Source organism: Zeus faber (genome assembly GCF_960531495.2).
Source record: "Zeus faber genome assembly, chromosome: 15".
In the NCBI taxonomy this organism is placed as follows: domain Eukaryota; kingdom Metazoa; phylum Chordata; class Actinopteri; order Zeiformes; family Zeidae; genus Zeus; species Zeus faber.
In genome coordinates, this window is record NC_137194.1 from 9,905,027 (window position 1) to 9,968,660 (window position 63,634).

At 43.2% G+C, this 63,634-nt stretch overlaps 3 protein-coding genes across 3 annotated transcripts in view; 1 reads left to right on the top strand and 2 right to left on the bottom strand.

Annotated features, from left to right (window-relative positions):
- The window catches only part of LOC307241612 (large neutral amino acids transporter small subunit 1-like), a gene marked incomplete at its 3' end in the record, with an annotated part of 13,250 nt that extends 13,140 nt beyond the window's left edge, over window positions 1-110 (bottom strand). Inside the window, exon 1 of the mRNA XM_080015795.1 lies at window positions 20-110. Within this exon, the coding sequence (XP_079871921.1) occupies window positions 20-95 (76 nt within the window). The 5' untranslated portion in view covers window positions 96-110. The remainder of the gene's footprint in view (window positions 1-19) is intronic.
- A 17,402-nt stretch (window positions 111-17,512) lies between these two features.
- LOC307241004 (N-terminal EF-hand calcium-binding protein 1-like) lies at window positions 17,513-47,373 on the bottom strand. The gene is made up of 12 exons (XM_080014952.1): window positions 46,714-47,373; window positions 42,634-42,658; window positions 33,849-33,957; window positions 32,899-32,924; window positions 31,762-31,859; window positions 25,134-25,392; window positions 22,921-23,000; window positions 21,186-21,239; window positions 20,487-20,599; window positions 20,175-20,252; window positions 19,815-19,906; window positions 17,513-18,840 (listed from the first exon to the last, which is right to left on the bottom strand). The coding sequence occupies exons 1-12, from the start codon at window positions 46,825-46,827 to the stop codon at window positions 18,812-18,814; spliced, it is 1,077 nt and encodes a 358-aa protein (XP_079871078.1). The 5' UTR covers window positions 46,828-47,373; the 3' UTR covers window positions 17,513-18,811.
- A 1,778-nt stretch (window positions 47,374-49,151) lies between these two features.
- Window positions 49,152-58,375, top strand: alas2 (aminolevulinate, delta-, synthase 2). The gene is made up of 10 exons (XM_080014951.1): window positions 49,152-49,224; window positions 50,833-51,230; window positions 51,622-51,717; window positions 52,496-52,718; window positions 52,915-53,099; window positions 53,650-53,829; window positions 54,467-54,631; window positions 56,107-56,375; window positions 57,036-57,198; window positions 57,801-58,375. Exons 2-10 carry the CDS (start codon window positions 50,858-50,860, stop codon window positions 57,962-57,964), a joined length of 1,818 nt encoding a protein of 605 aa, XP_079871077.1. The 5' UTR covers window positions 49,152-49,224; window positions 50,833-50,857; the 3' UTR covers window positions 57,965-58,375.
- The last annotated feature ends 5,259 nt before the right edge of the window (window positions 58,376-63,634 follow it).

Below are 63,634 nucleotides of genomic sequence, written 5' to 3' on the forward strand. Positions count from 1 at the left end.
TGTGTGTGTGTGTGCCTACCTGCCATCTTTTCCTGGCTCTGTGCCTTGGCGAGGCTATCTCGACTGCCCCGGGATTTGAGCTCCGGTTCGGCCATGCTTCCTCCTCTGGCTTCCCGCTCTCTCTCTCTCTCTCTCTCTCTCTCTCTTTGTCTCTTCTCTTTACGTCGTCCTCCGTCCCTTTCTTTCACTCAATTCCCTCTGTTGCTTCTCTCGCTCTCTCTCTCTCTCTCTCTCTTCCACTCCCCAAACCCTGCCCGGCTACCTTTGTGTCACCCTCCCTAACACACACACACACACACACACACACTCTCTATCGCTCTCTCTCTCTCACTCCCTCCCTCTCTCGCCCTCTCTCTCTCTCTCTGTCTATCTCTCTCTCCCTGTCTCTAAAGCAGGTTCTCTCTCTCTCTCCCTCCCCCTTCCCTCATAAACTCTCTTGGGCTAACACAGTCTCCTTCTCTCTCTCTCTCTCTCTCTCTCTCTCTCTCTCTCTCTCTTTCACCCTCTCTCAATCACAGTCACGCTCCCTCTCCCTCAAACATCAAATCTAACCCCGACTGCATCCCCCCCTGCTCTCTCTCCCTCCATCCCTCTCTCTCTCCCTCACTGTGTCTAGGTCTCTCTAGCTCCCCCAGCACACTGAGCAGATGGGAGGGGGCGGGGCTTCGCGCGGAGGCTGACGCGAGGATGAAGCCGCCGCCTGAGCCGACGCCCACTGGCAGTGCATGATGGGAAGGCTCGGCGAGGGGGGCTGAGGGGTGGAGTGGAAATAGGCCACCGGCAGCTTTTTTGGAGGGGCCGCCGCGTGACGCTGTCCCCCTTTGTGTCGCGCATGAGGCGGTGGAGGGTGGAGGCCTCAGATGTGACATCTGTCCCACCGAGGAGGGATGTCGGAGGGATGCTGCCCCCCCTGGTGGTGGAGACGTGACAGGGCAACGGCCTTTTTTTGGGGACACAACGGTAAATGGAGTAACCACAGGTGTATTCGATAGAGTCCTTGTGTAAAAAAAAAAATTTAAACAATAGTAAAAAAATAATCATTAAAAATAAATAAAATAAAAATAGTTTGGAATTTACATTATTATAAATATTATGTCTTCTTCCAAATTGTTTCAATGAAAACATCTTTTGGCTTCCACATTAATTTCTTTAGTTTGCAGGCGAACGAAAAGAAGCTGGATAAAATACTGTATCTTGGCTTACTCGACGCAGATATCCTAAAAATACACAATATTATTGTCACCTTTAAGCGGTTGTAAGAGGTAACCAGATTACAACCGCGTGACTCTCCTTTAATTAGTAATCCCATTGATGGCTTAGGGACGAGCTTGGTTGCAGGTATTTTCTCCAAAGGCTGCGCTACCAAATATTACATCCAGGGTCAGTTTGTGTTTGGCCGTTCTGTTTATTTTAGGATTTTTTAAGTATATGTTCAGTTGTGAATCAAAAAAAGGGTTTGTATTAACGGTAAAATAAAGAATTCTGAAGACCAAACTACTAACTTAATTTGGAGAAGATTGTGAGGTTTTTTGCAAAAACTGCAAGGGAGAATATTTTCGTCCCGGTTTGTTTTTACAGTACGTGTGTGTCACGTGTAACCTTTTTTTTAATCTTATCCTGAAAGAGCCACATCGTAATTCCGATATCGGTGTTTCTAATTATTACAAATAGAGAAAAGCCATTGACTGTCAATATAGGCCTATTTGTTTTATCTACCCTTGTTTTATCTTATCAAAGTACTATTAGATATTAGAATAAGAATGACGGAAATGGCTGTTCTATAAAACTGACATGTTGAGCGATTCTTATTTGGAGCACAGTGGTTTTAAGCTTTTTCCAAGGGCTGGTAAAGAAGGTACAACTCTTACAACAAAAGCAAATCAAGTCATCTGTTTATCAGCCAGCATTTGTGCCTTCGCTGACTTGTCCATGTAAAAACCTGAAAGACACTCATATAGCTTCACTATGCTGGACTATTGTCTAGGTTAAAAAAAAACCCAAAACTGATTATGACTTCACTTTTACTGTCCTGGATTTTTATATTTGTCATTTCAGCCCCCAGGGCAAGTGTGATCACGTCACATTAATGTGTGTTGGGAATGACCAACTTGAGTTTTTGACTCATAATGACAGGGGGACCTGATCGATATCGAGGCACGTTTGTTTAGCCAGCTGCTGCTGCACACACAGTGCACGTTTTTACATTTAGATTGCTCATAAAATATATTCTCCACTCCACATTTACCTCGATTTCATCATCTTCTGAAAATTACAACTGAAATGTCGCCATGGAAACCTTCATTTGAAAAAAAAACAACAAAACTTGGTTCATAGTTTTTTGATGGAAATGATGCTATTGTGCATGCTGTGTATACTGCGTGCGGTTATAATGCACGGCAGCATTTTTGCACATAACATATTAACTACATGTTTTAATCATTTGGGATTTAGGCATTAAAAAAAGTCAAAATAGTGAACCTAAGGTATGAAACACTTCTCAAAATATGTTACGCTATTCCAAGGATAATTTGTCTGAATAATGTCTGCGTTTATGTTAGCATTATTTTGCTGCTTTAACATTTTTTACATGTTTTTATTTTTTATTTTTTATTTTGTCCGCTGCTTTCATTTGCCCAGAGACCTGTCAAAGAAGATGAAATCTCAATGTAGCTGACCTGGTTAGAGCACAAATTATACATTTTAAATTAACATACATGTTATAATGTATATTTCATTGATATATTTCAATATGTCTTCATATTTTCATATACAGTATACTGTTGTATACTGTGCTGTATTATCCCAAACACTACCTCACTCTATTCACATTCACATGCCACTTTAATTCACATGCCACTTTATTTGCACATATCTGTACATACATAGGCATATTCCCTCTATCTATTCCATTTTATTTCAATTTATTTTTATTGTATTTTATTCTATATATTTTTATCTTATTCTATAAGTATTCAACTTACTGTATTACGTTTTAGGAGTCAGTAAGTCGGTCTATTAGAAAGGAATTCTTTACTTTTATTTCTTTTTTCCTAGGACATATTGCGTGCTATCACCGGGTGCGTTGCATTACATTTCACTGCATATATGTATGAAAGTATGTATATGTATGTGACAAATAAAACATCTTGAATCTTGAATTTTATAATGTACCGCAACACTTTTTCACTCGAAGTGATATTGCTATATATATATATATATATATATATATAGTTTTTTAGAATGTGTGTGAATAAATGTATGTTTACCTTTGCGCGTTTCAACATACAAAAACAAACGCGTCGACCAAAAATAGGCATTCCGAGAATGAGCCCCGTTATGTTCAGGCTGGTAGCCGCCTACTTGCATGCCTATGGGCGAGACAATGCCGACCTGCGACCACCGAGCTCGGCTTCCAGGAAGCGTCTCGGCTCAGGGCGGTGGAGCGCAGAGACGGTAGCAGCGTCACACTGCGGCACTTTCTGCCCGAGGTCCGGGGACTTTCCCCTGGGCCGGTGGGTGGAGAAACGCGGTTCCCTGCTGGTAGCCCAGATAGCAAGCCTTCCGAATGCCCGGATGAAGAGCCAGGAGGCGGGCTATATGAACGCGGGCGATGGCGACGCAGCTCTGCGTGACGGTGCGTGGCACGGGCGGTAAGTCACGGCGCCCGGCAGAACGCGGGTCCCGCGGGGGGAGAGCGACTCCGCGACATATTTAACAACGAAGCGCCGAACACATCTCGCACGAAGGGACGATTTCAGAGCGTGGACCTCAGGAAGGCTGCCCCGAAGAGGCTCATGGGAATATTTAAAGGCGCAGCGGCCGCGCCGTTGCTCAAGCTCCTCGACCCGCGTCGCCCGGTTTTAAGATTCAAGATGTTTTATTTGTCACATACATATACATACTTTCATACATATATGCAGTGAAATGTAATGCAACGCACCCGGTGATAGCACGCAATATGTCCTAGGATAAAAACAAAAGTAAAAAATTATTTTCTAGTAGACCGACTTACTGACTCCTAAAACGTAATACAGGAAGTTGAATACTTACAGAATAAGATGAAAAATATATAGAATAAAATACAATAAAAATAAAATGAAATAAAATGGAATAGATAGAGGGAATATGCCTATGTATATACTTTGTATTTACTGCCTATGTATATATTTTAGAGCGGAATTGAAAACACTCCTCAAATGTCTCAAGCCAAACAAACAACAAGACAAGCAATGGGTTTTGATCAATAAATAAGCGGCTTATTTTCCCTGTCCTCGTGTCTTATTTTATCACCATTTTCTTCGTTTTGTGTTGGTGTTTTTTTCACGCTTAATTTGTTTAATTATTTTGTGTTTAATTTATTCACAGTTGTGATAATGCTCGGGTATTGTTATCATCACAATGTCATGTTTATTGTTAACATATTTTGAGCCTATTTGTTTGCTGTTTTATTTGCTGCTAATTTGCTACTCTGACATTGCTTGGATAATTTTTATCGTTCAAAAAAGATTTTAGAAACTGAACAAACTGCCTGAAAATAGGTGGCTGAGATCAAGCCGAAATAATAATAATAATAATAATAATAATAATAATACATTACTGTACTACATTACTGTATGGGTGTTTTTATAATGGTCTAAAAAATGAAGTTGGCTTGGGTGCAGTTTCCAACATAAGCAGGTTCATGCATGTGGTGCTTTCAGGCTTTATGCAATTAAATGTATTTTCCTGGAATATGACAGCTGAGCAATTGCGAAAGAAAACAAAACAAATATATTTATGAGTGTAAAATATTCATGCGTAATTAGTGAGCAGCACATTGGGAGTGGATGGAAGCTGTTTAGGCTTTAATCAAAGCTCTTGTCAGATTATATTAGTTGAATAGCGGTGACAGGCGGTTCTGTTTGATAAAACGAGTCAAATGAAAGAAGTAAAACACTTTTCAAATGAATACATTCATTTATTGATTTATTTATTTGTTTATTTAATTGTTTCTTTGTTTATATTATTATATCATAGAAATTTGGTTCTTTTTTTTTTCTTTTTTTCTACACATTGTCTTCATCCTCCCCTAATTATATGAATCTCATTTTTTTGCTCTTGATACAGCCTTCAAAATGCATATGCATACAATGCATCATAGTCCTCATTTCGACGAAATGGAAATAATTTATTGCTATCAAAATTATATGTAGACTTCTAACCTCTTTTTTTGCCATTCTTTCTTCTGGATTTTTTTTCCAGACACATGCCAATCCTAGATTTCTAAAACAATCACCTCGGGATCTCTTTGAGTTTTCTCCGCTCCCTCTTCTAACCCTCCCTTACCTCGTTTACCTCCTCTAATCATCTCCTGACTCTACTCCCTGCCTGATTTCCCCTCGACCTCGTCGTCCCTCCAGGCTCAACATGTCGCCTGGAATAACAACGGATTGAAGGTTGCAGAGCAGTGAAGACTCTGAACACCCAAGAGCTGTCTCTCTCTCTCTCTCTCTCTCTCTCTCTCCGTGGTCTGACTTTACAGTAGCTCTTGCCCTCTTCTTATCCCTTATTCCATTTGTTTGTATGTTATCACTCCCCCCTTCACCCCTCGATCGAGTCCCTCATCCCTCTGACTCAACCTCTTCACCTCCATAGACTCCCCCAGAGTCCCAGTGCCAGTGGCCACTCGTCAGTCTTTTCTGTTGTTCCCTATATTCTCTTTTCTTCCCTGGCCCTCTTCCCTCTCACACTTTCCTTGTTATTTCTTCGCTGTTTCTTTCGAAGGGATTTTCTTTTGCCATGTTTTCGCTCCAGCCCTGCACAAAGCCATTAGTTGGACCTCTGGGTTGAGGCTAATTAGCAAAATCCACACAGTTGACTCAAAATCCCGGAGTGGAATTTCACTTTCTGATTTTTTTTTTCACCTCTGACAAAGTCGTTGCTCGTGGAAGCTCATCAACAAAGATGAGTTCAGATCAGATCAGAACAGATCAGATCAGATGTGAGGTGAGGTGAGATAAGATAGGATGTGATAAGATGAGAGCGCCTGCAGCCTGGGTTCTGCGCCTGCGGGTGCGTCTTGTGCCTGCACATGGGGTTGGGTTGTATATGAGCGCCTCAGGGGTGCAGCGTCTGCCCGCGCTCTATGGGACCGGTTTATGCTCCTCGAGGCCGTGCAAAGGTGCTGTTCCATGGGTTTCCGGCTTCTCTGGGGGCTGGCGGTCCACGCCCTGCACCCTCTTGTGTGGCTGCAGGGCGTAGTGCTTTCCGGTGGTCGTAGGGTGTCTATACGGCTGCGTGAGTCAGGGGTGGCTTTTAGCCTTTTCCTCTGCTTGGAGGCGGTACGATAAAATTCCGACCTCATACACCAGAACCAATTGGGATAAGTCCAGCAGACTCACAGGTGAACACACACACACACACACACACACACACACACACACACACACACACACACACACACACACACACACACACACACACACACACACACACACACACACACACACACACACACACACACACACACACACACCACCATCTGCTTTGAACACACCCCAAACACCCTCCTGGTTACATCCTTCTCCTTTTCTGCCATAACTATGACAGGAGGAGGCCACGGGCCCAACTGCTGCTCCAGTTTTTCTGGACTTAATTAATTCTGTTTTGTCGATAAATGTTGTCGTCTGATGTTTCTATGTTTATGTTTTTCCATGTACATGTTTTGTTCTATGTTTATTTTTCTCACCTTTGGTGATTCTCCTCCTCTTGCAGTACTGATTAGTTGCTTATAGACCAAAACATGATAAGATCGTTCTCCAAAGAGGGGGATTGGTGGTGGCTCTGTATAACAGAGTCACCACCAATCCCTTGTCATCCTACAGGTCATCGACAGGACAGAGTTGTTACAGCAGTTCTTGATGATTTAAGAATTAATAGAGTGGCATTGCAGGTTGAGAACTGGACCTCCACTTGCAGATTAACTCTTTCCTAAATGCAATGCCATAAAAAATACTATGTGTTGTATGCCAAGCATGCTGACAGCACAGGTTTAACAATTAAAATTAAAATGAAAAAAAAAGATGCGATGAGATGAGTGCTTCATTGATCCCCTATAGGGAAAATTCAGGCTAGACAAATACATAACAGGATATTGCATAAATACCACCAAAGATCAGCTTCACAAACGATCACAGACTTGACCCAGCCCTCCTGTTACAAAAACAACACTATGTGAGCTTCACAAAGGAATAAAAAAAATAAAAATAAAAAAGTAAATAGCTGGATATTGTGCACATGGTCTGATGGGTCTTTCCCCCTACTTCCTCCATTAGGATTTTTGTTATTAATGTTATCTGGTTGTCCTCCATTTCTTTAACATTTCCTTTGCTATTTTATAATTTTCCAAAAGACTTTCTCTCTCCTTCTCCATCTCTTGTCTCATCAGCTGTTCCGTGGTTGATCCCTCTTTGGCGCTGTTGCACTTATCTGTTTGTGCAGAGAAGGCTTCATCTTTTATAGTGTGGGCCTTCATCTATTTTGGGATATTCAAACCTTATTCCTTAAAAAAAACAATTTTTTTTTTCTCCATTTCTCATTTTAGTTAATGGCTGTCTTCTCACAGTCTGAGATAGATAGACAGACAGACTGATACAGACAGAATATAAAATAGCAACATATGGAAAAATGTGAAAATACACAATAAAATGTAATGGTACATAATCAAATATGACAAAATACACTAAATCAAATGATAAACATATATAACTTAAAACAAAAACAACAAAAAACAGAAAAACAATTAAAAAAAAATACTACATAGAATTGACCCCAAAAACAAACCGGAAAAATGTTTATATGTATATTTGTAACTTGTAGATGATATACAATAACTAAGTAAATAAGCAGTGAACCAGAAAGATGGACCTAAAGATGAGGAAAACGATGACAATGTACAATACACCCGAATGATAAAACATTAAGACTAAAAAAATTGACTAAACAGAAAAATAGACCTATGAACTAAAAGAGCAAACAAAATGTTGACAATAAACCCCAATCTCTTCAAAGAGCCTTTTTCAGCCAATTCCCAAACTCTACACTCCGCTGAATTTCTTTTCATCCAGCCTTTCATAATAATTCCACCTCCACTTCCAAATAATAATGATGTGGCCCCAGCCCCCGCTGTCTGTGCACCATTGTTCCCGAAATTGTGTGAAATTAGACATACACCTCCTCCACCTCCATGTCGCTCCACTCAAACCCGGTTGCCCCCTTTGATGCACTTATTTGCTCGACCTTTTTGATTATTTTCTTCGTTCTCTTTGGTCATTTTTCACTGATGTCTTTTCCTCTAATCCTCCTCTTCTGTCTGTCTATTGAGTTCAAAGATATCAGACATTGTATTTGAGTTTTATTCTTTTGGGGTTGGATTTTTTATTTATTATTTCACTTTTATGGATTATGAGCATTAAAGTAAAATGACATAAAGAAAAGTCAATAAGTAAAATCAAAAAAGGAAAGACAGACAGACAGATAGATACTACTGTAAGATTCAAAATCAAATGGGGTTGGCGGAGTGTGTTTGAGAGAGAGCCATAGGTGAGGTAGGAGTCCAAAGTTCAAAAATGCAGACCGGTTTTATTTTCCCTTTCAAGGTCTATGTGGTTAGTAGTTTAAGCTCTGTATATAGAGAAAAAAATGTAACATCAAATAAAACACTAGAGGAGGAGAGGCACTAGCCGTGCAACTGAACAGAGGTAAGTTTGGTGCTTTACTTTGAGCTTGGCTGTGTCACTCTTCCAACAAGCCACAGGGAGCAAGGAAGTTTGGGATCGACGACCATAACGATCTGCCTCTGTTTTAGGTTCTCCTTGTCCGTGTAGTATTTTGGTGGTGGCTGAAGGTCTGGAAGATGATGCCTGATAAAGCTTGCCCAGTAGTGGTTGGCCAGATCTGAGAATGATGCCAGCGTCTTTTCCCAATAAGCTGGATGCTGGCATACACCATCTGGGGAAGTGAAGCAACCCACCGGCCCACCAAAAGCAGATTTGGGGTGACAGGGTCGAGATCCGCAACATCTGATGAGACGTATCCAAGAAGGATTGAGCAGCCTCAGCAGAAGGGAACTTCTGCTGACAGTTGTCTACATAAAAGGACTCAATGGTCAAAGGAATTTCAGAGGTTATCACATTCTCCAAGGCGGCCGCTAGCATGGTGCTGCAAAGCACAAATGGCACAGCAAGGGCTACATGTTGTACCAAAGGGTAAAAGTTGTCTCTAAAAGTTGCCTCTCAATGCCAGTCTGGTGGGGACTATGGTATTGAAAGCTGAACTGTAGTCAATGAACAGAAATCTCACATAGTCCCCCTTCCGGCCATCCAGGTGCGTGAGCGTGGTGTGCAGTGCCTGGGAGACCGCATCGTCCTTGGATCTGTTCAGCTGGTACCCGAACTCCACGGTGCGGGGGAGGGAGGCACAGATGTAATCCTTAATCAGCCTCTTGAAGCACTACCTGACAACAGAGGTGAGGGCCACCGGATGGAAGTCATTCAGGCAGGCTGGAGAGGCAATCTTCGGAACAGGAATGACGTTTGACCTCTTGAAGCAGAACGGGACCACCGACTCGGGAGGCACTGTATATCCGAGTGAACACCGGGGCTAGCTGGTTAGCACAGGACTTCAGTACTCGCCCAGATATGCCATCTGGGCCAGCAGCCTTCCGGGTGTTCACCCGCATCGCAGCCCTCCTGACGTCATGCTCAGACACCGAGCATGATGTCAGGAGGGCTCCGATGCTCTGAAGTTGTTTGTTATGACAATACAGCCACAATGGGAAAACCTTCAACATGACACGAGGGGACCTATTTGGACAATCAAGCTAAATGGTTGGATCTGGCGTGCTCACCATCATGCATGTGCTGCATGTCGAAGGTGTCATGAAGAATAATTGCGTGGATCTTATTGCAAGCTTCACAGGGTTTCTTCAGTGTGCAAGCCTCATTCAGGACAGCTGTTTAGAAAGAGTTCTTTCTTGTTACATAATGGATGGTATCGAAGGAACTTGAGTTTAACAGCTGTTTTCCTGGCCATCTTGGAAGAAGAGGAAGTTGGTAAATTAGGTGGAGTCTCCTTAGCCAGGTACATGGTGTCCTGTCTAACATGTTCCTTTGGGACCTGCTTTGTTCTATTCCTGACCAGCTATTTCCTTTTACAGTCTGTTGAGTTCAGAACAGCCCTCTGTGCCAAGTGACGAGCATGCTCTTTGGCCTGCAGCCATGTTGAGAAGTCTTCCAGAGTGTTAGACTGTTAAACTCCATCACCATCCCTTTGTAGACAGTGTTCAACGAAGGAATCGCGGAGAGTGCTGTTGCTACCTAAAATGGAAGCGGAAGGAACCTGAGAGAGGCTGGAACTCACATGGATCTCTCCAATGGAGTTGGAATGTATCTCCTGAATTAATGACGACAGGAGCTTTGCTTCCTCTAGATCTTGTTCAGTGTGCCTGAGCTTCCTCACTCTCGACATGCAGTGAGTGAGGTATTCGCCGCCTTGTGTAGCCTCACAGGCCTGGTCATCAAGATTCCTGTAATATTTCTCTGCCTCCTCCTCCTCATGTCGCTGCCTACGGAGTTCATGCAGCTCCATCTGTTTAACCTGTTCCTCCAAGGCTGCTAGCTGTGCAGGATTTAGGGCCTCTCTTAAAGCCTGGGTGGATCGCTGGCTGCTGGGTAAAGAAGTGCTAGTCATAGTGCGAACATATGACCCTTAGATGGGAACTTCTTGGCAACTACTATTCATCCCCGAGGGGAAATTGCAATCCCCCAGTACCTCACACCAAAGACAAAATAATAATAAGACAATACAATAACAAAATACTAAAAAGACAATATATGGAAAATATACAATACACCTGTACCCAAACTGTACCCAATAAAAATTTATAAATATTAGTATATATACAGTATATACTGTATGTATATATATATATATATATATATATATGTATATACCAATATACAGTAAACCTATCATTCACCTAATGAAAAAGAGTATTGGTAAATTATATCAAACAGCAGTGCATGTGTGATCTTTTGTATTCCAAATTTTCAAGAAAAAATGATTGTAAAAACTGTACAGTATGTGAAATCTGCTCTTATTGTCTCCATGCATGAAGACGAAGAGGAAGATGATGAAGAAGAAGTCCATTTGGAATCATAATTCCATTACATTATGAAATGAGATTGTGATATCCATTTTAGGTCATTTATCTACTGCCATTTGTCACATACATCATTCATCTGTGCTGAATCAAAATCTCCAAATATCCTTTTAAATAATCCTTTTAACCACATCTCATCTCAACACTTCCTTCAACATCTTCTTTCATCTTTCTGCTGCAATGCCCTCAGTTTCTCATCTCGCTAATTGTTTTGTTGGGGAGCAGACACCCCCCTCCTCCGACGCAGAGGGGAAAAAAAAGTAAAACAAAAAATAAATAAAATAAAAAATAAAACAAGGCTGCATGGCTCATCTGATGAGACGGATCAAAGGCCTTACATTTTTTTTACATAAAATCCACAAATATATTTTCTGCCATGCACCGATCCTTAATCCCTCTTTGATCCTGTGGCTAAGCTGCGCTTTTAAATATGACACATGGAACACAGACCGATTTCATTCTGACATTTCCTCTGGGTCCCACCCCCTCCGTCCGACATCCACCCCTTTTGTCTCCTGTAGTGGGTGGCATATCTGGATACTGTGCACCTGTGTTGGTCCCTGCTTGAACTCTTCTGCTTCGCTCGGCCTCCCGTCTGTGTCGATGTGCCCTGAGAGTGGACCATGTTGGACCATGCTCCCTCTCTCCCTCTCTCTCTCTCTCGCTCCCTCCTTCTCTCTTAATACACACATTAACAATCTTAATGGATAGCTTACATTAAAGGACTTTCACATGGATTTTTGATCTCTTAAGGGTGGTTAAGTATGTGTTCCCGTCACCGGGAGTCGTTAAATTTGGGATATAGTATATCCCTTGTGATCATTCCCGCACTCATCTGGAATTGCGGGTTGAATATCAGGTTGGTTTGATGTTATCCGAAGCCTCGGCTCCAACAGTGAGCTCAGATCCTCTGCCATCTGAGCTCTTCACGGGTCCCAAAATTCACCCGGGGAAACTCATCCCGATATCCGTACCCTGATAGTGCCTCCTCTCGGATTGGTGTTACACACAGACCTGCGACCCAAACCCGATTGTCCGTAATAAAATGTAGACCAGAGCCCGTGCAGGCCTCGGCCTCGGCTGCATCCGCAGAGACGTCCCCCTGGGATCGCCTTCTTTGTTAAATCGTACAGTGTGTGCGCCACTGGAACGGACAGAAAAGTCTTTAAATGTGTGCCGCTGTCTTTTGGCGTATCCCTGCAAAATTCCTCCCATTTACACACACGAACACAGGATCCCATTATAGAACCCAGAATTTCACGTAGGTGCGTTCACGTTCTGGCGGGTAAAGCGGAGTCTGTGAGCGACTGCCAAACACCCGAAAATGGCCCAATTATTCCGCGGCATATTGATCGGCCTGCTGCTATTTCCACCGTATTCTTAATCAACATCTGTTCTGTTCAGTGCGCTGTGCAAATTGACTTCTCGTTTTGTTTTTTAAGAGCAATTTGTCCGCCTGACTTGGTTCTTAGTTCTCACACGCCCGAAAATATACATGTGACATGTGTTTACGCCTACGTGTCTGAAAATTGTTTTGTTCCCACATGAATCCCAAACAATCAGGAGGCAGAAGCCGGCATCTGGGACGGATTCAACCACGAGATACAGAGCAGGGGAGGGGATGCTGGAAGGGAGCGCGAGACCAAAGGAGTGTAAGATGCGGTCCAGCACGGGGGAGGAAATGCTCTCATCCTCTTGGAAAGGGAGAGAGAGAGAGAGAGAGAGAGAGAGAGAGAGAGGACGGAAGAACCCGGCATGGTGTCGGGTTGATGCATGTGGAGCATCCTCTCTCGCCGATGGGAAATGTCGGACAAGTTATGATCATCTTCCTGTGATCAGCCTGTTCACCAGGCCTGGGTTTTTGCAGGTGTAACTCATTTGAGTTTATTACCCCACCGTCTGTCGTCTATCAAAATATCTGGAAAAGTATTTCGAGGTGGAATCCATAAGATTGTCTGCCAGGCCCCGGCGCCAGTTAAAAACGGTGAAACAGCAAATCTTTTTATATAGTAAAACTGTAGGTTATCATCCTGCTTTCCCTATTTCTGCATGATTTCATCCTGCGGGTGGCAATTTAGTGACGTTTTGACTAGATGCGAACGATTCCCTGCCCTACCTTTTCTATGTGTTTGTGCGTCATGGTCATGATACGAAATAAGGATATTTGGGGCAGATTGCCAGGTCACCACTTACAATTGGTCCGGTGGTAGGTTTGATGAAATTCATTGATTTAAACCATGCAATAGCCTCTGAAAAGCTAAATAACAACAACACAAGACGACTGTTTCAAAATCAGATGATACATTTATTTCACAGCAGTGGTTTCCATTCTGTGGATTGCTACAATGGAAAAAATATATATATATTTTTTACAACCATTTTATTTAAAACCAGGAAAAGCAAGTAAGGTTGAAGCAAAGTGATGTGTTCTGTCTATCCTCCGCTCCATTCAGTACCGGGGGGCAGCTTAATTCTGTCTTACCTTTCCTCAGTAGAGTTGCAGCCTCCTTGTATGTTTGTTGAACTCCCTGAAATAGTTTCGTAAGATCCCCTTCAAACACCGGCTGGATCAAGTGAGCTTTTCTCGGGTGTGGCGTGCTTGCGCTTCGCCCGTGCTGACTGAAGGCGTCGGCTGGCGTTGAAAACCTGCATTTGTTTTCGGTAAGAGCGGGCCATTTCAGCCCGTAAAAAGTGTAGAAGCTACAGTAAAACTCAGTTTCCACCAAAACTGTGTTGGTGAGCTCCAGCAGTGGTGTCACCTTCTGCACATCCAAAAAGTGAGTACCGTGACCGTCCGGGTTGGGGGCCCACGTTGCCTCAACGAGCTGGCTGCTCCGTTCGCTAAATCTCGCGTCCGTCTCCCCCAGTGCCGCTTGCACTCCGAGTCATCTCCTCGGTTCTGCCGCCGCTGGCCTACAGTGCGCTCCACCATGCACCGCCTCGGGTGCGCGGGGGCCTGGCGCGTTCTCTTACTTGGCGGAGGAGCTGCTGTTTCTGATAAGTCATGTGGGCCAGTGGCACGCTGTTCCCAAAATGGCTTGGGACTCCAAGCCATTTCCTGAGCTTCTCCACGCAATCCAAACACACTTCACAAGCTTCACTCCAGTGTGGAGGTCTGTTTTTATGGTCTTCGTTTTGGAGGCTCGAGGAGGGCGAGGATTCTGCGGACCATAACCGCAGTAAACCTGAAGTGGGTGTCGTTGATTTCTTTTAGGGAGCCCTGTTGCCTCTACTTTCAGTTACCGCGAAATAAAGGCCACTGCCGTCAATCTCTGCGAGGAACTGCGCGGTCCCGTCGTAACCCGTTAACGACGGCTGACACGGTAGCCGGGTGACCGGTCCACCTTTGGTGCGGTTGCCTGTTCAGATGTTCTCCCGTATACACTGCAGCCACGGTTGGCTTTTTCAGACACCGGTGAAGCGTGACACGCGTCGAAAAAGGCTTGTAGCGCATCCTCAGCTGACACGGCGTGGATAACCCCCAGATGTGGTTGATGATTGAAACAATGCGCATACGCACTGTATAACCCTTCTTTTTCCTGACATCACACTCGCGCCATCATACTGTAGCATTGGCTGAGTATATTTTTGACGTGCTCAGGCCTGCTTTTCTCAGCTCAGAAAGGATCAGTGTCGCGTCGCCCAGGCGGGGGGTAACCGCTAATATTGAGGGATTGTGGAGTCAGAGCACCAGAGAAGTGGCGGCGGTGACGGCAAAACGACTGGAGGTCGCCGGACCAGGTTTGTCGGACTTAATGCATCACAGTGCTCCGTCGCGGCCATTACCAGCAGCCCGTCGCGCGTCTCGTAATCCACGTCCAGACAACGGAGCACAACGGACACAGCGCCGCGACCAGTTGGATCCTTTGTCCCGTCCACCTTCAGTGTGTACCAGCTGTCCTCTATTTCTTCAGCTATTTCACTGCTCACCCTTTCACTCCTGAGCGCTTATTCTTTCTGAATTTCGTGTGACGTGTACGGTAGGTTGCATTTTTTGGGGACGTTGCTTAATACCTGGGCTAGGGCATTGTCTTTCCGTGTATTCCATCACTGACAAAAATAGTCCACCGACTCCAAAGCATCCAATGTCCCCCTCAGCGGTCGCTGCTGTGACACGAGGAACTCAGTGATATCCACGATCGCACCGAAATAAGCAATTCCTTGCCAGTCGCCCCTCGTCGACAAGTGCGGGGACCTTACCTCCCGTGGCACTGCGAGCACGGCGTTCCCTCCAGAGAGCACTGCATTTCAAATGTTCCTTGCCAGACGCGTGTCAAAACCTTCGGTGCTCTCCGTCTCAGATTTCCTGTTAACGAAGCCACTTTCGGCGAAGGCTTTGTCGGCACTAGCGCTAGACCCGGTCATAACCTGCGACGTGGAAAGCAAAAGGCAGCATCAGCAACTACTGAATATTCCAGCCGCTCCCTTCCATTAAACCAGCTTCTGTGGAACAGGCGTTTTTGAGTGTGATCAAATATCTGAGTAGGCTGGGATTGTAGGCGCACCGGGGATTGGCTCCCCTGTTCCAAGGTCGACAGGAGCAGTCGGAGGTGGAGGTGGCCGGGGAGGGCGGCGTGGGCACAGTCTGACCGTGCTTGCCGCCTGGGCAACATCTACGGCGGCTGGCGGAACTTGCAGATAAATTTCGGGCTCGGCGACATCACTGCTGTTGCCGGGGAGCCTGGCCTCGGCTGGGGACCCTACGGTGTTTTTTTGGTTTTTTTTCTTACGAAGCCGCGTTCTGATACCCATCCTTACTCCTGAACTGCTTTTTGGCAAAGGCAACGAGTTACGTAACGCCATGGCAAAAGTTGAACTCACTATTTAGCGAGCAAGCTAGCTTAAGTGTTAACGGTTTTAACTTTTATGGTATCGCATAACGTACGGCGAGGTTCAAAACGAATAAATGCATCTCTTGACAAGAGCGCTGTCCATGGTTCTGAAGCAACAGCGCTGTGCTTCAGAACCATGTTTGAATGGTGTTTCTGCAGCGGGGAAAAGAGACTGGATCAGATAACAAGCTTCACATTATTATTTTATGGGGGAAAGAACTTCAAAGAAGGTGTTCCTGATGCTCTATGACACTTGCATCTCGGCCAATATTTCTGTTGTTTTTGCTGTTTTTCCTATAGGGTACATAAAACTTAACCTGGGAGGGGCAGAAAATACAACTGAGGGGGCCTGTGTTGGGTGGATTACACCACAAGTCCCATCACCACTTAGAAATATCCTGTATGCATAGTGTGAAATGTGTGTTAAAAACTGTCTGAGGCAAAAAGATGATCCCTTTTTTTATTGCGTAAATAAAGTAATTTAAGGTGGTACATTGTGAAAATAGTAAAGCGAAGTCTCAGCAATTTTAACCAAATCAATCAGAATCCTTCAGTACGACTACTATTTAATACTATTTTGCTTACATTTACTCATCTTTTGTGTAAGTTCTGCTCAGGTCAGAGGTCAAAGCTTCCTCTAGGAGTGATGTTTGTTGAAAGAGGATCTGCTATAAAAAAAAAAAATAAAAAACAAAAAACAAAAAAACGTGTTTGAAGAACAGGGTTTGATGTGTGTGAATGCCCCAGATTCCAGATTTATGAAACTTCTCCCAAGTTCTTCACACATTTTTCTTTCAAAGGCAGCTGCTGCTTATCGTATGCAGAGCTGTTTTTTATATATATATATATATATATATATATATATATATATATATATATATATATATATATATATATATACTGAGCATCTCAGGGTGTCTTGTTCAGACGGAGAGAAATATGAAATATGCTGAAAAATACAGTAGTATTTTACTTTCCGTCTGTTTTCAAATATTTCTTATGTTTCATCCAGTTTCATTTCATTCAGTTATTTTATTTTTTATCCTTTTTTTGGAGTCCTCTGATTCCACACTTTTGATGTTTAATACCATTTAAGAAGAGTTGATTTGGACTCACTATTAGTTCCTGGCTTATAGTTAGTTTTACAAGGCGGGGTGTATATACAGGGAGGTATTATATGAGTTCAAACACAAACACGTCCAAGTTGTTTTCAAATAGTGTGATTAGTGTGATGTGTTGGGATTAAGCCCCGATAAGTTCTTCCCGTGGGGATGTTTAGCGTTTTTCCATTAACCTTAATTCATTATTAAGAAAATAATCGAATTAAGAAGTTAACTAATTGACATTTCAGTTTATTTTGCAAGAGCCCGTTAATTAATTTTTCCCACGTTTCACTTAACCTCCCCGCCCCCACGTGCGTTATCTTTATCGTGTGTTATCTTGGGACTCTTCACAACAAAATCGTGACTTGGACTCGGGAGCCGTTGCGTTTTCAACTTTATTCCATGCCAAAAGAATAAAAAATTAGGAGCATTCACATTACACCTGCAATACTTAACGTAAAGTGAACGATTAAAACACCCACAAACGAGCGAGGGATGGACACGGTCGTTCTTTCACACACACCTCAACAACAACAATCACATTAAGGATTCAACAATGCTTTCACCTTTACACGTTTCCATCATCCCTCCATACTGCATATATGGTTTTAATAGTCTTTATTCTGTAACTCTTAACATCTCTTCCCTTGTATTTCTGTACACAATATAAAAAACACAAAATAACATATTGCATTTGTGCTGCCATGGCACGGATCAAGTCTAATGAATAATCATCAATGTGGGTAAAACATTTACTTCATCAACATCACCGCTCAGTCCGTACGATTATGATTATTTTGTTACCCGCCAAATCGGCAAACTCAGGCCCAGCTGCATACGGCTGAACATTCAATATAACTCTGTCCTACATCATCAAAACAAAACTTAGTCTATCATGACTCTTGAATTCAGCTATTAGGTCCATGGTTTACACGCAGAAACCTAAAGTGCGGGAGTGATGGAGGGGTGACGCGTGGAGTTGGGGTTGTGTGGCCATGACTGCGTTTGAACTACATTCCATCTACAGTAATTTCCAGATAATCTGTCATGGAGGTCTTTTGGCAAGCGTAGATTTTAGGGAGACAACGTCGCACAACACCACAGAGAGGGGGATTGGGGGGCGGGGGGGGGGGGGGCGGCTTCATCCCAAAACTGGATCGCGATCGATGAATTGACTGATACTCGTCATATCTCTACATCCCGCCGCTAAGTCTAGCGCTACCACTGGGAAATTATAAGAAAATGATGATAATAAAAATAATAATAATAATAATAATAATTATAATAATAGTAATAAAAACATGCACTTTTTTCTCTTTCCGTTTCTATTTACACATCAAAAGTCTTAAATCATCTGTAAGAAATATGCAAACACTGGCAATAACAGAACAAGACAGAACGATTATTGCATTTCCTGATGTATTATTATCATTATTATTATTATTATTTTTTGTATTTCTTCAACTTTTCTATAACGTTATTACTTTGAGAGTCAGTGAGAGGTGTTCAATCTTGGTTTTTTTTCTTGTTTTTGTTTTAACAGCATTGCAGAAATAATCACGGTGAATTCATGGGGAAAAGGTTAAAAAACTAAACAAACATATGAATAAAAGCGACGGTACAATCTCTTCTCCTTCCTCGTTTTATCGTGTTCAAAAGCAGGGGGTTTGACCCTGTCAGTTGTTGTTCATAATCCACCAAGAAGCTGCAATAAAATGAGCAGATAATTAAGTGTTAGGCTTCGTGCCAAGAAAATATTGACTTTGGGCACAAATGTAAGTAAACTTTGCTTTCAATTTCACCCTGGAAAGCAAAGAAAAAAAAAATCTGCCTTTTCTTTAAAACGCACAAAACACAACCAACTATCTCACTAGTCAATAACACCCTTAGATATGAATGCCCAAACAGGCCATGCAGACCTTAAGAGGGGCAGGTGCTTGAGGTAAAAAGAAAAAGGGCACATGGAACAAGATTTTAAAATGCCATTTCCAGTATAACCTATTGAAATTTAGTAACCACTATGTATGTATGTATGTATGTATGTATGTATGTATGTATATATATATATATATATGTATATGTGTGTGTGTGTGTGTGTGTGTGTGTGTGTGTGTGTGTGTGTGTGTGTGTGTGTGTGTGTGTGTGTGTCTATATATATATATATATATGTGTGTGTATATAATTTAGCTGACTACAAAATATAACATACAGTTTATCTTAGGCCTTGCTGCCCAAATTTTACAACAACAAAAACAACATCTCCATTAGTGAGGGTGAATTTGTATATTTTGAAAATAAATATACAAAATTGGATAACAAACAAATAAACAAAATAAAAAAACGACGACATTTAATCATTTCACTGCAGATCCCATGCAATTCTCTCATGGACCCATAGGGGGCCGCGGACCCCAGTTTGTTAATCCATGTAGTCATGCAACTTACAACCATAATGCAATGAACGGGTTATTAAGAAAAACAACAAGTTGAACTGACTGAAGATCACAGGGTACCCACGCGTTGACATAATTATTTGATTCTGAAAGCTCTCTTCAAAAATATAAATAACAGCGCAATTTAAAACTAGATAAAGATCCCGACAAAGATCTGCGCCATTCAAAACATAAAAGCAGGTCTGAGAGAAAAATTCTTGATATAGAGACATATTCATGGTTTCACCTGGGAGGAGCATGGTGGACACCATCTCCGGCTCTTCCAGGGAGTCAATAATGCAGCGCTGGAAGGTCTTACTAATGGACGACTGGAGGTAGCTGATTGGAAAGAGCAACAGAACAAATGAGAGGCCGAGCCGCCCGCGGGTCAAAAACACCTGAGAGAGAAAGGAGGCAGGAGCCGAGCGCAGCGCTGCGACGGAGAAAAGACTCAAAGAGGTTTTTAGAGGGGATGCTTTGAGGTCATCCTCGTGTTTTCCGTCGAGGGCAATACGGGGAAAAAAACATCACAACAATCGGAGAATTTTGCACAATCGATATATCGATCTGAGAAGTCAACATTAAATCGATGGATAAAGATCGTCACCTCATCCAGGACAGACGGTCTTGCCAGAACTCGTACATGATAAAGCAGGATCTGTCTGGAAGGTTCTGTACCGACATGCTGAGAGAGAGAGGAGAGAGAGGAGAGAGAGAGAGAGAGAGAGAGAGAAGGACAAATAATCTTGGGGAATCTAGTATCAAGGGGAAATGGATGGTGATTTAGAAGCGCTTCCGTCAATAGACAGACAGACAGACAGACAGACAGACAGACAGACAGACAGACAGACAGACAGACAGACAGACAGACAGACAGACAGACAGACAGACAGACAGACAGACAGACAGAGGATCGTACTGCAGGTTGTTGAGCTGGCTGCTGGTGGCGTCTGTGTAGATCCTCAGAGTTTGTTGGAACTCCTCCACGTCGCGCTCCTTCACCGACATCTGCCTCTGGACCAGGAGAATGTTCTACCGAGGAGGGAAACAACGTGATTGAAAGCAGAACATTTTACTCTCCATGTTCTATACATGGATATTGGTTCATATATTGACACTCTACTACGACAACTACACTTCCGTTTCAGTATTATTGTTATTAGGGGTGCTGCCAGCGCCGCACACTTGCCATTATTGGATTATCTAATTATTGCTGAAAATTTCACTGTGCTACTCCTCCCACTGGGAGGAGTAATGCATCACAGGTTTCAGACAAAAATGGACTAAATATTCTACTTTTTTGTTCCATTTTTTCCCCCATGGGAAAGATTAGAGTGCGGCAAAGGACGAGCACACTCTTATGGATTCACCAGGAATTGTGGAGTTATTATTATGCCTATTTTTATTATTGTTATTATTAATATTACCGTTACAATAAATATATTACTATTATTATCACAGATTACAGATAAAAGATAAATACACAAAAATGTAACTATTCAATATTCAATATAAACGCGAGTAGTCGTAAGGCATTGACATGCCAAACATAGACTTTAAACCAATAGGAAGAGCTCTACCGTTACCCCAGGGAGCATTTTTGACCAGCTGGACTCACCGATTTATATGTGCCGGCTAATGTGTCCTCCTTGAGAGGCTCGAGATGCGGACTCTGCAAATGGAGGCATAAATATTTCAGTCGGCAATGAGCGGAGCAAGGCACCAGTGCACAACAGAAAGGGAACGATATCCAGCAAAACGCAGCCTCCGGTCATGGGCTGACAGAGCCTCGCCAGCGACGCTCGGTCTCCGTTGCGATTGTTTGGAGGATGGGACGTTGGTCTTGTTATCCTGAGACCGGCTCGGTCTGCCTCCGACATCCTCAGAGGATTAAGCGGATGAAATTTCACATGTACGCCCGTTTCAGTTGCAACAATGGATGAAACCAAAATAGAACGTGCTCTGCGCTACGCGCTGGCTGTTTTCTTTTTTTTTTGCCTGTTGTTGCATCGCTGTAGGGTTGTATGGTTATATGAATCAGGGAGAAGAGAAAACATGGAATTAATTTGTAATTATCTGAGGATAACTGAGATACTGTCACCATGATATTGGGGGCGTCCTGCAAAGCAGGGAATCTCAACCTTTCTCATATCAAGGACGCCTTGATAGGCATGAGGCCGCGGACCTGATTTGATAAGATTTTGTCTCTGGGACCCCGATCTGAAAAGATGATTTTCATTGCTGGATATGATTTATTCCACACCTCCATACCTGCCTGTGCTATGCTTGGAGGGATAACAGTGAAACGATGATCCCAACAGTCATTGCTGTTCATTCTCTAACGGGATAAACATCTTAAAAAAAAAAAGAAATAATTGTGATTGACTATAAATTATTTTGCCTGGGGCCCACCGGAACCTCTTGGAGGACCCCTAGCTGTCCCCAGACCCCACATTGAAGATTGAGGATCGCTGGTATACAGTATCCCCGCAGCTCAGGACTTGGTTTGAGTGGAACACAGCAGGACCTCAATGACTTGTACTCCGCTCCGCGCACTACAAATCATATATTTATATGTCTGAAAAAGTAAACTTCCCTCTGTTTGTATGGCACTTCTGACAATAACAACGGACCTTTCTAAAGGAGACAATCGATGTGTGTCGAGCTCTTCTCACTTATTAGCAAAGTTTTGGCAAGGAGTCAAGGCCATAGCAACAGACAGAAGAGTGCATGTGAATGTGAGTGATCCAAGCAGCTGGTTGGTGAGCACACACTGTACAGTAGCATTCCTGTAAGACCGTGGTCCAGTGTGGCTCACGGAGCTGAATATGACGATAATGAGGTTTCTAGCCGTTCTCAGCCCCTTTAGCACATTCACATGACTAGATTTAACAAAGCAATGCATTGTTTATTCTTTTACCTTATTATAGGGCTGTCATGATCATGAAATTTTAGCCGATGATTAATAGTCATGCAAAAAATTGCAGTGCAATCAACAGTTTTACGATTTTATGGTTATTATTTTATGCCTCGATTATGGTATAAGCCTATAATAGAAGAGCCATAGAGAGTTCATTTACTTGAACTGAAACTGATGTAATGCACCAACTTTGCATTGTATTTGTTGCAAAATTCCTTACAATAGTTTGAAATTCCCCTGAAATTTGGATGGAAACATATGACTGGAGAATTTACCGAATTTACAAAATGATATTTATTTAGCTAAAATAATTGAATTGTGTCAATGAGGATGATAATCGCTGAGGATGAATCAATTATATAAGGTATTCCTTATACCGGGAATAACTGTAATTACACCACGCAAGAACATCCGTGAATGACTTGATACCAACCTCACACTCCAGTTTGTCGATGAGCTGCTGCAGACGGTTGATCTGGGAGCTCCAGTGGTTGTCGGGCTCCACGCTGACCCCTGACACAGAAAGTAAACGATCGGACAGAACAACACAAGGACAGGCGGTCGGTTATGGGAGGAATTCTGTATCCCCATCAAGCTAAGATAAGATAAGATAGTACTTTATCAATCCCCCATAGGGGAAATTCAGGCATTGCAGCCGTTCAGTGGGGAAGCATAAAGTACAGAGTAAAAGAATGAGGGGGTACATTAAATTCACTATATATGTATATATATATATATATATATATATATATATATATATATATATATATATATATATATATATATATATATATATATATATATATATATATATATATACACACACATACATACATACATACATATGTATATAGGCAAATCCAAATGTAAGAAATAAAATAAGTAATGAAGCAATAATAATAATAATAATAATAGATCAATAAATAAATAAATAAATAAATAAATAAATAATATTAATAATATTAACAATATTAATAATATTAATAATAATAATAAAGCATGCAAGAATGTATATCAAAACTATTTCAATAATATTGCAAATATATATTAATATATTACATATTTGACATTTTTGGATGGATTTTATTGCCTGCATTCAAATATCTTAGGATTTTATGCACGATGTGCATATATATATATATATATACACTGTACTGTATATATTATTATTATTATTTTTTTTTTTTGTGAATTGTGATACAGAATTCCATTCATAGTTGGTCAGACTTGATGTGGCACTGTGAAACTTCTTATGTTTAAAAACGACATTCTTTTTTTTTGATTGCCACTACTAAATTTGCTCAGAGAGCTCAGTTCATAAAATCCAAGTCAATAAAATAAGAACGGTAAAAAGGAAGCGTCTGTCTCATCCCTGTACAGTAATAATAATAAAAATACTAAACTAGATACGCATCTACTACATTATGTTTTAGTGGACATTTTCTCCCAATATAAATGACATTGCAAATCTTGTGAATTAGTAATTTTTGACACAATAATGGCAAATATGGAAACACTCTAATTTGCCTTTACAAGACGTCGGGAGGATGGGTGAATTCATACGGTGTTTGAATATTTGTAAAATATGTGACATAACATGATGTGCTATCAACATAACGGAGCCGCTGTGAAATGAAATGGACCGTGACTGGCTCAAAACAGCTCCTGGCAAAATGTGGAAATTAAATGTCACTACAAGAATATTATCTGCTTCAACCTGCCTCATTTGGATCCAATGGTGTCTACTTTTTGTGTCTTACTTTTTGCAGGTCGCCAGTTGGAATAGGCTCAAAGATAATGAGTGAGTTCGAGAGGTGGACCTACTCCACCTACTTCCACCTACTCCGAGGTCGAGCTGGAGAGCTGCTGCGTTACCTCCGACCTTGCATCGTATGGATTTGGAAGGGATGGGAAGAGCGAGCCATGGGAGTGGGAGGGAGTGGGAAGGATTTATATCTGTTACATATCAAACTCCCAAGTGGAACGTAGGCAGATTTAATGTATTTGTTACTGGTTACTTGAGGTTGTTGTTGTTCAGATACAGGCACACCGTGGGAGCTGTGTGGGGGAACTCATGGCGTTGGATGGTGTTCATGAGGTCTTGATGCAGCACATGATGTAACGTGAGGAGTATTTGACATCAATTCAGAAAATTTGTGATGTGAATTAACAAATGTTATCGGTACGTTAAGTTATGGTAAGTAATGCAATTTCTTTTTACTTCGCAGACCATTCTAGCTGTTCCAACTAATGCCTCTACCTGCTTGGGCATAATATTCACGTTACTAATGATTGTTTCTTGTGTGTAAAAGTCTTAAAAAAGCACCAACAGCCATCTGTGAAATATCATCAAATTACCAATATTGAGGTACTCATCAAAAAATATTGTGACATTTGATTTTGTCTACATCGCCCAACACTATTTGGAATCCCTCAACACCACCACAAATAAAAAGACTCTTTGGGGTAGAAGCTATGAATTATGGAAATAATTACTCAGGACTAGGAGTAAAAGAAAAAAAAAGAAAAGAAACATAAATAAATAGGGACCCGACAATACAGGCGGACAACTTCACCCGGTTGCTATTAATCATTTTTCTAGGGACGCCCTGGGACCCCTCGGAGCATCCCCGCTCTGGCGCGTACCTGTGGTGAGCATGCCGGAGTAGGGGTCCGTCGGGGACAGACACATGTTCTTCTGGATGCGGCGGCCGGGGCGCTTGGCCGCCCTCTGGATGGGGAGATCCTCGGGCTTCTTCAGCATCCTTCGGCCCGTGCAGCTCTGCTCGTCCACGGCCTCCATGGCGCAGTCCAGTGAAGACTGGAGGGACTGCAGCTGCGTGGACGTCTCCCTCAGGAGGAAGCGCGTCACAAACTGGCCCAGCACCGAGGAACCCTGGTATTCCTGGTCGGCACAAGACGGGAGAAAGCGATCAGGGAAGCGAGGTGCGAGGATGTGGAGATGTGCGTTATTGCTCACATGATGTCACGCCTAATCTTTGTTTTGTCATCTACTCTCAAAAACGACATGCCGGTAACACAGGACGCGGTTAACATGAATAAATATGCAAATAAATATGAAGCATACCGAGGCAAGAGCTGTGTGATTGCATGGTCGGGAACTGGGACAAGAGGATGTCGATTTAGAGACGAGTTTTAATGTTTAATGTGCACATTCAATTAATCACTGACGCGGTGGTGCTCAAAGTCAGAGGCGGTAACTGTTGCCCACAGCGACAGGGGGGGCCGGGAATAACTTGGTCATGCACGACGGCGATAAAAAAACAAGAAGTCAAGGAGGAAAATCTGGCTGCATTCCTAAGAGGTCAAAGGCGACCATTCTCGTAATTTTGAGGGAAAGAAAACAAGAAAAGAATGAGAGGAAAGGTGACCTCAAAAGATAGAGGTATGTCTTCATGAGCATTTCTATGAGGGAGCCTGGTCACGATTTTGAACTGTAAATAAATTGTTCTCCGGAGGTTCAGCAGACTTTTTAAGGACCTGTGGGCACCCTGTGATCACTATATGTTGGCTGGATAAACCTAGCTTGCAAGTAGCTAAAACTTCTCTATAAAACATGATTTGTTCCACATAGGTGTGTATGCCTTAATACATCATGATTGAAAACAAGTAGGGGGAGCCGGGGGGGCTTTTCAAGATCTAGCCCAGGGCTCCAAAGGAGCCAGGACCGCCGCTGCACTGCGCCCACAGTACTGTAGCAGGTTGCCTTGTATTCTCTTGTGTTCTTCAAGAGGAATCCAACTTTGCCTTCTCCGATTCAGCGAGGGCTCCAGATGCCACGGCTCGGAGAAAATAACAGCCCGGGAAGAAACGTGACGGAGCATTGGCAGCGCGACATGAAAAACCATAAACAACGGAATTGGTTTATTGGAATCCTTTGGTCCTCGTGTCTCGAAGCGTTCTCCTTCCCTCACAGCGCCCGCCGCACTCCATGAGTAATGAACCCGAGGGCTTTCTCCTGCCTCCTTCCTCTTTCTTTAAGTCGGAGAGAAGCTGTGCTCCGTTTTATCTCAGGATGCTGCAGCGGCGGTGGGAATGCATTCCCCTCCTTCGTATCTTTTTATATACAAGATACCATGTCCTGTTTTATTTCTAACCGCTATAGGCCTATTTCACGGTTCTGAATCTCTGAATCTGAGTTATTTGTAATCTGTATATCAGTATAAGTACTCTTCGGTGAAATACATTGAATCTTAAGTCATATCATCATTAATTTTTTCCATGACAATATCCTAATTTTCGTTATGATACGACGCTACTGAAGGGCGATAAAAGATAAAATTCCTTTGAAGCCTTTGAGTGAAAATGAGCTCTCAGATGGTGCCGCTGCCCTTCGAGACGAATAGGAAGTTCTGGCGGAATGACAGCAAGATGAAAGATGCATGAGTTTGAGAAAAGCATACACCAACAGACAGAAAAACAAAGTCATTGGTTCAATTAAAAAAAAAATTAAAAAAAAAAGCTTAAATTTGCGACATCATTATTTCTCGGGTGCTCTCGACTTGATATGGAGAAATCAAGACGCACATTTTAAGATGAGAAAACCTGAACATTTTTAGTTAAAAAAAAATACAAAGAACGTTTGAAGCAGATCCAATGACTTTGGGCCAATTTTACCCCCTTTTTTTTTTTTTTTTTAAGCGCACAGAATAGACGGACAGAGGAGAAAAGAAAAGTAGGCAGACAGAACAAAAAAACGGAACGAGGAGAGATAAAGAGAGAGAAAAGGCACGGAGAGCGAACGGCAAGCCGAGAAACAAACAAGAGGGGGAAGAGATGAGAGGGGGCGATAAGGCGATGCTAGAGCTGGGAGTGGAGGACATTTACTGTCAGGCCAGTTGGAAGGGCTGCAGGGTTTTCGGGCGGGGCAGGGGCGAGGGAGGGGGGTTGTTCTTGTCAACCCAGGTTATTGTCATATAAACCTCCGCTACAGTCACTGGTGACTCTCTTTATGTCACTCTCTACGGGTGACTCTCTCTATCTTCCTTTGCACACACCGGATGAACTCGCGCACACACACGGATGGGGCACCAGTCCTTTAGATCGGTTTTTCCAAACCTTTTTGGTGCCACGGCACACCATACCACCATCCTGACAACCATTAAAAACTTTACTGACCCGCAGGACTGTTCTCAGCATTATAGTCTGCAAATAGTGATGCAGGACTCGCGAACAACTCGTTCGCGACGAACAAATCCTTCGACTCAAATGACTCGGGAGTCTGGAGTCACTGGCAAAAGAGCGAGTGAGTATAAAGACCAAGGCAAACAGATTATAGGCATTTGGGTGTAATTCGTATCTTACACACAGGTTCACACTTTGAATTCCACCAAAATAAATAATTGTACTCGTTCATCGTTCACCCGGAGATCTTCCCTCGTTCTCCGTGTGTTACGCCGAGGGAATCAAGAATCGGAGGATTGTGACTCGTCGAGAGCGAATGTCAGAAAAGCAGTCGGACCTGAGAGCAGCCACCAACAGCTTTGACTTTCAGTGTGAGGCTGGATCTTGTTCTGATGAACACGGAGCTGCTTTAGAGGCTGGAACCGCCAAATTAGATGAATTAGTGCAGCCTTGCAATTTTGAGCTTGCAACACAAGAAAAGAGATTTCTATTATTTATGTATTTTAAGGTAAATTGAAAACTTTTCCACACATGGACACTCGGGGTTGAAAAACACTGCTTTAGACGTCATCATTTTGTCCGGGACATTTCCTTGCCCGGGTTGGCGGTTAAAATTAGTGGATGCCGTTGACTTCAGTGTGAAATATTAGGGTTCGTGGAGCCAATGTAGCCAATTTGGGCAATGTATTTCTCCATCTTCCGTCGAGTATATTTTAACTTTACGGTAAAAAAACCAAAATGTATTAGCAAAAATTGAATCCACTCCATCCACTCCCGGTCTCTCTCCAAAGGGAGGCTGTTCGGCAGGATCGATCGCGGTATTGATTATGTCTTGGGAGCTTGGGAGTTCTTAGATGTTGATCTCTGCGGTTTCGCTCGAGGCGATCTCATCACGTTGAGACCCTCGCCGCATGAGCCGTGCATGTTAGAGACAGCCCGAATAATCCCTCGTACGACTCATGGGATTCGTAAGGCTCTCCGGGGTGTCTGCAGGTATCGGACGGTTGGATTGAATGTTTTTTATGACAATGTTAAGACTTGCTTTGTTGAAAAAATTTAACACTGACCTTCGGTCAAATCATCTCTCGTACGAGGGGCGGGCTTAGGGTTTTATAACTTGACCCAAACTGAGAGCTCATAAATTAAAATAGAAGACAAACTATGTTATAAATCTAAGACTGTTTAACTTTAAAGGCTAATATTTGTAAAAAAAAAACAAAAAAAAAACACTATTTGAAATTAAGACATTTTAAATACTTTATAAAAGGACCTGCAGAAATAACACCATCCCGCAATAACACTAATTTTAGCGGACCCATTATACTCCACTTCCCAAGTTAATATAGCTCTCTGAAATCCCAAAAACATGTTTTTGAAGATGAAAATACCACTGAGATTATGCATTCTAGCCACTCTAACGTGCCTCTACACCATTCGGTTGCAGGACGGGTTTGTTTTTGTGGGAGCCCTGCCGAGGCCCCGGGTTCTGTGAGCCACTGGGGTTTCAGCTATACTTCAGGGTTCCGTTGTATTTAGTCAGTAAACTTTTTTTATTTTTATTTATTTTCTATTTATTTATTTATTTTTTAACCTGTGCTGTCAGCATGCAGGGCATACAACACAGACTATTTGTGTCATTGCATTCAGGACAGAGTTAGTCTGCAAGTGGAGTTCAACTTCTCAACCTGCAATGCAACTCTTTATTAATTCTTAAATCATCAAGAACTGCTGCAATAACTCTGTCCTGTGGACGACCTGTAGGATGACAAGAGCACAGTTTTTGGTTCTACAGAGCCACCACCAACCCCCCTCTTTAGAGAACTAGTTACCATGTTTGGGTCTATAAACAACTGATCACTACTTCAAGAGGGGAAGAATCACCACGGTGAGACAATTAAACAGAGAAACAAACATTTACACAAAAACATGAACATTGGACGACAACATGGATTGAAAAACAGTGAATTAGGCCCAGGAAAACTGGAACTACAACTAGTCAGTAAACTTTCACTGATTTCATCGCATCAGTCCACTAAAATCTGTATCTGAACAAATTTCAAGCGAGGAATAAGCAATCCAGTTGCTGAAACTTCACTCATATTAGATCTACAAGGCCTCATTTAAAGGTTTGTTCCGAGTTTCATTGCCATGCTCAAAGCATGTGGGGGACACTGCACCGGGACATCGTAGGCAGAGATTTTTGTTTCACGTAAGCATCGGAATATAAAATGCAATGGCTCACATAAATACGTCCACAATAAAATATAATATTATAAATAAATAAATAAATAGAACAATATTTTTATTGGTTTTGTCGGGAGAAATGCACAGTGTGGCACCCACGGTGCCCCCGGCGTGCCAGCGACGAGGCGCACAAGGGTGCCAATGGTCCCCGCGGCGCGCCGGCGGCCTGTCGACGGCGCCCAGTGCGCCGAAAGTGTGTTTATATTTCAGATGCGGGTTATTGCATTTGACTCCGTTTTCTTACGGAACGAAACAAGCGCCGCGCATAATGGGGACACTCTCTCCGTGACTCTCTTAGCGCCAGCCCTGAACAGAGCGGTTCCCGGCGGCGCTCGTTATTCTCCAGCCGTGGGTGGCGCTTCTGATTCTACTGAAGCCCCCACTTGATGTAGGAAGGGGGTGAAAATCTGAACGGGGTTGTTTCATGACATGTTTTCGGATATAGACAGCTCACAAAAAAAAAAACGGACTGGGTTGTTTTATTCCATGGTTTGTGCTGCGTAGCTGTGCTGTGTGGGAGAACCATCCGAGAACCAAATGTAATGTGTGTGCACGAGCACCGAATGAGTGAGGTTTTTTCGTGACGGGTCCCCTTTAAGGCAAAGGCGTGATCGTGGACCAAGGTTAAACGTTAGTTACCAAGCTGGCAATTAGAGACGTGCAAGAGAGAGACTGTAAATATTAAGGAGAATATTAGGAGGCATGACTCACCACGGAGGGGCAGGTACGTCTAAGAGCTCATGACGTGCTTACGGATCGTGTTGATTTTATATTTTGGGCGACAACAAACACAAAATTCAGAACAGCTCAAGAAGTTTGCATGTCCTAAAATACATTTGAGACCCGACAGAGGTCTTAAAAACAAAAAGTAGACCTGAAGAATTCTGTAATTATGTATATATCGTGATGCTGAATTTTTGGACACGGCCCTCGTAGCAGTCCCACCGGATCGAAACTGACGGACAATCAAACAATATTTAGTCGAATAGAAATGTATGCAAACGGCGAATGGATGCCGTTCACATAGTCATAGTCATCTATATGATAATTAGACCCTCTGCAGTTTCCTAGTTTTATAGCTCTAACTGCTCCCTATAGTTCCCGTACAGCCCACCACAGCAGTTACAATAAAGTGATCATTTCAAGGTGTAAAGGGTCATCTTTGAGAGTGAAAGGCTCTTTGTCAGGTTCTGGGCGGCCGTGTTCAAAAAAAGACGGAGAGTCAGTGAGTGGAACGAGAGAGAGAAAGAGAACAAGAACAAGAAAGAGAGAGAGAGAGAGAGAGAGAGGCAGATCCACTCATGCAGAGCAGGTTTCGCCCTCCTCTCCATCACTGTCACAGCTCAGCTCAGATCTCTCTCTCTCTCTCTCTCTCTCTCTCTCTAAAAAAATCTCTCTCTCTCTCTCTCTCTCTCTCTCTCTCTCTCCCTCTCTAGCTGACAAGCGAGGTGCAAAGTGAGCCCAGTCCGCGATCCTCTGGGAGCATGAGATGATGCTGAAGGAAAGTCGTAAAAAGCCCTGCATATGAGCTAAGGCTGGTTTGTTCTTTCATTATTATCACAGGGAATTGTACCCATTATGAATATTGTACACAGCACGACATTCCGTGTTACAGAATCTGACACGTTGAACACGTTGTTTGTCACGTTCAAGTATGACTAATTACCAAAAAAAAAAAAACTCCCTCAAACATTTTTAGACGTCACAGCAGGAGAAATGGCAGGGCGATCGTAACTTCCGACGACCATTCATTGATAGTGATTTGGAATCTCAAGCTCAATCTCTTCCAAGTACAGTACACTACCCTACAAAGAAATGTTAAGTTACCGTCCACCCCTTCCCCACCCGAAAACGAGCCGACAGCTGCTGCGCGATGCCCTCCTACCTCTTTAGTCTTGTCCATGGCTTTCAGGATGGCGACGTTCAGCTTATCCAGAGCAGACAGGACGTTGACGTACTCTCCCAGGTGGGGGGTGAAGTACTCTGTGGTGGGGAGGATTCACAGGGTCGTTGAAGACTTCCAACCAACTTTGCAGGAGTGTGTGTGTGTGTGTGTGTGTGTGTGTGTGTGTGTGTGTGTGTGTGTGCGTGTGTCAGTGTGTGTGATTAAGAAATGGCACCATTTAAACTACAATTTCAACTAAAAATTGCAATGACTGTAAAACGTGCTACATGCAATATTATTTACTTTGAAAAAATAATATTCACATCATATATTTTCAGATTTGATCTCACATATTCTATATTATATATGTATATCATATAATATTATATCATATATCATATTGTATATAACATAATATCATATAATATATATTATATCACAGGTCCCATCATATCAGATATCGCACCATAAAGCATATCATATCATACATGCATATATATTGACATCAGGCCATCCGATTTCAAATAACTGAAATCAGAATGAAAGGCTGCATTATACCGTTGGCCTTTCATTACACCCGTCCACATTGGGGGAGGACTGACAAAGTATCTTCGTTACGCACGGTGTTTTCGTTGGTGTCGTTCAGTTATAAATACATCTACAATAAAAAACAAACTGTTATTATTGGTGTTGGTTGGGAGAAACGGAGTGGAGCGGAGACAGGCAGTGCTGCCACCTCGTCACCTTTTCTTTTTTATATCATTTTGGGTTTTTTTGAAAGGTTGAAAAATATGGGGTATTTTCGGGAAAATAAACAACCGGGAAGACAGCGGGAAAGAAGGGTTGAATACGGTAGAATCCCGGGAACAACGGGATGATTGAGAGCTGTGCCTTTCATGGCGCAGGCTTCCTCATCTCTTACACTTGAAACAATACGCGGACATAACAGGGAGTTTGAAAAGGGCCTGAAGTCAACGACGGTTAGCCAGAAAGAGCTGAAATCAGCAATCGACATCAGGGGCCTCGGGGGCCTCTCTGACCTTTTGTCATCGCCCGGCGCGGGGGGGGGGGGGAAATCAAAGTGTCGCCGATAGCGCAGAGTCAATAAAACCGCATCCAAAAGTCAGACGGAATTACCTGAAAGTTTGTCAGTGTCCAGGTTGCTGAGAGGAAAGAAGACAAGGAGACAGGTTAATGAAACGGCGTGGAAAGCGTCAGGAAGTGCTTCTGTCGGGGGGGCGAGGCCTTTTGCCGTCGCGTCCGATGGCGTTCTGGTGGAGACAAGGAGGCGCTGATTGCCGCCGGACTGCGTCTCACTAAAGTGCTGCTGTCGTACCATTAGTCATCCACTCCGAGGCTTGTTTACATCAGGCAATCTCATTGATCAAGGACGGACTCCAACTGAGCTGATTACTCAGGCAGCTGGTTGCCATGCCAACTATTGCGGCGACCAAGGGCAGGGGGGGGGGTGTTTTCTTTGTGTTTGGTCTGTTGTGGGATGTTTGGATATTTTTTGGAGGGATGGGGATCATAAGAAATGTGTCTGCATAATGCGGGTGCAGTACGCCATCTGTGAAGCTCTCAACGTGCTGGTTGCCAGTTCAGTCAGCAGAGTTAGTTTTGTTGAGTGCATTTTGTACCTGGCAACAGCAACAAAGATCACGTTTTTATGTTTTCATTTTGGCGCATGGCTTAAATAACTCAGCTTATGAGACGCTGGAAGGTGCATTTTCCCAATTTGACAGGAGCTAGGCTAGTTGATCCCCTCCGCAAAATCTCGGTTCGGGACACACATGCAAGGATGAAATCGATATTGACCTTGAGAAATGAAAAATGGAGAATTCCCCCTCCCAAAAATAAAACTAGAGCATCTCTTTGACTAAAATTAAACAAATGTCTTTCATTGGCAGCACATTTTTCTCAATAAATGTTCCTCAAGGCTTTTGCTCCAGATACTTTAGTCCGCTGTGAAATATTGATCCACCCCTGGGTGTAGTAAATCCACAAAATGTCTCCCCCACACACACAGGGCAGACTAGAGATGTCATTTGAGGAAGGGAAGAGGTCCAGAAGTGGGATGAGCTTACTCTGTGGTCTGCCTGTCAATGGAGTGATAGAGCTCCTGCATCTGCTCGTCGGACAGGATCCCATCGGCAAAGTAGGACTGGAACTCCTCCAAAGACAGCTTGCCGTCATCTGGAAGAGGGGAAGAAATATTTTTGGGCTTTTTATTTAGCTTTATTACTTTTTCCCCCCAGTCTCAGGACTTTGGCAGGTATAGTTATGATGATATAAAAAAGTAAAAAAACAAAAACAGGAGCGTCTCGTAGCTGCTATGCCAAATTAATTACAATGATGAGCTTGATGGTGTTGTTCCAAATAAGAAATACATTTTATAAGTATTCAGATTTGTATTTATTTGTTTCACATAAATGCACAATAACCCACAGCTCAACGCATCATAATTTTGCTTCTGTTTATTTTTGTGACTTTATGTGTGACATAGATCTGAAAATTCATTGACATGTACTTTTTGCGTATGAATTTATGTTATTACATTTTTCTTTTTATATGTCTTTTTTTCATTTTTATCGTGCAAATACATTTTATTTCATTATTTTATTTCATTTTGATTGTGCACATTTTAATCCATTTTTATTTGATCTCATTTTTTGACTTTTTTGGGGGGGGGCAACTTCTGCTGCGGTAACACCTGAATTTCCCTCACGAGGCTCCAACGTTTTTCTTGTGTAATTGCACACAACTTCCTCTTAAGGAACAATTAGAAAGAACTATCATTCTGTTCTCAGCACCTGGATCAACATCTCCAACCGCCAAAGGTACCAACATAATTCATTAGCTATTCTACACGTTTTCGGAAGGTTTTGGCCAGCGAGGAGGAACGGTAATAAAAGACTTTATTGATCCCCGTCAGGGCAATTCAGGAACGGCGATTCAAAGTTGTTTTGATGATGATATAAGGGTCACAGGCTTCGGTGCCGGAATGTTCTATCCCAGCTGTCAGCTGTAGTGTTGTCCCGGAGGAGCACAAAGCCTCGAGGGGTAAACACAACGGGTTTTTTTTTTCCTCCATCCCACCTTCTTTGTTCTGGCTTCACGCCCGACGTACACCTGAATACCTAATCAGCGGCAGGACGGTGCAGATTGCACATCATGCAAGCCAGGTGTAATGTCATGGGTTGGGCTCCTAACTATAGCTTTGTTTCTCTCCCCAGAAGGTACAGTAACCACAACATTTCAGCACGTCCCTCACCTCGGATAAATTCTTCCCTCCGGCTCCCGTCCCGTCATTGTGATCGCATTGTGGATGGATTTATGAGCAGATTTTTTATTAATGTCTCTCCTGTGGTGTTAGTGCAGAGAGACTCTGATGCTGCTTTGTACGTGTGTTTTTTTGTTTTTTTTTCCTTTCTGTGTTCAATACACTTTGTACACAGAAAGTATCTACGGGGCATCGTAAGTACTTTACGGTACTTTTAGGTTTATACTGTGGGGAAGACGTACACAGTACTAATAAGATGAAATCATTTGTGTGCCTGTTGTGGTGGGTGGTGTGGTTTGAGCAGCCACACCTGTCTTGGATTTAGGTTATTGGGCCCAGGATCAGGGTGGCCGTGCGCCTGTTTCCGGTGAGAGCAATCAACGAGCAACAGGTAAAACCCCCATCCCCCGACACACCCACACACAGGGGAGGAGCCCTTGTCATGACATGTTTTCCATCTGCTCCGGGCTTGTTCCACCTTGCCCGCTCTCTACAATAAAACGGGGCACTTTTCAACCCCATCGCCTGCGTCTCTGTGTCGGAGGGTGCTGAAAACGCCACTCGGTTGCCGTGTGGCAGGCGAAAATGCCACACCTGTGTAGAGCCCTTAAGGGGGGCAGGTGCTCAAAGTAAAAAAAAAAAAAAAAAAAAAAAGGGCACATGGAACAATCCATTTCCAGCATATATGGCAAGTCTGTATAAATATATATATATACAGACTCGCCAGCGTTTCTGTTTTTTGACCAGGAAAATCTGTTGAGGTCCCACATATTCAAATTTCTCCCGTCGTAATGTCCTGTGAAAACAATTCCCTCCAAGCACAAGTTGCAACGGGAAGCCAATCAGTTTGGATGATCTTAAGCTGATCCGAAAGCTTCACCTCTGACCACTCACGTTCGTCGATATAGGGCTAGGCCCCGCCCCCCGCCATCGTGGACAGGTTGCGCTTGTAAACACAGTAAACACGGAGCGAAGACAAAGCACAGCATTCAGAAGAGAAGCAGAAAGATGATGTATTGTTGACAACAAGGACACATACATCCATAGTTTGGCGTTTTCTTTGGATATTTAAGTTCCGACCCAAAGCAGACGGTAAATATTCATTGTGTAAAATATGTCGACGGGACATCCCGACAAAGACGGACGACACCACAATTATTATTTATTGAGACCTACTTGCCATATTTATTTTGTTTTTGATTTGATCAAAATGTTATTTTAGTGAAATGTTAATTAAAGCATCTGCACTTGTTACTTATTGTTCACGAATGGAAATTATTTGATTCCAAGTCGAAATATTCGTAATATTTATTTATATTTTAAGTGGTGTTAACTGACAGGACTTATATTATTTTGAATATTCAATAAAAAATATTATACATCTACATGCCTTGATGATGTCATTATTTATATAGCTTGCTTATCAATTGTTTTTAAGCTCAATAAACACAGATAATATTTGACCGGAATTTCTCCCATTTGTCTGGGAAATTGAAATTTTTCAGGACACGTTGACAGGCACCCATTTTTTCTAACAGAAACTCTGGAGCTTAAATGTGGTTATTATTTGAGCTTATATTATACTATTTTATCCAAAGTTGACAATTTGATAGGGCACCATGGAGATCAAGGGGCCTCCGCCACTCCCTGCGCACGAGCCTGTTTGTGTGTCTTCGGCTGTAAAGGTCAGCGCTGTTTTGCGTGGTGGAATTCCGACGTCAACAATAACTATTTCCAGACCCTTCATTTTTTTTTTTTGTTTTTCTTCTCTCTGAGTCGACGCATAAATTCTCCACATTCGCCGCTCACCTCTCGGACAGTTTCCGCGTCGGAAACACGGCGGGAACATTTCACAACCATTGATCCAGATCAGTTTGTGACTGGCAGAATCAATACTTCATCCTTGAGAGCATTTCTAATGATCCACATTGAGGATTTAACTTTTTCCCCTCCACGCAGAGGAAAGAGGGTGGGGCGGCTTGCTTCCCATGATTATGTCATAATAGTTTTTAGAAAATAGGTTTGAAAAAGGTCCTGCCCAAATTAAAACTGCACGCCCAGAGGGACTGGGTGACATATTATATATTGATATTGATATTGTCATGTGAGACAAGGATTTAACGATCGTCTGGGATTTAGGGTGTTGGTTGGTTATATTGTGATTATAGTTACATTTTGCCTTTACAGCAGCATTACAGTGAAGTAATGCAATTTTGGGAACTTCGTGGACTGTTCTAGATCCGAATTAATGCTGCTACCTGCTTGGTCAACATCGACATATCGACATCGCTAATGATATTATACTTCTTGTGCGTAAATATATTATGAAAGCACCAATAGTAGCACCAAAATATCGTCAAATTATCGTTATACAAGTATTATATATATATATATATATATATATATATATATATATATATATATATATATATATTTTGTGATATTTGATTTTCTCAAAGTCGCCCACAGAACTGTCCCTTTTACAGAAGCGAGACAGTCAGAGGTGGAACTCCCGGGTCCAAAAGGACTTAAAGGCCTTGTCCCTTTCTTGGAGTCAATCGTCTGGATTTTCTATTTAGAAAAACTCAGATGTCCAAAGACATGGCAGGACTTTTACTTTGTGAACCTGCCGTTGTCCACCACTGGTCACAGCGTGTTTCAAGGAACTTTTTTTCCTGAGGGGGTATCCTGATGCTAAATAAAGGGTCTGCCACTTAAATTTTCATAAGCCTCCCTCCTGCCACCAATACATGTATTTCAGGAGAATGTTGCAGATAAGAATAGCGCCGTCAGACATCTTTTGTCTTTGTTATATTCCATATCAGTGCAGTGCTTTCAGAAGAATACCATGTGACAGACAGACAGATACTGTAGACCACCTGGCCCATCATATATTGTTTTAGTTCAAATCAAACTGAGGAGCTGATTTTTATTGAGAGACTATGAAAGCTAAAACAACCTCAAACACTTTATAAATATAATGTTTTATATATATATATATATATAAAAACTGCTCAAATCGCGAATGTTTCACCATGTTTTCTTTCATGTCTCGTAAAGACAATTGTTAAATGAAAACAATTATAAAATATCTTATTTTTATATTTATATTAAAAATATAAAAACACATCAAAAATATTGTATATGTTCATATTACAATGTTCATATTAATATTATGATAAAACATATGTTTTAACACATTCTTAGACCATAATGTCAAACTTTGCTTCATCATTTTAATCTATATTTGACTAACACATTTCTCTGCATTCCATTTGTAAAGACCTACAGCATCAACAATGGACCCTGAGATATCATTAAATTACATTATGTAATTTAGTAGACCCTCTACCACACACACACACACACACACACACACACACACACACACACACACACACACACACACACACACACACACACACACACACACACACACACACACACACACACACACACACACACACACACACACACACACACACACACACACACACACTTTTAGCCATGAAATTGTTGCGCTTGAAAAACAGAAATGTAAATTTCTCATTAGAGGTGGAGTGTGCAGGCGAGCAGCCAGCACTCTCATTATGGGATGTATCTGCAGCGCTCAGGGTGTATCATGGCAGCCCACTCAGCAATGCTGATCGGGAAGAGACGCTTTCCTTGAGGGCGCACAACTAAGTTAGTCTAGAAAGAGCCTCGGAGGCCTCGGCTGTAAGACGAAGATAAGTGCTGAACTACACATTTTGGCCATTTCTCTTCAAACTGTGAGAGAATTAATGGCTTTAAAGTTTGTGAGCAACCGGGCCATCAGACACAGGAGTGGCAGGTAGATTTCAGCAAGAATTAGGGGTTTATTTCCAAAAAAATATATAAACAACTTAAGATGGGTTGCAAAAAACAAGGTGGAGGGGGAAACATTTACAAATGAACTAAAGTATGATAAAACTAAAAATGAGGTCATGAGAAGCCATCATGCATAAATGAGCAGGCAATTGCGAGATTGCCTCAAGTTGAAAAAAATTAAATTAAACAAAGTCTTGCTGTTCCATCTTCCATTGAGGAAACCAGGAAAGCCATACGCCTCCTCTCATTAGGCTGATGCTATCCCAGCGGAAATCTACAAAGCATAGTTGAGAAACTGATCTTCTAGTCTCCAGGAAATTAGAAGCCGTTGACCAGGAGTTAAAGGATGCAGCTATAATCCATCTCTACAAGATTCCTTTGGAAGATCATTGCCAAGTATGGGTGTCCATACAAGTTCATCTGCATAGTGCACAAACTCCACAATGGCATGATGGCCAGCATCAGAGATCAGCATCAACTCTCCGTTTCCAGTCACAAACGGGGTGAAGCAAGGCTAAGTCCTAGCGCCAACGCTCTTCGGCATGGTGTTTTCTGCCATGGTGCTCTGTGAATAACCAAAAGCTTTACGCCGTTGATAAGTTTACTTACCTTGGAAGTACTCTGTCTCATGCTGTGCACATAGATGATGACGTTAACGTCTGCGTGACTCAATGTGGAAAAGGACTGGCATCAAGCAGGAGACAAAACTGAAGGTCTACCAGGCTGTTGTATTACCAAGTGTCCTGTATGGGCGTGAAGTCTGGACAGTCTACCAGCGCCATGCCAGGAAATTGAACCATCTCCACCTTCTGTCTCCAGCTGCCTGAGGAAACTGCTGAGGATCAAGTGGCAGGATGGAATCCCTGACACTGAAGTCATCAGCAAGGCCAATATTCCCAGCATCCACACCCTGCTTGTGAAGGCACAGCTCAGATGGACTGGCCATGTGGCCAGAATGCCCTGCACGAGCCTGCCAAAATAAGTCTTCTTTGGCGAGCTGAAAAATGGAAAAGTCCAGTAGGGTTTTTTTCCTCTGTGAGAAGCTTCTGTGCTATGTTGAAGAGGCCGCAGCCCAAATCCGCCAAGGAAAGACTTGTGTCTGCACCTCATAGTTCTACATCCCTCCTTACCTGTCCAGTGTGCCACAGAGAATTTGGTGCTCCGATTGGTCTGTTCCGCCATCTGTGCACTCACCCAAACCCAACAAAATGAGGTGTGTTATGGTCATCATCAACTATGATGTATCAGTAAGAAGAAGAAGAAGGTGTGAGAAATTAAATAAGGATTATCTGATCGAAGCTCCAATAAAATACACAATGGCGTGATAGCAGTTCAGAAAGAACGCTTCGCCCGTTGAGATTTTCACATCTCTAGCTGCTTTCACACATGCACTCCAACCCTGAAATTATCTGGACATTACCCAGAGGAGCTGTATTTGTGAACGCAAATGTCAGAATCAGTTTGACCAGACATTAACTGGAATTTACCCAGCCAGCACCCTAGAACAAAGTCTGTTTAATGTCCAATTAAGTATTCGTGAACATAGCAGGTAATTGTCCAGAGCATTGATGACATCTCTATCATGGGCCAGTTTTTTTTTTTTTTTGTTGTGCGGATCTTCGTGCACAGAGCGCATCCGCTTCGTACTCCTTTCCGCTTTCCTTTATACTCCTCTCCACTCTTTCATTTATATTGCAGCTACATCCAATTACCTGGAGCACCAACGCAACAAAAGATAAGTCGGTAGCCTTGTCCGCCATCTTGGGTGTGCTGTAAAGCTCTGCACTGTCATTGCATCACGTCCTGCCTCCTACACGCTATACCAAGGCTCTGCCCCTCGTCTATACCAAACAGAGTATTTCCAGTAGCTGAGAACGCGTTTGACACAGACAATCTCCGGCTATCTGCTACATGTGTGAAAGGGCAACTCAACGACAATGTCGTGATAATCAGATCCAGACGTTGTCCGGAGTTCATGTGTGAAAGCAGCTTTAAAGATTTAAAGAAATACATTTAAAAAATATATTTATTTTCCGTACAGTTGGCGGGATTTCAGTTCCTGTGGTGCTTTCTTGAGGACTTTGTGTCCTTATTTTTTTCCCTCTGCCACTTTAAAAGGACATATTTGGACACCAGACACACTGTAAACAAACCCATTTAGTTCAACCAGTGTCTTATTCTCTTTGTTCTTCAATGAGAAAAACGTGTTTTTTGGGGGGGTGTTTTCGGTTTCAAGTCTTTGAAACAAGCAACGCAGTAACTAAGGGTTCACATTGCAATCACAATCATGCTGCAATGTGAACATTTAAATGTAATTTCCTCTTAAGTACACCAAACAAACAGGCTCAATCAGGGTCCAGGATACTGTGTGTGTGTGTCTATGTGTGTGTGTGTGCGTGTGTGTGCACGTGCACGTGCGTGCGTGTGTGTGCGTGTGTGCGCGTGTGTGTGTGTGTGTGCGTGTGTTCTCAGAGCCAAATCAGATGTCACAATTCTTTATTGATAACTTGACAATATTTTGGGGGTGAGCATTAGTACCTTCATAAGATATTTATGGACACGATATGTTTATGAGAACCAATGATAAGCAATGTGGATATTATGGGGGCAGGAGCAGATAGAGGCATTGATTAGAATATGTAGATCAGTCTATGACGTTCAGAAAACTGATTTACTTTACTGTAACGCAGCCTTAAAGACAGCAGTCAACTATATTGCGATATCACGATAAAACAAAATCCCAGATGATATCTAGTATCATATCACAATATCAATACTATAATGGATATGTTGCCCAGCCCTAGTGTCAAGTCAAGTAAATTAATGGATGAACATCTTTAACAAGCCGTGCACCCCAGTGCGAGGACCTCAAACAGCGTCTCCTCACGTGGGCACATGATGCACTATTAAATCGCCTCCTTGTGCAAGGCGCTCGCTGTCGTCTGGAGGGGAAACTCAAGTGTGGGTAGATTTACTCCTTGTGTTAATCAGCATCTGTGGTGCTTTCTCCGTTCCATTCCACCACAACGCAACGCGTGAATAAAACATAAACAGCGCAGGCACACGCACGCACCACTTTGTCAGCTTTATTTCCCAGAGCTTCACCCTTCGCTCCGTTTCCCGATAACTTCCCTTTGAAGCAAGAACTATGTTAAATCGTCTCATCGCCGACATGATGCAAATAAGTTCCATCTACTTTTGTAAAGTGGAAGTCTCTCGTGTTTCGAAATCTAAAATTTAAATGTTACAAATGGACCGGAATTATCAAATGTGGCGTGTACACAGCAACAGAAGGTTGACGTTATAATTAGCGAAAAATTAAAATACTCGCTGAGCACATTGTAAAGAAGAAAGGTTATTATCAATTTAAATTGAGATTCTCTAAAACTGAGGGAGATTACTCAATTTAATTTCGAGATCATTTAATGCTGTTTGTAAAAATGGCTTCAGTACAAGTTGTAAGAATTGGCTCAAGAGTTGACATTATTAATCTTCAGGTGGACTGTTTAAAGAATTACATAACATTAAATTGTGTTTTCTGAACTGGCTACATGTTTGTATGCCTCTCATATAAAAGTGGCCTTAATTTCAACACGTGTTAAGTCGGAAAAACTGGCAAAAACCTCCCTTGTTATGGCATCCAGCAGCTCACACTTTGGCCTCACCCCTATCCGTGATGCCAGAAACTCCTTGAAAGGCATTTTGGAATATCTGAGTGTGTGTACATCATGGTTACTCACCATTTTTGTCTGCCCGGCGGAATATCTGAAATAATGATAAACAAGATTCAATGTACATACAGTATACTTCAAAAATGAATCGGATCAACTTTGAAACATCAACTTTGAACAGTTGCCAAAATATTTGGCGCAGGGGTAATCTGTATTAAAAGGCAAGGCAGGAAAGTAGGATTAAAAAAAAAAAAAAACATGATTCAGTGACAAAACAGAAAGGGAAATGAAAATGGAAGAAGCAGCCTGCGTGAATTCGCGCAAACGGCGGAGCCATCCAGCAGAACAAAATAATGTTCTGTTTTGGAGTTACTTTTCGTGTGTACTGTAGCAGAGAACCATTAGAGGAAGCAATGATTTCCCCAAGCGTTTAATAACCCAGATTGATAACATCTTCACAGGAAATGAATCGCTGGCATTTATATTTGGCAGAAGTAGCTGAGGGGGAAAACGCTGGTGCTCGCAATAAGAGCTGAAATACTTTCCACCGGTTTTCCTCGACCGCCCCCGTGCAAAAGATGCTGAGGCACTGCTTTCCAGCTGTTGTCCACTGGTTCATATTGGTCTGGAAAAATATGACACACTGGCCTTCCCTTAAAGGGACTTGTGGTGACCTTTTCATTCTAAAATCTAAAAATTTCCATTACTAATAGTATAATATTTGGCCTGAGATGAGACGCTCTCATACAGTATTTTAGGCCTCATACAATATTATTTGAATAATCATATTGTAAGTTGAGGTCATATCTTCTTATCACGTAACACTGCATCACTTAATGTTTCAACACAGTGTCTACACACAACACTGTATGTTCACGTTGTCGAAGCAATTTTGGGATGAGGAAATATGGGAATGGTTAATAGTCAAATAAACAGACAGTTGGTTGCATCACACAACCAAAAGAGCCGACAACGCGCCACCTCATCCTGCGCAGCGTTAACTTCCTAGCGTGTAATCTGGAAATTACAATTTGTTCTCACGGAGGCGGTGTATGAGCAGCGAGGAGAGGGCAGATGTGCTCACAGAGGGCGCTGAGGTGCAGTAAAGCACCGAGCGGGAGAGTGATCAACGTTTCCCGCTTTGACTGCCAAAAAAAAAAAAAAAAAAGCCAAAAAAACCCGCGGCCCACATCCAATCAGTCCCGCTTGGAGCGCAATGGGCTGGCTGAGTCAGGGCGTTATCAGAACGTCGCCTCTCAAGCACGCCGGGGCGTGAGGGCCGGGCGTCGCGCCCCCGACATCCCATTTAACCGACGACAGCAGGGCCTCATTGGGAAGAGATCTCCCCGGGTTAGGGCTCCACGGAGCCTCCTCGCGGACCCAGACAACGTACGAGGCGACGTCTGGGACGGAATCCGCGGCGATAAAAGTGACACAGACTGTGCGGTGACACGGACGCAGGGCTTTTCAATCCCGGCTGAACCGCACGGGTGCTGGCGTAAGCATTCCGGCAGGGCGACCTCAGCGGGAGGCCGCGGAGCGCCGCTTTGCGAGATGGCAGTCACAAATTGATGGTAATATACAGCGGCCGTGAGAGATCCTGACGGCTCAGTACCCGGGGAGGAGCGCTAATGGTCTTCGCGCCGCAAGAAAATGTCCGGAGCCAAACTCACCGCCTTGTCACCTTTGTCGTCTTCTCCTCCTAAAAAGCCTTTCGCGTTGTTAAAAGAGAGGATTCTAACGCACGCGGTGCAATGATTCCACTTACATTCAGGCTTTTTTTTTTTTTTTCTCCGAGGCAGATGAATTGAAAACAAAATGATATAAGAACCTGCTTTCGTCCTTGATTTTATTCCAGTTGCCAATTTCATAAACGTGTTTATTTTGTTGGGTGATGTAAACCAGTGGCTGTCAATGTGGGGTCCGGGGACCCTCTAGTGGTCCTTCAAGAGGTTCCATACCTTTCTATGGTGTAGACAGGTATGGAGGTTTTGTGCTAAATCATATCTAACCGTAAAGATCTTCTCAGGTCTTATCTAATGAGGCCTGTGGCCTATCAACGCATATCAAAGAGGGGGGTCCTTGATATAAAAAGTTAGAGAATGGAAAAGAGTGATACTAAAATTAAAAATAAGGGCTAAATATCAGAGCTACAGTTTTCCTGGTTCCATCTATACTCCCTGCCGTGGAGGCATCAGCTTTCTGTAAAGAGGAGGAGTGGCGGTGGAGCTAATGGGTCCACGGGCAGAACTAATGGAGACGTTCCGGAAGCTGTATCGGGTTACATTGAAGCACCGTGTACGGATGTAATTTTTCGGTCCCCGTGAACCCCAGGGCCCTGTCAGCGAATCAGCCCCAATCCCATTGATCCGAATGAGAGTGAATGGCTTGTTAAACATCTGAGGCCCTTTTTAACCTGCCGCAGAGAATCACCTCACACAGCTCAAACGTTTCAAGAGATCCTAAGCGTCTGCCTTTGAAGGCAAACAAAAACGGGCAGGCATGTCTGCGAGAGAGGGAGAGAGAGAGAGAGAGAGAGGGAGAGAGAGAGAGAGAGCCGGTGCGGTGCGCTGATACACCCACAGCAAGCTGCTTTGGGGACTCTATTAAAGCCACCACTGAAAGCTCCAGTTGGATAAATAGACACACCGTTTCCAACGTCAATAAGAATAATAAGAAACGAGATAATAACGCTGCAAGGTTTTTTCACCGCGAGACTAACTAAAGCTGTAATGGGCCTATGAAGGAATGAGCCTCAACCCACACAACAAACGGCTGCATGCAAATCAAGGGGGAACGCTGCCACGGCTTCCATCGTTGGGAAAGTGGAAGAAAGGAGGACGGACGGGAGACAAATAATGTACGCGGGCGTGAGAGTGGCCCAAGTTCCACGGGCGAGTTTAACCGATCCGAGAAGGGGGGGGTCGCATTCAAGTATTTGAAGGTAAACCAACCGGCGTGGGATTTCGCCTCAGAGAGGGAAAAACATGCACTGCGCGGCGTGAAATAGACGACTTCTCCACCGTAACGCACGAATCACACTCTGTCTCACACACAAAAACAGCCGGATGTGCCCAAGCCGTTGGGCAAAAATATGACATCCGTTTGTCCGCCATAATTGGTTTTATGGAGAGATGATGCTGCACACTGGGCTGGGGAATGGATGCCTTTCTACCTAATTTGCTCCCGCTGCAGCCTAATGCTGCCTTGCTCTTGCCAACAATCCGTCTATGAAACTGGGGGATGTTTCAGTGGGAGGTCTGAGGCAGGACAGGGATGCTGGGAACACGCCACTCCGGTTCTGATCATCATCCTCATCTACGCAGAGATGGCACCGTGGCATCTTGGGTGGAAATGTAAATAAAACAAACAAGCATATGAAAACAACACCTCCCCAAAATAGACACTGTCTGCACTCCGCAGAGGAGCTCAATGAAATGCCTTGAACTGATGTGTCGGGATAAAAGCGTGTAAATGATTCATAGCCACGAAAAAGAACTGTGCTCTAGTTGTGGTTCATAATCTTGCTGTGCATCCACGTCAAATGCTTCTCTATTTGGCAAAAGGGTGTGTTTTTTTTTTCTCCTGGATAAAACCAAAGACAAAAAAAAAAGTAATGTAAAGAAATAATGATAATTGACAACTTAAATGGGGAGAGGAAATGTCATGACCCTTATTAAAATATCCACTGTCTAAATCACATCTCAAAAAAAGAAAATCTGAAAAACAGTCATTTGGAAACTGAAATAAATAGGACGGTAACAGCCTTTTTTCATTTTTTTTCTAAAGCATCTAATTTCCCTCTGAACCTGGTGTTATTCACGCACTAATGAGCAAGCTGCATCTATCTCCATCTATCTTAAATAATGGACTATCTCTGTGAATTGGGAAAATATGGTGAGCTTTACTACAATCTTTTAATCATACATACAGTCACATGCATTAATGTGAAGCATGAACAGAGAATCCACTGAAGGTCGCTGAACTGACCGTCAGGAATTGGATTTGCTGCTATTTTTGACAACCCCCCAAGATGTGAGCACAAGGGGAGTCATCTATAATTATACTGTATGGCAGGATGCAACTGCAGTTCAGGATGACAGTATTCCATGAGCACAAACGAACGGACGAAGTAAAAGGTCTACTCACATCTTGGAAAACGGAGATTCCTTGGTTTTGGATTTTCTCCAGCTCCTGTTTTCTCAGGTGCTCATGCTTTGCAGACTGCAGACACATAGTGATCATCTCTGTGCACGCCAGCATTTTGACACGTATTACAATTATTATTATTGTTATTGTTATTGTTATTTAATTTTCAATGCAATTCCTCGCTCCTGCACGGTCGTCCAAGGAACAGTTGATTTGAGGCAGACTGGTCCTCTGATCAGGTTCGGAGACGCTGTGCGTAAAAGCGCCCTGGGAAGAGTGGCGCACGGCGCGCGAAGGATTCGTCCGCAGCGAACGGATGTGCTAAACGACTCGGTCAGGAGTCCCTCGTTCGACAAAGGAGTCGTTCGTTCGTTTCGTTCGCGACTGGGCACCTGCAGCGCACAGCCAACCGTTGAGACCGGAAACCTCGATTCGTGAACGAATGGAGCAGTCTCGTTCCCAACGTTTCCGTTCAGGGAGTGGTCGCGTTGAGTCCGTGGATCTTAAAAGCGAAGGAAGGGGCCAAGGCGCTTCGCATGATGCATATCAAACACGACTGATTCAGACTTTGCATTCCGGCAGAATAAATAGTTGTGAGTCGCAAAAATGAAGTGATTCCCGTGAGAATTCCGTTCGCAGCTCGAGTCTTCCGGGAGTCGGAAGATTGTGCGAATCTTTTTACCGGGTGACTTGTCGCTAAACCGACTCTTTAGGAGGGGGTCGCGCTCCCCGTCCTTGGCGCCTGGTTCGCGAGACTCCGCCCCCCGCCTCCCTCCGTCACGAGCCGCGAGGACCGAGGACCCGGAAGTGGGGTGCCGCCACAGGAGTCACCGTTAGAGAGCTTGTTTTACCAAACCGTCCATTCCGCCCGCGTTACTTATTTTTATTTTTTGTTCTATTCATTAATCGCACTGCGAGATAGTGTTGTTTTCCCTGAGACGGCTTCCGTCACCGCCGCCAAACCGCCCCTTGACCATGGGGAAAGTAACCCGATTCGAGGGCGTAAGATACACATTCTAACGAACTCGGGATGTTGTCGCGTTGCTATGACAGTTACGGCGTACGCGCTGAAGCACGGTCGCCCGGACACAGAGCATCCCAGAGAACGTTTCTTACGACAACATCCCGCACAATAATTCTTAATTTTTTATTTTTTTTTTAACAGCGGCACCGCTTAAAAAAAAAAAAAAATCCCGGATGATTAAAAATAATTGTTCATCGACAATGAACGTTCAGTGACGTAACACCGCGCGACTTTTATTTTGTTGGCCAGTAGAGTTTTTAACAGCTTCGTATGCGATTTGGAAAAAAAGAATGACAACGGTATATATGGCAGAGGACAGCGTGTGTGTATATATATATATAATATATGAAACAATTACTGTCAGACTTCCAGAAACGTAAAAAAAACAGACTCAACGTAAACAGGCATTGAACGAGACCGGAAGATGCGTTACCGCTTTTCCGGTGAGGAACGCCCCCCCCTCCGGAAGTGTCCATTCATAAATCCAGTCATAAGTGCGCCATCTGCTGGTCCGTGAAGCGATTGCCGTAAAGAGACAAGCGTCCGTCGTTGTGCCGGTGGTGTCTTCAAGTAACGAGGAGAACATCTATTACAGACTCATATTCCAGGACCTGTGTCCGTTCTTCCCGATGAGACCTGTGCTCAGAATTCCCAGAGGAGCGTGTTGAAATTGTGTTTAAATATGGTATGTGGTATAATATATGAATAGAAATCATTAAAAAAAAAATAAAAAAAATACACTAACTCTACAAGTACTGCTTGTTTCTGGAGAATATTCAGCTGTGACTATTAAGTTATTATTAAGCGACTTATTAGGTTACTTCGGACAACAGCATCTGCTAAATGACAATGTTAATATTATATATATACGTTCTACCGATATATTCATTCAAATTTTAATATTGTTGCCGGAAAATAATTTAGTTGCACATTGAATAAAACGTATCCAGGACAACTTGGTCATCGTTGGTTATTTTATTAGTCACTTTTCCTTGACATTTGAGCAGAAATTCTATAATCTCACGCCAGAAGAAAAAAACAATTGCGTAGGAAAATAAATTAATTGACTATAATATTTAGTTATTTTTTTATTAAATGTTTTGTGCTTGTTTGATCTTTTTGTTATCACTATTTGATTACCTTTTATTAATGTAAAGCCCTTTGAGTTGAATGTTGTGTATTAAATGTTGTATATGAATAATAATTGTATATTATTATTATTATTATAAAAATATAATAACATTAATGACAATAATAATGATAATAACACAATAATTATTTACTACAAAACTGCACCATGTAGGCACAGGCTCGACAGGCCTGTCCTCATCCAGAGTTGGCAGCTACACCCACTGCCACTGGGTGGGGGTCCCGTGGAGTGGGTGGGGGTCCAGGGTTGATTGCATAATGCACGTCAAAGTTCCTCCAATAACTTGTACAGCCTTGTACTTGCTGTTTTGAAGTTCGTCCTCAGTGCAGGACAACAGGTGAGAACCCTGAATTCCTTGAATTCTTTGTGTTTTGTATGTTTTTGTAGACTACTATACTGACATATTGTGTTGTGTGTAGGACTATTTGGTGCTGCCTATTGTTTTTATTCTAGAGGATTGCATAATACCTCCACACATATATTTAGTCTTTTAACTGGCTGCCACAGAGGAGAGCAGCTTTATTTGATTGATTGTTTTGTAATATCCTAATGTTGTATTTTATATTCTTATATTATTGGTCTTGTAGTGCTAAAATTATTCAGTTCACTACTCAACTATTTTACTCTTTTCAACTATTTTAAACTAAACGGACTAGTTCTGACCTATATAGCAATAGTTAAGGCTTTTAAAGCTAAACTGACGATAGCCTTTTTAAAATACACACTTGAAGATAACTTTCGACCACACAGACCACAGGTCCTCAGAATTCCCTTATCTGATCACCACAGACCGTGGAGAGAGATCAGTGATAACGCTGGCTGATGTTTGTAAAATATGACTAAACGTGGAGACATACTGTCGGCCCACTCATCAGGTTAGCAGATTTGAATGTTTAACCAACTGAATGTATACATATGTAACTTCATTCAAATTGAACAAGTTGAAAGCATCTTCATCTGAATGCATACATTTTCCTTATCACTCATCCTATTGTTACAGTGGACCTCAAATGTTATGAAACCTCTGAAATAATAATAATAATAATAATAATAATAATAATAATAATAATAATAATAATAATAAAACAATAATAATAATAATAATAATAATAATAATAATAATGATAATACCACAGTGCTCAGCGTCATCTTCAGAATCTCCCTTCAGCACCTGCAGCGCCTCCTGCAGAGCTCAGATAAGAGGCGAGGAGCCGCCACGCCCACAGGGAGGCCTCCACTCCATTTCGATTTTCAGCATCTAAACATCTCGAATAGTTTGGGACATTGGAGTTGAGAAATATTGATGTTGGGGTGCAATCGTTTCTCAACCCCTTCCATAGCTTCAGTACTGAGGAAAATGTGTTATGGGTCGATATTTTAGGGGTTGCATCATGTGAGTTTGGATCAGCTTTCTTTCTATAAACAGCCAAACCATTTGTTATGAATTTGTTGCACATAAGGGATACACTGAAAAATGCTTCAATTTGTAAAACGTAATCTTTTTTTTTTGGGTGGGGGGGTTTCTCAAATTAAAATTGAGAGATTGAGGTGCACATCTGAAGTTAAGAAACATGAAAAATATAGGTTTGTAGGTTTATTTTATTTCAGTGTATTTCATAGTAATTGGATGACTAAATGAATTCTTCAATTTGTAGCCTATTTTTCAAGGTTTTCTCTATTTTAAATTCAGAAAACATAAAAACATCTATTGGTTTAACAAATTCAAACAATTTTATTTTGAATTTCAAAAGTAGACTCAATGAGTCTAATTAAAAAAAAAATTGTGTATTTTGTAAATATTGGATAACTTCAATTCAGTGCTTCAATTCACGTTTTCCTCAACTTCCAATTAAATTACTCAGTGTATTAGTTCATATTTTTTTTTACATTTTTTTATTGTATTTTGTAGTTCTACAAACCAAAAAGATCTTCTTCTGTTTATCAGAGTAGGAGCAGCTCGAGTGCCAGTCATGGCCGCCTTTCTACACCACTGCCCCTTCCTGAAGTCCACGTCCAAGCCGGCCCTGAGGAGGACGGGGGCGGCCCTGCTCTCCCTGGCTGACCGATGCCCCATCATCATTCGCCAGATCACCATCAGTGGCTTGGCCTCCCTGGAGACCAAGCTGGAAGTCTCCCCCAGTCCCAGCAGTGTCACTAGTCCCGCCGGTCCACCGCCACCCAAGCACCTGTCTCCGATCCTGGACCAGAAGAGGCAGTACTCCCAGTCGGCTGCTCAGGTGGCCGTGTCCGTCTCCAAGGACTGTCCCTTCGTCACCTCCCAGATCGGAATGGTCCGAGCCAGTCCAGAGGTCCAGGAGGACGTCCCCAAGGAGCCGGACATAGGTAGACGCAAAACATGGAAAAAATAACATAAACTTAGAACATGTTTGTTTATTATAAGGATTCCCATTAGCTGAGGGTCCAAGATAACAACACACCATGACATACCATGATAACATTAAAACTGACAAAGACATTGATACCGTAGCATGTGGGTTCTTCCATTCCAGGTTCTTCTTTAAACACGTTTTTCTTTGTATTGAGCTAATATTGACTGTTTATCGATTCCAAAATACGGCAGCCCGGTCTTCTGAACTGGAACTGAACTAAGTGGATAAAGAAAATGGATGGATGGACGGACGGGTTCAGCTTTAATCCCCTAAGATCTGACCCACTATAAACAAAACCCACAATAAATACAAGTAGAAATACAACCATCTTTCCTCTGTGGTAGGTGTGATGAGTTCCCTGCTGAAGGACCTGAAGGGCTCCATCCTCCCACGACCGAACCGAGGCTACTCCGTGTCCCACCTCCTCAAGGACAACATGGGTGAGTTTAATCCCCTTTTACACGCTGCCTCGAAAATGACACACGCAATTGAGGATCGCAGTCATAGATGTTTCATCGAAACCCGAGAAAGAGAGAAAAAAAAAAACTGCTCACGTTGAACCTGGGGCGTCATCACAGAGGAACATCCCGAGTGCTCGTCCTATAATCTTCAATTTCACAGACACAAAAAGCCTTATTTTGCTATTACATAAGAGATCGCTAATCTCCCCTACTGTATGTTATCTGTGACCTCCTATCGAGGGAAATCCGAACTAATTCTATCACATTTGGCAATTGATTGTTTAAGCCTGGGTCTACACCTACGTTTGTGCGAGAGATGTTTCATTTTTAGCAAACTGTCTACTGTCAGGAGGGCCGACAACTAAACCAAACGGAAAATGTGTGGTGGAGAAGAGAAAGAGAAATCCCTTTGGGATGAAGTGGTCCGGACGCCATTTCTGAAAGTTGATATGGCAGTTATTTTGGATTTTAGGACTGAAGAACGGTTTCAGTGCTATCCTAAAATAAGATTCCTGACTTTTAAGTTAATATGCTTCAATAATAGTCATTATACAATTAGGAAACATGATTGTGGAATACCAAACACCCTTAATGTCCTCTTCAACTGAGATTGGATAAGACCTCAGGTCTAGAAAACGTCTGTAATGTCCACCCTGCTTCCCATAACCGCAAAAGTTCATTTGAACAACATTAAAGAGTTTTCCTTACTTCAAGTCCTAACTACCTCCACGTCATCACTGCATTCCCGTCCTTGCAGTCGGCCCCAGCTACGACTACGACGGCTTTTTCACCGAGAAGATCGCCGAGAAGAAGAAGGACCACACGTATCGCGTCTTCAAGACGGTGAACCGCAGTGCCGAAATCTTCCCCTTCGCCCAGGATTACTCCATATCCGGACGGGAGGGGTCCCAGGTGTCCATCTGGTGCAGCAACGACTATCTGGGGATGAGTCGGCACCCCCACGTTCTCAAGGGCATCAGGTAAAAAAAAAATATCACACAACACGAAATACGGTGTCCATGTTGCGTGTCGTTGAGGGCCACAAGGCCGGTAGAGAGAAGAGAGATCCATTTAAGTGAAACTTAAACCCCGGAATTAATTCATTCCATTGGTGCAGGTGGATGTTTGAGCAGTCCTTCTCCCCTGATGATCCGGTCTCATTCTCAATGCCCTCAGAGACGCCCTGGACAAGCACGGCGCAGGAGCCGGAGGAACCAGGAACATCTCGGGCACCAGCAACTCCCACGTGGCTCTGGAGCAGGAACTGGCTCAGCTCCACCAGAAGGACGCCGCCCTGGTGTTCTCCTCCTGTTTCGTGGCAAACGACTCCACCCTCTTCACCCTCGCCAAGATGATGCCGGGTAATACCTCAATTACCTGATACCTCGGGGTCAAAAGCCTGATATCGCCTTGACGCAAGAGCTGAGCGCATGGGGACCAAAAAAATAAGAATAAAAAACGGAAACTATTTTTTAAGCTTCAATGTGGTTGTCCTCAATATGAGGTGCGGGTGTCCCCTCAGGGGTCCGTCAAGAGGTTCCGGAGGGACCCCATAAAAACGCAATGATTATTGGTTAAACTTCACCGTTATTTTATTGACAAGACGTCAGCACCATCAGGTAATTTGCACTAATGACTGTTATTTCTCTAACTAGAGTACAGACAGGTCTGAAGTTTGAACTAAATCGTATCTAACAATTCAAATCTGGCACCCCAGGGACAAATCCCACAGGTTGAGAATCACTGGTCTCAGGTAATAAAGTGAAGGATGTTGCATATATGTGCGCACTACACTCTGCTTTTATGCAACACTGGAAGCAATCGTGGCCGGGGTCTGGGTGCAGATATTGTGATATGCCGAGTAGGATGTGGTCTTGACTGGCTCCGTGACGTGTTGGTTGTGCCCCGCAGGGTGTGAGATCTATTCTGACGCGGGGAACCATGCCTCAATGATCCAGGGAATCAGGAACAGTGGAGCAAAACGCTTCATCTTCCGCCACAACGACAGCAAGCACCTGGAGGAGCTGCTCCGTCAGGCAGACCCCCAGACACCCAAGATTGTGGCATTTGAGACGGTGCACTCCATGGATGGTGAGTAGGACGAAACGCTTTTTGAGCTTAGGTGTACTTACATTTATTATCATTGTATTACTATGCAGTATTTCCTATAATGCTATTTTCTTTATTTATATATTTGCTACTTATTAAATGTACTTCAGTAACAAATATACAACTTCAATACAATGAGCCATTAAGTTGGTTGTTTTTTATGAAAAACCCTGTTATTAAAACTATCTAGGACGTCCTAGTGTTACAGATACATGTAGTAGCTCCTGCGAAATAAGGGAAATACACCTTCCATCATCTCAAAGGCAGTTATTTAAGGAGTTATTTAAGCAATATAACTGCATCTTCTGCCTTTATGACGAGTACAAATAAAAGCGATTGAGGGGAGAAACTCGGTGCAGCGGTACTCCTGTGCATTAGTCCCGCAGGAGCTAGGCTAGATACAGTACATACCGGTCATGATACAGGGATGGTATTGACCTTTTGGTCTCAATCCAGGTAAGATAGACAAAAAGTGAATTTCCCCCCCAAAAAACGGGTGTGTCCCTTCAAACACCTGTTCCCTGCACCCGCTGCCACTCCCTGCACTCACATACCGCAACGGCAGCACTGCACAGTTGTAATTATTTTTATTCGTATTTTTCCGCCCTGTGGCTCCCAGGCGGAATTTGTCCCCTGGAGGAGCTGTGCGATGTGTCTCACCGCTACGGAGCGCTGACGTTCGTCGACGAGGTCCACGCCGTGGGTCTGTACGGAGCCAACGGAGCCGGAGTGGGCGAGAGGGACAACGTCATGCACAAGATAGACATCGTCTCTGGGACTCTAGGTGTGTGATTGTGAGATTTAAATTAAATAAGGGCAGCTGAGTCACAGGTTGAGGGACAGCACTTAAAACTGTTGTAGCTCATTTGGGCGCAGATGTAATTATTTTTGAAACAATGATTACTTATTTAGTATTTGGAACTGGTTCATCTGGTCTTCTCTATAGCTGCAGTTGTCAGATCTGCGTGAAAGACCTGAAATAAGTTAAAGGCCTTGTGGACACTTTTGACTCTCGATGCATTACACGTACCTCACATTGACTCTGTGACATTTCCTATTGTGAAGGCTGTTAAACTTACAGTTGTTCCCATTATTAAAAACACACAAACCTGACGTTATAGCTCTGTTACGGTATTGGGGAACACGGCAGGGCGAGGCCGAGCACTTAAAACCGTTATACAGTAGATCGGGTCAAGCACAATGACTCCTTTTGGCCAAATCCCCATTTAAAGTCAGTGACTGTAACTGACGCTGTCACTTTGCCAACATTGCATCGGGCCCGACACCGTCCCCATGTGGGTACACTGAGGACATGGGAGGACAGGCGTCTTCGAGGAAGGAAAATAGAACATTATAATCAGCTGTGGGCCCAAATTTACACCCAGTCTGGACTCGGTGATAAGACTTCCCTTCGCGAGGGATCCTGCGCCGCGCGTGAGTTTGACTTAGCTGTGGAGTTTTCGGTTCAAGTACCTGTCAGCAGTGCGTCAACATTTTTTTCATCTTTTCATTACGATGCTCAATCTTTCTGTGGTCCAATTCAAGTCTGAAACGTGCTCTCACCGATGGTGACAAAATAAGTTGACGCAAATAACAACAACAACAACAACAACAATTATAATAACCACAATGACAACAAATGACACCTTTCCAACATGCATTAACCTCACAAGCAAATGAGTGATTTTCATTTTTATTTTCCTTTCCTGCTTCCTCTTATTATCAGGACCAGAACTAATTAATAATGCCAACTGACATGGCTGTAACTGAATATATATTTGCTTGTTTTTTTTAATTTTCTGTAATTCTTCTGTTCTACAGGTAAATGTTCTTTAAACACTATTTCAGTCTCACCAATCGGACTCGTTTATGCTATAACTCCATCATCAAAGACCAATTCAACATAATAAGTCAAATAGTTATTATATAGCAGTATATTATATTATAATATAATCAAAAAAATATGATCAACTTTATATAATTATAAATTGAAATGTTTGGTATTACTGATCATTTACATTTCAGTTTTGACTTCAATGTTTAATATGGAGACTGTGTCCTTTTTCTTTTAATGCTGCACTTAGTGTGGACAGCGATTATATTGTAGCTTATTAAAAGCAAATAATACAACACAAAGCAATTCACTTTTGAGTGTAGTACATTTTAGTGATACTTGAATAATCCATTTCATCAGTACTTTTAGTGATAATTAGGCAAGAACATTTGACAACACTCACCCCCTGTCCTCTCCGGGTCCAGGCAAAGCCTTCGGCTGTGTGGGCGGCTACATCGCCAGCACCGCTGCCCTAGTGGACACGGTGCGCTCCTTTGCGGCAGGCTTCATCTTCACCACCTCCCTGCCCCCCATGGTGCTGGCCGGGGCCCTGGAGTCCATCGGGGTGCTGAGGAGCCCAGAGGGCCAGGCCCTGCGCCGTGCCCACCAGAGGAATGTCAAGCACATGAGGCAGCTGCTGATGGACAAAGGGCTGCCGGTGGTCAACTGTCCAAGCCACATCATCCCCATCAGGGTACGAGACCCCTTCAGTCTCTCATTTGCCCTGATCGTTCCAGTTGTGGCCTGACTGCGTTTGTGTTTCACACGTGGGGAAACAGAACCGTTTTTGTCATTATTTCTATCTATCTACTGTGTTTACGTTCAGACAAAACTGTAATGTAAAATGGTTTTAAAATGCCTACTAAACCTCCAGCAGAGATACTTCTTGGTACATATTTAAGGGTGCAGCCCTGTGATTGACTGCTTTGTCATTCATAACACAACAAGACAGAGCAGTGTTTCTCGACCTTTTACACATCAAGGATCCTCAATTTGATATGCATTAGGCTATGCATCAGGCTACAGACCCCATTTGAACACTGTTTCGTATTTTATCTCTGGGACCCAAATCTGAGATTTTTTTATTGTTGGAAATGATTTAGTCCAAATTTTTATACCTGTCTGTACTGTAGTTAGGGAAATAACAAGGTTAAAATTGTCATTATTGTACATTGTCTAATGGTGATTCTCTAATGGTGCCATTATTTAATTTTGTAAATTAACTAGTTATATGCTTTTATACTGTATGTCAGTGAGAACCATACAGTATGAGAGCATATCACCAGGCCAAATTTATTGCATAGCCGTCAACTACAAAATATACTTGTTGTACCTGTGTTTCTTTCATGTGTAGGTGGGCAACGCTGAGCTCAACACCAAGGTGTGCGACACTCTGTTGGAGAGACACAACATCTATGTCCAGGCCATCAACTACCCCACGGTGCCCCGTGGCGAGGAGCTGCTGCGGCTGGCCCCGTCTCCGCACCACAACCCGGCCATGATGGAGTACTTTGTGGGTGAGTGGCTGGCGACCCCCCGCCCGGGGTTCCTCCGTGGAAATGAAGCCGGAGCCGCTCTGATGGATGTGCAATCATGTTAAGTGGGCGGGAGCGTAGTTATGAATGATTCATGTTTTTTGCCCGTGTCTCTCTCCTCTCTGCTAGAGTGTCTTGGCCTGTTGGCCTGGGCTTGCCACCCATAATACTCCAGTAGAGTGAAAATGATGAATCAGTGTTAGGAAGTAACTTAGTACTTTTACTCAAGTACTGTACTCGAGTACAACCAGCCAACCAAAACTGGATGATTTTTGACTGACTTTTAAAAAGCACCATTAGAAGTTTATGTAATATGTAACATACCGCTCATTACTCTGACTTTGTACTAGGCTGCTGGCTGGGTAAAGTCCGGCTCAAATGATTTGGACATTTGCGTTCACACATACAGCTCATTCGGGTAATGTCCAGATAATTTCAGGTTTATAGTGCATGTGTGAAAGCAGCTTAATGTGGATATAGAGGCATGTTTTCTAAAAATATTAAACGTGGAAATCTTAACAATTAACGAATGCTCATAATAAACCTCCTGTCTAATCATTTGTTTTGTATTTTTGGATCCACAGGGAAACTGGTGGAGGTGTGGGAGGAGGCTGGGCTGCTGCTCAACAGCCAGGCCACCGTGTCCTGCACCTTCTGTGGATCCCCGCTCCACTTCGACCTCATGAGCGAGTGGGAGAAGTCCTACTTTGGCAACATGGAACCCAAATACATCACTGTGTCTGCTTAACACCAGAGCACAAATACATTTGGAAAATACAAAAAAAATGTGCATTTAGATTAAAAAAAAATATATACATTTATTCTTCAGTTTAGGCACAACTACCTTTCCTGTGTTAGTAATCCAGACTGTTTCACATCAGTGTGAGTATTTTGTGTTGTATTTATTATGAATTAATTTTACCATCATTGACTTAATTAGATTTAATTGTTTTTTTGGAAAGTGTCCCCCTCACCTTCAATAATATAAAACCTGCACACGGGCACTTTTATAACAAATCGTTAGTTTTCTTGTCATGAAATTTCATACAAGTTAAAAAATACATCCATACACTCAGCCTGAATTCTTAAATGATAGAAAGTCATTAAAGTAGAAGCATTTTGAATTGTTGCACAAGACATAATAAAAAAGGGAAACAAGTACAGTGGTTGATTTGTCCATTGAAAATATCCATCACTTTGATTACAAGTACAATTACGGACTGACTCATGCAAACCAATGAGTCTAATAAGACCTTGTAGACGAAAAAAGACCCAGGAACCCTTTCTTGGGTCACCGTCATTTAGAAAGCTCCTCTTCATCACTGTGACATCTTGAGTAATAGGCACTAATGCAGCTACATTACGACCACTAGAAGTTGTAAATTCTAGATATTTACACCCTAGTTAACATTACAGGGGTGGGACGCCTCCCGCCTCACCCTGGTCCTGAGCCGCCGCAGACCCGGGTTGTCCCCGTCCAGAATCAAGCCGCTCTCGATCAGCTTCCAGGCCTTGTCGAGCTCTTGCTCCCCGTAGTGCAACAGCGCCCCCCGCAGGAAGCTCTCAGCCAGGCGCGCCCTCCCCAGACCGGTCTCCGCACACTGGACCGCTTGGTCTCGGTGGAGCTCTAGCGCCCTGGTGAAGTCCTCCAAGGCGGGCCCTTCCCGGGTGCTCAGCGCCAGGCTGTGGCCCCGTCTGCACAGGTCCTCGGCCTGGACCCGGGGGTCTTCGGGGCCATTGGGCCCCGTGCCGTTGTGCCTCTGGATGACGTGGTCCAGGTCGGCCACGGCCCGGTCGTGCAGCCCCAGCCGGGCCAGGCAGGCGGCGCGCTGCCGGAGGAACTGGGGTCTGAGGCTCCCTGTGGACTGTAACGCTACTGTGAGCAGTGGAAGGGCTTGATCCCAGTGGCCACTTGAAGAGACGTCACTGGCTTCCCGAGCTGCCGCCTAAAATTGAAACACAATACAGTTTGAATACCAATGAGTAGTCTTTATACAGTACAAGGGCCATATCTTTAAATATACCTATAGTACATGACAGTTTATTACATCCCTTTCCCATCTCTGATGACATAACATGCTGAGTGTGAGAATGTCACATAGGGTAGAGGGGAGAGGACTTTCCATGGCGATCGCATGACAACAACACTGTGCTGCACAACGGTCATCATGTCACAGTCATTTTAACGCATGGGATGCAAGTGATTAAACAGCCACCGGGATCACCTTGCTGTTCTAACAAACACTGAGATTGCATCACTTATTTTCGCTGCAGAGGTACTGTAAAAGTATCACCTGTAAACCTCACATCACGTGACACAAACATATTAACAAACACAATCAAAAAGACACTACGAGAAAAGAAAATAATGTCAGTAGGGCTGCCCACGATAATTAAATTGTTGTTGGCAATCAATTATCATACATATAACAATTACCAATTTAATTGTATTTTATTTTATATTTCATGCCATTATAATAGTGTAATAATATACATCCACCCCTGGAAGAAAGGCCAAGTATATTAGATGGTAAAAATTAAAAAAGACACTAAATTTGCCTCAACCCAACTGATGAAAACAGTGCGACGTTTCCAACATTGGCTCAAAACTCCCATTCCCGAAAACATAGAATTGGAGAATCCCTCAATTTTACAAAACCCTTGTGATCTGCTCAAACAATTGCAATCCTCAGGCGTTCATGTAATAATTGTGACGGCTCGCGGTCGCACCTGCGCCAGGCGTTTCCTGTGGCTGAGACCGATCAGACTCAGCACAAAGTCCAAACTGCTCGGATCTTTTTCAGTCAGTCTGCTGAGTCTCCGCGCCGCACTGACGTAATTCTGCTTCCAGGCCTCCACAACCCCTACCCTGGCCTGCGGCGCCGCATCCCTGGGCTCCTGGCCAAACACCTGGCAAAGGTGAGCCGCCGCAGCCTCCACCTCCCCTGGAGCAGGATGGAGAGGTTAAACTAGGGGTCGACCTGGATAGTGGTGGCTGCAGATGCGAACCTTAACCCTAACCCAAAAAAACCGAGCTCCCCAAGTGTGGGAGCTTGCCCCTGTGGGTGGCACAGAGGTACTGCACCCTGAGGCTACCGCAAACTAAAGGAGCAATCTAATGGCAGAGAAAGAGTTGACTTGCATTTTCCATTGCTCAACAGAAAAACTGACATGATAATAAATGAAAACACAGATGTTCATGTTTTTCAATATTTATAATTAATAATAGATTATTATTATTATTATTATTATTATTATTATTATTATATGTAATTATTATTATTATTAATAATAATAATAATAATAATAATAATAATAATAATAATAATAATAATAATAATAATAATAATAATAATAATAATGATAATAATAATAATAATAATAATAACAATAAGAATAATAATAATAATATATGTAATAATATACATTACATCCTTTCGCATTGGGCATTTTGTCTGTCATATCAAATTACAGTATATCACAGTCACAGATAAACGTACTCTAGGAATAAGTAACATATGTAGAGATGGAGATTATTTTTTCAAGTGAAGTAAGTAAGAAAGTGAAAATGAATATGAGGGAGCTCCTCATGAGATAGTGTGGACAGGTCATGTTATTGTTTTTTTTAAATGAAGACCAATACCACATGCCGTTATCAATGGCAAGGATAAAAAAAAAAAGTAAACGGATTGCCCGAGAGAGGAAGGTTTGAGAAATCACTGCTGTAATGCCGTCCAGAATCTCCCAGCGGTTCATTCCGAGCGAGGTCCGGGTCTCACCTTTTGCTAACAGTGTGTCCACATAGAGGAGGCGCCATCTGGGGTCTCTGCAGTCGGTCCTCATCAGGGCTCCGCTAATCAGAAAGGCCTCTCTGAGACGCTCTTCTTGGCAGGGCACGGCCTTCGCAACCAAGATCTCCGACAGATTGGTCCGGCAGTGCTCCTGCAGCCAATCACACACCAGTTTCCGAGCCTTGTCCTTCAGGCTCTGGATGTCTTTGGTCACTATATCAGTGCTGATCTTGAGCGCCGCCAGAATGTCCTTTGTGCACTCCTAGGGGAGAATGAACACAATTTGGCAATCAACCTACATGGACAGGTTACTGGCCATTCAAAGGTTGACAGTGCAAAGCCATCACAATGTCAAAGCACCATATTTAAACACCAATATTTTATACCACTTATCACTTTATCATTTGTTTTTAAAGAGCTCAGCCTGGTTCATTCGAGACCACTCCCTCTCAGTTCTGGAGATGATTCATTATGTCATTATGGATAAAACTGTAGAAAAAAATGTTTCTGAATGTTTTATAAGGCAGTGCTCAAGGTTTGTGGACCTAAAAAGCTAAGACGGATTTATCCTTTTGGTCCATCTTTGCCTAAAACGCTCAACGGAACGGTGTATTTTCACACCTTTCAGAATACCTTTTGCTGGTTCAGCATCAGATGGGTGAAGCCCCGCCCGCAGAGGGCTTGAACGTAGTTCGGCTGCTCCTTCAGAATGGCACTGAAATCAAAGATGGCCGTCTTCCACTGGCCGAGCAAGGCGTAACACCTGGCTCTCTCCAGCAGAGAGTCTGCTGCCCCACCACCTTATTTCATTGTATTATCAACACAACAAGTTGCTGAGACTGCAATCTTCGAAAGAGACAATCAATAACCACCAATCAAATGACCTGTACCGTTTAGCAGCGCTTATCTGCCTCACATATGCATGAAATTGTCTATTATTATAACTGACTATTGGACATAGCAATTACATGGTTCTTATATTGGATTCTATGTTCAATCTCCCCGATACTGTCGCAAATGTGAACCAAATTAGTTCTCTGGCCGAGGCTGCTGCATTCAGCGAAATGCTGACTCCGCGACTTAAGCAGTGTCTTCTTCTCTAAATGTTGGTACTATTTATTCATTATTCATTTTCTCTACCCTAAAATATCTGTTGAGGGTGGTGGCCATGGAGCCTACCTGCATAAATGTATCCACTCAAAAACCAAACTATGTTTACTAACCAGAGGCCATGATAGCGATGGAGAGATATGCCACCGCCTCTCTGAGGGAGCTCTCTTCCTTTGTACCGACCAGGATGCGCTTGGAGGCCGAGTGGCAGTGACCCTGCAGGAGGGCCCGGTCCTTCTGATGGGCCACAGCCAACAGGGGGCCCAAGCAGCTGGTGTCACCACACTGAATGAGCTTTTTTAGCAGCTGGAAGAGAATAGAGTCGAGACATAGGAGGAGTTATAAGTTACATTCCAATCAACAGGATTCCTATGCTTGCTTGGTCAATCATACAGACCTGGTTGGCATCATAAAGGAAGCCCCTGTGCAGTTGCAGAAGGGCGAGGCGTGCCAGTACCGCCGCCCGTGGGCTGGTGGGTCCTATGGCCAGCAAGAGGCGGTAGGCTTCCTCCACCCGCCTCAACTGGTACAGGGCATCTGCTGCTAGGACCTGGGGCCCGTCTGAGCTGGGCTGGAGCTCCATCAGCAGCACGGCCAGACAGTGAACCCCACCTGGGATTCTGGTCCGTGGACATAGAAGTATACAAGAAAAAATATGTATATATCATGTATATATTTAGAGAGACACTTCAAGGTCAGGTCCAGTTTACATGAGCCAAAAATATGTGCCCTACCCGACTCTGTTGTCTTCTCGTTTTGCTAGGGATTGTGTCTGTTCCCCCTTTTGAGGGTCCCGGGATTGTTGAGAAAGGCTGGAGCTGTGCTGTCCACTGCCTTCCAGCATGACTCGTCCCTGCTCCAGTAAAACAGTAATCAACAGGCCACGGCTGTTCCATGGCACCAGGCAACGCACCGTCAGTGCTGTTTCCTGAGGCTGCAGCCCACTGGCTGTTACAAAGTCAATGGCTGTGAGGTAGTGTAGGCCTGTCACCATGCGGAGGAGGCCCCTTCCACAGAGCGCCCGAATGCAGCTAGATGGATGAGGCGCGCTGTGCTCAATAACTGCCTGGAAGTCTTCCATCGCCCCCTTTTGGTCATCAGAGAGAAGCCTTGCGTAGCCGCGAAGGACCTGCACCGTGTTCTGGTAACTCTGCTGGCCCGGGCCAGAGGCTAGCTGGCTGCAGATTGAGAGGGCTTCCTTGTGCTCCCCTCTGAGTAAGAGGCAGTCAGCGAGCCGCACTCGCAGCTCTCTCCCTCCTCCATTAGGTTCCAGGTGACACAGAGTCCTCAGTTGGGTGATTGCAGGATCCAGGAGTTCCACTCCCTCGGTGGAGCGAAGGTCGAGGCGAGCGAGGACCCTCTCCCTGTATCCAGATAGGCCTCTGTCAGCCTGCTGGCGGAGATGCTGACGAGCCGCCATTGCGGTTCCCTGGTCCGTGAAGAGCCTCTGAAAGCAATGACGCGCCACGGCAGGGTGGATTTCGAACGCCTGCCCCAGATCCCTGCATGCTTCTGTG

What these genes read in the sequence shown, in the direction of transcription:
- LOC307241004 (XM_080014952.1), bottom strand. Translation starts at nt 46,827, where the DNA reads ATGCTGGCGTGCACAGAGATGATCACTATGTGTCTGCAGTCTGCAAAG. An exon ending in CCGCCGGGCAGACAAAAATG is followed by an intron (nt 33,958 to 42,633) that starts GTGAGTAACCAT and finishes CCCCTCTTCCAG; the next exon opens with ATGACGGCAAGCTGTCTTTG. An exon ending in GGACACTGACAAACTTTCAG is followed by an intron (nt 31,860 to 32,898) that starts GTAATTCCGTCT and finishes TCCCCACCACAG; the next exon opens with AGTACTTCACCCCCCACCTG.
- alas2 (XM_080014951.1), top strand. Translation starts at nt 50,858, where the DNA reads ATGGCCGCCTTTCTACACCACTGCCCCTTCCTGAAGTCCACGTCCAAG. An exon ending in CACGTTCTCAAGGGCATCAG is followed by an intron (nt 52,719 to 52,914) that starts GTAAAAAAAAAA and finishes CAATGCCCTCAG; the next exon opens with AGACGCCCTGGACAAGCACG. An exon ending in CATCGTCTCTGGGACTCTAG is followed by an intron (nt 54,632 to 56,106) that starts GTGTGTGATTGT and finishes CTCCGGGTCCAG; the next exon opens with GCAAAGCCTTCGGCTGTGTG.